Below are 72,089 nucleotides of genomic sequence, written 5' to 3'. Positions count from 1 at the left end.
AAAGAAAAGAAGGCAGCCAAATGGCACAGTGGATAGAGTGTCAGGCCTGGAGTCAGGAAGACTTTTCTTCCTAATCTGTCCTCAGATACTTACTAGCTCTGTGACCCTGGGCAAGTTAGTTCACCTTGTTTTCCTCAGTTTCCTCATCTGTAAAATGAGCTGGAGAAGGAAATGGCAAAACCACTCCAGTATCTTTGCCAAGAAAACCCCAAATGGGTCACAAAGAGTTGGGTACAACTGAAATGACTTAAAAAAAACACCAAAAACTTCATGAGCCTGTGTTATCAGTCATCATCAAAAAGCATTTTATTAAACATCCAGTTGTATGTGGTACTATGCTAACCATTGTGTTCTACAGACAATTTAAAGAGCATAGGTACCCATGAAGAGGAATTTGCATCCTACAATAATTAAGGTCATTTGCTTCGTTCAGAAAGCTGGGAACTTTTTGAAAGAGGCAGTGTTGCAGGGGCATGAGAACTAGACTTGGATTCAAGAGACCTGGATATGAATTTTAGTTCTGCTACTTAATAACTATGTACTACCTCAGGCAAGTTTCATTACCTCTTTGGGCTTCAGTTTCCTTATCTGTAAACTGAAGAGTGTGTACCTCTTAAAGCCCCTTCCAGATATAAATTTTGTGCTCAAAGTGAGAAAAATTAAGTAGCTAAAGAAGATAAACTGGATATTTGGGGAGTTGACTTTTACATACAATGTATTATGCTATTGATATTTGTAGGACATGGTTTGCAGTATTGGTGATATGTGCTGAGCTATTTATATTCTCAAACCTAGTTTCACTCTTTATGAACAGTATGCTTTTATGAGATTAGCTGGATAATTTAGGTGTGTATATTATAGCAGGGCTGGCCAAAATGTGGCCCATGGTCCCCATGCGGCCCACAGTGCAATTTACGTAGCCAATGCCACCCGCCTGCAAGCACAGAAATTTACATAAATGCTTTAGTAAATGAAGCCAAGCTACTGCAGAGCTCTCACTAAAATGGCGAATCAAAATATATTGTCTATTGCTTCAATAAAGACCTAAGGTTGGACAGCCCTGTATTATAGCATTGAAATAGAGATTTTTCTCATTGCAAAGCTAACTCATCCATAGAGGGATTGACTCCATGACTGGGGCCTGTGGAATAGAAAGTGTGGCCTGTGGCATGCAGGATAGAGATAAGCTGAGTAGAGAGAAGTGGTATAAAGGTTTGAGGACTGGGAGACTGTGGAAGAGAAAAAAAATTACTAAGATCACATCTTAAAGGACTAAATTGGCACAGAGAATATGGTGACCATTTTCTACTTTCCTTACCAACTCACCCTTAACTGATATGACATTACAATTTTCACTATATGTGATACATATCAATATTGGGGCTCATCTTATTCAAATGAATATAGCTCTCTAGTTCTTCTTGTAAGGAAGTTTTATAATTCTCTGTTATTCCTCTGAGACCTTTGTCTGAATTTATTTAACATCGTCATCTTTCATAGCTCACCACTTCTTGGGAGGCTTTTTAACTCTCCGATAAATTTGAGTGCTTTCTCAGTTACCGTACTGGACGCCTCTATCTAGTTGATATTGGCTCATTAATGACTACTCTTTGGATCATCAAAGCATAGATACAAAACCTGAAGGAACCTTAGAGTGCCCCCTCATTTTACAGATAAGAAAGCAGACCTAGAAAAGTTAGGTGGCTTGCTCCAGGTCACATATCTAGGAAATGACAAAAGTAGGATATGAACCTGGGTCGTCTTCTGCTCCACACTGACTTGCAGTGGCCCATAGATAAAAGCAGTAAAATCCAGTCACCTGAAGGAATATTTCCCCCACAATAGTTACCACCATTCTTTTAGTTTCATTAATCCTACTTAGATAGCTTTAAAATCACAATTTATCCTTCACATTAAACTTGTAGGTAGATTTTTATTTAAAAAAAAAGTGCTTACCAGACTATATGAAGTCTTAAATTTGTTCCAAAAGGAGATACAACCACCCCCACATCCCCATCACCTACCATATTGTTCTGTGGACACAATGGATATTTTAAGCAGCTTAGTTCTCCAGGTGAATGCAAAATCCGAGTCAAAATTTTTTGATCTTTTTTTCATAATTCTTAATGGAAAAAGGAACTTTTGTACCCAAAGAATTTATTTATGAGCTATGGTGTCTTTCATGGTATTCAAATGCTCTAAAATGAAGCAAAGTAGTCAGGAAATGGGTGGAAGGAGGGGAAGGGATTGGCCAGGTCACTTAACCTGCTATACCTGACACTTTCCAGAGTACAATGAATTCCCAGTAGTACCTAAATAACCTATGTATCATAGATATTTACACTCCCAGAACCAAGTATAATCCCAACAGAAATCAGTGATTTTTCCATAAGTGATTACCTTAGGCTTCTATTGAAGATTTCAAGCTGTGTCAGTCTGGGTAATCACTGAAAAAGCCTGTAAGAAAAAGCTTAATTAGTGTTTTGAGGATGAAAAGTAACATATGAGCAGTAAGGATTATTATTGTAAATAATTATCATACCCCCTTTGTAGTAATAATTTAGCTATGTATGGTTCTGTTAGATTTTTGTTATGAATTGGTTCCTATGTTGGGGCTTCATTATTCATTTTAATCTGTCATAAATGCCCTCTCTTTTAGTAGTCACTGGTACTTCTGATATTGAAGTAGCCAGCACTACTGAATTAATTGCTCTCACGCTATTTCACTTCAATTCAACTAACATTAAGTACTTGCTACAAGAGAAGCATTTTCTAGATATTTATAGTCTAGTAAGTAGTTTGTTTTTCACCAGTAGTCAAATAGAGACTTTGGATATTTTGTGATACAACCTCCTCCCCACCTCAAAACTTTATCATAACTGAAAAATGAGTGCTATTTCTCTTGTGCATGATATGTTCCAGTGCATACATGAGCTATATAGTATAAAAAGGTTCAAGGCTCTTTAAAAATTCTAGCCCCTTTATAAAGCAATAACATTTTGTAGCAGAGAAAGGGGCATTCTGACTGGGCTGCTTAGAGAGGTGAGAGTTTGGAAGGATCTGGAAGGAAAAGTACAGCCATATCAGACAGTATGAACAACTGGGCTGGAGGCTGATTGTAACAAAAAGAGAATATTTCTAGCCTAATTAAGTTAATGTAACCTTAACTAAGTTGAAAAAAAATCAGAGTGTTAGGGACAAAACTGACACTCTGGAAGCTGTCAGAGCCCTGTCAGGAGGTGACAGGGAGAGTTCATGACAGGGAGTCACAAACTGAATGACAGTGGCTGACAAAGCTAGGATTTTAAAAGAAACATATCCTTAAGAAATTGGTTCAAAACAGAAGAGGCTATATATTAGAGGGTAGTTTTAATGATTTGTTCAGTTATATGCTATTCAATTATTTCTAGCTAATTTCATTTATTAATTCATAATATTACATTTGATACTGTTACTTTGTAGGGAAATTATATGACTTATATATATAAGTTATAAGTATTCTGTCTATAATTTATGTCTTTCCTTTGTGTCTAGTTCGAGCAAGTTCTCAAATGTTTAGGTTGCTCAGTCAATTACCCAAAGACCAACTCCTGCCAGCACCTAGTGGCTGGGAAACTGAAGGGCTCTAATATTCTTAGTAAAATCTAGAATACTTCTTCCACAAAAGCCTCGTAACAATTTTAAAGTAACATCATAAATGTCTCCCAAAAAATTACTCCATCAACTCACAATCAGCAATAGCCCCCTAATTGGTCTTCATGCCTCAAATCTCTCCTACTCTTCACCTGGCCTCCACACAATAGCCAAAGCTATTTTTCTTAACATCTGACTATATCACTCCTCTACTCAAGAAACTCCAGAGACTTTCTGTTGCTACTAGGACAAATTATAAATTCCCTTTATTTGGTTATTAAAACCCTCACAACTTGGCCCCAACCTATCTTTTCAGGTTGATTAGATATTACTATGCTTTCTTTTCTCTGTGGGTCCAGGCAAATTGGTCATCTCTCTATTTCTCACACATGGCACTCCATCTCCCACATCTTTGACTTGTCTTGGCTCTCCCCCATTCCTGAAAAGCACTTCCTCCTCACATCTGCTGTACAGAATCCCTCATTTGTGTCAAGAGGCAACTCAAACAGTATCTTTTACACAATGCCTCTCCTGATCTCTCCCTCAACTACTATTGACCTCCCTTCTTTACTTCCTTGTATTTATTTTGTGTTTACTCTCTATTCTGTACTTGTTGTCTTTGATAAAATGTAAACTCCTCAAGAGGAAGAACTGTTTCATTTTTGTCTGTATCTGTATCATGTAGCATAGCACCTGGCACATAGTAGGTGCTTATTGCATATTGAATGCAAATTCACAATTATATAATAAATGTGTAAAGTAAATGATCCATCTTTGTGTCACTTGCAAAATTAGAGAGGTATCACAGCTGAGCACTGGGCTTAGGAAATGAACTCAGTCTAGGACAAAGTCAGGAAGACCTAAATTTGAATCCTGCCTTAGCCACTAGCTGTGCAAACCTGAACAAGCCATGTCACTTCTCTAGGCCTTTATAAAATGAGGAGTTTGGATTTGATGACTTCTGAGCTCCCTTTTAACTATAAATCTATGATGCTGTAGTCCCATGACCTCCATTATGAACATAAAAGTATATATATTTTTTAAAAATAACAAAAGTCTGTGTTGGTTTTTTGAGCACTCATTGAGTGTCAGTAACTAGTTCACAGGTAAATGTTCATAAGATTCACTTATTCAATAAGAATTCAGTAAGCTGCTACTGGGTGTATGGTACTAAGCACAATGGAGCACATGAAAGTAGAAGACACATCTTGGACTTGGAGCTTACATTTTTTTGAGAAGACAATCCCTACACACGGTACATGTGATAAAAAGAACTATTATCTAAGGAGCTGAGGGAATACTGAGTGATGAAATGCTGTGGGTTAAGGTCAGTATCAAAGTGAGGGGATGGATAGTGCATTGTAGAGTTAGTTTAGGGAAGGCTTCTTGGGGGAAAAAGTAACAATGAGGCTGATCTTAAAGGAGTTGTGTTAGCTATGTATTAAAGAAGACCTGATTTAAAAGCCTCGTGACACCTACCAGCTCTCAGATCAAAGGTAAGTCACTTAACCTTTCTGAGCCTCCAGCAACTCTGTAAAATTCAGTTTAAAAAAAAAAGTTGTAGTCAGTCAGTTGAGTCAATAAACATTCATTAAGCACCTGCTAAGTACCAAGTGTAGTTGAGCATACAAATGGAAACAAAAGACAGTCCCTGCCGTGGAGGAGCTCACAAACTAATGGAGGAAAAACAAGCCAACAAATGTACAAACAAGCTATGTACAGAATAAGTAGGAAAAGGTTAACAGAGGGAAGACTCTAGAATTAAGAAGGGTTGAGAAAGGCTTTCTATAAAAGATGGAATTTGACTTGGAACTTAATGGAAGTCAGGGAAATTATTAGGTAGAGATGAGGAAGGAGAGCATTCCAGGCTTGGGAGACAGCCAGAGAGAGAATGCTGGGACTTTGGAGGCCAGTGTCACTGAGTGGAAGGTTACTTGGAAGGGTATAAAGTTTAAAAAAACTGGAAAGGTATTAGGGGGGAGGGTGGGGGTAGGGGGTTATGAAGGGCTTTGAACACCAAAGAGATTTTGTATTTGACCTTGGACACCAGAAGGAACCACTGGGATTTGTTAAGTTGGACCTGTGCTTTAGGAAAATTATTTTGATGGCTAAAAGGGGGAGAGATGTGACGCAGGCAGACTCACCAACAGGCTATTATAATAATTCAAGCGTGAGGTGAGGAGAGCCTTACTAGAGTGGTGGCTGGGAGAGGTGAGAAGGGGACATATTGGAGAGATGTTGCAAAGGTAAAATTGACAGACCTTGGTAAAAGATTGGATATAGAGAGTGAAGAAGGTTTCAAGTCTGAGGAACTAGGTCTAGGAGGATGTTGTTGCCTTCCTTGGGTGGTGGGGGGAGGGGTGTTGGTCTTAGAGAGATGGTTTATAAAGGTTTGCAAACTATCCCAGTAAGTGGAGAAATTTCCTATAGTTAGTGCTAAAATCACAGGGCTTTGATGCTATAGTAACAATTAGGTAAGAAGTGGAAAATTCGGCAGTTTTTTTAACCTACTGTGATTTCTTTTACATTATTGACCAGTTGTTTGACTAAATTGATTTGGTTCAATGTAATTCAATTCAGCAAACCTACTTTGTGAAAGGTCCTGTACTTGGTGCTAGGGATTCCCTCTCTCCCCACCAAAAAAAAAAACAGTTTGGGTTGTTTTGTCATAATGTAGACACTTAGGTCTTGCCTGAGAAATTTGGTATCACAGTGCTAAAGGAATTTGTAAATATTGAAGACATTAGGATAATTGTTTTGTTTTGTTCTTTTTTTACTAGACATATGCTCCAAATGGTATATAGAACTCCCATTGAGGAATCTATATTCCCCAGTTATGCATGCATATGCATGTGTGTATGTAACTATGTGTATATGTGTATAGTATATATGTGCACACATATATACATACATATATGTTTATATATGTCTATATATGTATATCTATGTGTCTCTATCTCTAAATAGATGGGAGAGAGAGAGAGAGAGAGAGAGAGAGAGAGAGAGAGAGAGAGAGAGAGAGAGAGAGAGATGAGAGAGAATTTGACTCAGAGGGTCCTAATGTTCTACACATCCCTCATGTGATTGAACCAAATATAACTTGCTCGATGAAGAAGACACATTTTTACACAGGTGGACTAGATGATAAGGCATCTTAACTGTTCTTCAACTAGCTGCTAATGGGTGATCACCTGAGCCAATTAGGATGGGTGAGGTAGGGAGAAAATGCTATTTCCTTTCTCTACTAAGAGCCAATGGGAAGTGCTGGTATATCCAGCATACAGTAGAGACTTTTATAACCTAAAAAGATTAACTTGTATTTCAGTATTTCAGTGGATCTGAGATCTCATTAAATATATTTTCTTCCGTTGCTGCAAATCTTAAAACCACAAACCATCCATGCCTTCTGTATTGCTTTTGTCCATATTTTCTCAAAGTTTATCCCCAGAGGATCCACTCAGTGTGCTAGAGCCCTTCTTCTAGGTCTTTTGCATTTTGTGGAGCGATTTGATTGTCCATCTGCTATGCTTCATTTTCATTGCATGACCCACCAACCCCCTTCTCTGATCATGTACACTTGCTTAAGCAATATCCATTGCACCACTTCTTCAGCATAAGTTACTACTGGAAATTTTTTTCAGCTTATTTTCATGCATTGATCTCCACTGATCTTTGTTCACCTACAATTTTGATTCTTCAGAAATTATGATATCCCAAAATTCACAACCAAGCAGCATCATTTGTGGAACATTTGCATTAAAAAACTGGTTTTTGAGAAGTTTAAGATCATCAAAAAGCAAGACAGCTTGCAAATGCAATCCCCCACATTCTCTTCCTCTTAATCGATACTTTGCCCAGCTTATTGTTCACCTGCATTGCCTACCCCCAATATATATATACATACATACACACACACACACACACACACATATATATATATATATATACATATGTATGTGTATATGTGTGTTGATGTGCTCATTAAGTGAACTGGCCGTTCAACTGCATATCATAGTTCAAGCCTAGGATTCTTAGTTTTCCCTAGGGAAGAGGGTGGGGCTCCCATGAACTTGGATCAGAGAAAATTGCATCTTTATTTTTATAAACCTTAGGTTGGGGTGTGTTTGGGGACTGTGTATTTTATTCAATTAAAAATATTGCAAGAAGAGGCTCATAGGCGTTACCGTACTGCAAAGGGGGCCATGAAACAAAAAAGGTTAAGAATCCTTGGCTTAGACAATCGTATTTTTCTCCATTTCATTTTACCCCTGTGTGGATTATCAGGCATTAGTACTCTTTTAAGTAATCGTAAGTCTTATGAAGAAGGCCACGTAATGTTCGCATTATTGTTTGCCAGCAGAAGCACCTGACATCATCTCACTATCTAAATCCTCTCATCTCTATTGGTTCTGTAAGCCTAGAAATGAGGGGCACTATCTTCAAGGATACCTCAACTTTCCCTCGATATTAAGAAAGGGAAGATCCTCGCTATGACCCATTCCCATTGTCTCCGGTCTAGCGAGATTATTTACCCTACTGCCCCATTTACAGTGAGAAGTGACTTGCAGTCAGTTAAGAGAAGACTCTTTGTGTTACACTCTAGGCTCAGCAAAACAAAAGTAATGCTGTAGTAACAAGCCGGCTGTCCCAGTTCCTACATAGCCCAAGTATATCCCCTTACCTGAGCTCCACTTCATGTAGTCCCTCTTTTCCTTTATTTTATGCAGCTCAGGCACCATCTTTTGCATAAAACTTTTCCTGATCCCATAAGCTCCCAAACTACCTTGTATTACATTTAAGTACTTCGTACGTGTAAGTATATTTATTTATTAACTTTATATTTGTGCAGCATTTATTTTTTATATACTTCCTTTTTCGAATGTAAGTTCATCATGACTAGAAATTGTTTCATTCTTTGGACTTTTATGCCCAGTACCTACCACTACTTCTGGCACACAGTAGTCAGTCAGTAAACAAGCATTTACTAAGCCGAAGTAAGTGGGACACTGTACCTAGAGGTACAAAGAAGGGCACAAGATAGGTCCTCCTTTCAAGGAGTTCACAGTCTAATGAGAGGACAACAGGAAAAGAACTATGTACAAACAGGGCATATAATTGGAGATAAATCATCAAAAGGCAATAAGTAGCATTAAAAGAATCCAGAAAGGCTTCTTGTAGAAAATAGAATTTTAGCACAGACTTGAAGGAAGCCAGAGGGACAGAGGAGGGAGATAATTCCAGGCATGCCCCCCACCCCTGCAGCCAGTGAAAATGTACATATTAACTACTTGTGTGTTGATTAATTGGTTGAATAGCTATCTAAATAGAGCTATCTGTTTATTTTGCAGCAGCAGATACTTTGAAAATATTAAATGTTCTTTGTCATTTTCTAAAATAATTGATAACTATCTATGTTTATTAAATAATTCCACCAGGAAAAAATATTATATATTGTTACGGGCTGAGTTAGAGCTGAGCCCTGCTCTCCTCAGACCTCCAGGCCCAGGGGCCTGCTGAGATAGACTCAGGGCTTTGGGATGTGGGTGGAGCCAGGAGGAGGGGTCTCGCCTTTGTTGCCTCCCTAGCGATTCCAGGTCGGACCTGCCTGACCACGTGGAACTTCCGGCTCTCTGGCAGAGCATGTGGAACTTCTGGCTGCCTGACCACGTGGAGTTTCCGGTCTTTGCCTGGACTGCCTGCCCGCAGGGAGCTTTGGGTAGTGTGGGAGGAGAGGGGGAGGAGAGTAGGCGGAGTCAGGGCGGTCCTAGGACCCAGGTGTATTAGCTTTACCTGTCTTTCACCCACGTAACCAAAGAGTGTACCTACGTCACTAAAGGTATAAATGTGCTGCTTGCTGAAATAATAAACGGAGTCATTCACCATCTTGTTCGGCTCCCGCCCCGTACATTGTCCGCGAGATCAGGCCCTTTGCTTAGGCAGAGGCCTGGGGCTTGGGGGGAACCCCGAGCGTAGTCACGAGGCTTCGGAAGCCCGTGACAATATATCACACACACTGATTTGGTTTATTACATTTTTCCTAAGAATTCCCATACCACTTTTTATCAATATCAACAACTATGTTGAAAAGCTCTTTTTTTCTTCCTATAATTGATCATTTCCTGAGACACATGACATAAAATAGATGTAAAGAAAAGCCACAAAAGTAGCTAGACATTCCAAATTCAAACTGTTCTCTGATGAGGTCTCACTTAGCTCTTTCATTCCAACACAATTCTGTAGTCACACTATTATGACAACCAGCCTAAAGACCTAGGTTCTCTCTTCTTGTGTATTCTGCCCTCTGTCAGGAACTGCTGTCCTTCCATCCTCACTCACTAAATGCCCCACCTTCTTGATTTCTGTAACCATGGCATAAACCATTGAGGACTTGCTGCTTGTAGGCAGGATCCATACTTGTGCATTGAGAGTGGCAAATTACTTCTAACCAATACCGTTCTCTAGATCATTTCTATGGTGATGGTACATCTGCTCCTGACACTTCATGGGCATGCCTTACTTCAAACAAATTTGCTATATAAAATTTAGATTAAATAAAAGAAAATGAAAAAAGACTGATTATTTTCTACTAAAATACAAAAGGAGTCTTCACTTCTCTTATGAAGTGAAGAATATTGGCAAGTATCATTTGCAAAAATTCAAACACAACTTTTCAAGAACCTGACTACTTCATGAGATACTGTTAGAGGCATTGGGAGTAAGCATCAGGATCTTGGCTACTTAGTAGTTGAGTTTGGGTTAGTTTATGCCTGCAAAAATCCAAGTATCAAAAAGAATGGAAGGAATGTGACAAGCTTGGAAAGCAATCACAGAAAGAGGAGAAGGATATGCTAATTCATATATAAATAGTAAAGCCCCTAGCTCATATAATTTCTTTATTTTTTAAGTATTCAACTCTCCATACTATTCTCAGTCATCAGAATTTTTCTAAAATATGAAAATGTTTTTATCTGGTTTGATCTCAGTTTTCATTTTGTTTATGTTATCTGTAGTTTCTAGCTAATTTCAAGAAAAATTATGCATTTTATCTATTGTTATCTTATAGAATTATAGATTCATTATTTTTTTTCTTAAAGTGTTGAAAATTTCTTTAGCATCATGCCCATTTCATGTACTTTCAAAATTTTAAACCAAAACTAGCCATATAGTAGAAATTGAGATATTCTTGCAAATTGACCAGCATTGTTAGCATTGGACTGAGAGGCTATTGCTTCCCTGACATGGATTAGAGGAGCCAGGACTGCCACAGGCTCTACTATATAGAAAAGGAACTATCCAGATGTTGCTAGAGCCCAGAGGACATGAAGTGGGTTAGGTCCCACAGTACTCCCCTGGGAGCAGAAATACAGTCCATTCTTACCAGATTTCATCTAATTCCTGATTTTACCTATCCCAACAGTGAATGGGACAGAAGAGACAAAAGCTGTAAGTTTATATCCCCTCAAGCTCCACAGACTGGGATTTGGGGCTTTAAAAACAAACTTTTCCCTCAAATTAATAAATATTTATTTTTGCTCCTCCTAGGAATTCAAAACTGTTCTAAAAGTGGATAATTAATTAAAATAGATAAATAAATAAAGACTAAAAAGGAAAAAACCAAACTGATCAAGTGAGGTTGTATCCCTTTTTTTTCTTCCCATTTTTATTTTTCTTTGTTTTACTGTTAACTATACCTTTACCAAGGAGTACTACTTATGAAGTAAAATGAAAAACATATTTTTTTCTCCTCACTTATAATTGTGGGTAGAAAAAATAAAGTAATGGTTAAGGCGAGTTTTTAGTTGCCTGTGTTCATTAAATTTTTAAAGAAATAGATCTTCATTTTATGTTGTGTGGCTAACCTGATTTTGTAGATAAATAAACTGTGAAACAAGAAGACAAATCAGCCCAAATGTCAAACTGAAAGGGTAAAGGAAGACAATAGGGGGCTCAGGAGTTATCTATCCATGGTGGAAGAACCCTTCTTTTCCTCCTAAGTGGGAGGCCCATTGGAATTAGGGGAAACATCAGGTGGGTAGATGGGGAGTAATATTAGTCTTTAAATAAAGAAGCTTTTAGTGGATGTGGATAAGATAGTGATGGAACAAGAATTAGCCCTCCTGATCTTCAGTATACATTTTCTCAGTTAACTGATAAGACAGGGTTTCCCATTTATCTCTCAAATCATTGGTCCATATTAGTAAATTACCAGTCTTTTGTTTAGTTTGAACATTCTACCTTATATCATCACCTATTTAGGGAATATTTTTGAATTTCAAAGTATGATGTTTAAGTATTTACAATGAAACTTAAATTTTGGTTGCTAACTTCCCTAGTTTTCCTGGAAAGCAGATATAAGAAGTTTTCATTTGTTAATATTTCCAATTGGCAGACTCATGTTTTGTTTTAAAATTTTCATGTCAGTACAAAGAGCATTTTATTTTTCTTCCTTTATGGTATTCAAATGCAAATATTTTCATTGAAATTCTGCCTTCATTTTCTAAAGTGCTTTCAAAAATACATGTTCTTGAAACATGTACACATGCAGCCCATGAAGGCAGAATTATGTACCTATTAATTTTCTATTAAATAAAAAAGCCAATGCCAAAAAAGGAAAAGAAACAACTTTCTCCATTCCCTCTATACATCTTCACGTTATCATTCCATTAATGAGAATCATCCTATACTCAATGTAATTCAGTGTCACTTCTAGATTCATCTTGCTTATTTCCTCTACTCCTAGCAATTTCCCTGCCTCTGACAGAAACACAAATTCTCATTCTTTATACCCTTAAATTGCAAAAGTAAATGTTGAGGACCAGTGCAGACACTCAGCTATCTAAGGGGCTTGTGTCTTTTCAGCACAGTACTAATCAAGCAAAGAGTCATCATAATCTCAAACTAAACAGCCTTTGTAGTGATTTTATCACCAGGGAAATTGTCCATCCTTCAGAAAAATTGTCACTAGGAAAGAAAAAATAAAGAGGGAGTTAAAATTGCTTTAGATCATTGACTTGTTAGGTCCCTCTAGATTCATAGCTTGAATTGGTTTTCAAGGGGAGGAGGTATAGAAGGATGGCTCTAAGAAAGCTCACAAATTGATCATAGTCTTGGTAACACTAGTGGGTGTAAGTGTGATCCCTATAGAAAAAAAATACCAAATGTAGCTAAGAGAAGGGAAATAGGAAAGGAAGAAGACAATTAACATCTATTTTCTTTAGCTTATTGTGTTTGGGATTCCCCCCTCCCCCCCATACTAATTTAAGAATGAGCTTTCACAAAGAGGGAAAAAAAATATAATAGATTATAAAATCTTTTAGTATGGTAAATGCAATTAGTAGCTGCTATTGTGGTACGTATTCATCTAAATCAAGACCTAGAACAGAAGTTAATTGTTCAGTTGTCTGAAACAATGTGTAATGTGAATGGAGCTAAGATGATGGGCGCTATAGAAATATAGACATAGAGACATAGGTGTTTTGTAGACCAATCCAGAAGCCAGACACTTCTGGTTATGTCCTGTGTTAAAATTAGGTGTATGCAGAACTGCCTTGGTTTGGGAAAAGCTCAGTCTGCCCAGGAATAGTGCTAAAATTGACATATGATGGGCAAATGCATTATGTGTGTGTGACATATATACATACACACATACATAATTTCATATACATACTTACATACACACATATATTCTGTAATCATGCCAGAGAAGGCTTTTGGTCAGTTCAATTTTCAGATACAATAGGAAAAAAGGCGGACAAATTTATATGATTTATTTATAGTTTGCCCAAATTCAATCAGGTACATCTGGATTTGACTGGATAAGTATCCATGATTTAGTGGCCTCCAGCCCATTGACAATGTAGAGATTTGCCCAAAATGAGCAGGCAAATCCAGAAGTGCTCTTGATTATAGATTAGTATACTCTGGTGTTGGTAAATATTTTTTGAAGTTACCTGGGAGTGTAAGAAGGGGTTCTCAGTTCCAATTCAAGTTCATTATGGGAATTGTCCAGAGGTGGGGAGTAGGTTATAGAGTCTTTGTGTAGATACCTGTAAAGTTAAGGTTTTCCGCGCTATGCTTGTTCCAGTAGGGCCTAACTCCCACAGCTAAGTCATATACACAGACTGTAGCTTTCTGCTCTCTGGCCAACCGAAGCCATCACATCCTTATTGTTGTAACTCCCAGATTGTGATACTGTCACAAAACTGTTGCTAGGCAACAAATGTGGTTACCCGGTCTCAGCGAATAGCTGAAGGGGAAAGCAAAGTGTTGCACCATTGTAGAGTAACCATAGCAATGACCTACTATTACAGACTAAAGAATTATCATTAACAATGTTAAAGTATCAAACAGAGGCCCTGAATCTGGAGACTTCCAGGCAGCATCTCTGCATAATTGGGTTATCTAGGAAGAGATTTAAACTCTTTCAAAGCTCGTCATCTCTATGGGAGAATGTTTTTAATTATTATTTTTATTTTTTTAATAAAACAAATTTGTCAAGTAGTTCTGGGGCTTCTGAAGATGATGTAGATAAATTAGTGTAATCCACCAAAATTACATGAATTTTATCAGGTGAGAATCTTGATAAAAGCACTTTCCTAGATCAATAATATTTCTTTCCTATGTTTGGCTCATGGTGCATGTGATTGGAAAAATGCTATATATTATGACTCGTACCTAATTTAAAGCTAAAGAGAAGAGGGAGCTGTAATTTTTTTTAAAAGGCAAAAAAAAAGAAAACAACCCTTAAGTCATGACAGACAAATACGCGTTTCCTAAGTTGAGGTACACTCGGATGTAAACAGAGCTTGTTTAAAAACAAAAACAAAAACAAACAAACAAACAAAAACGAAAGAAAAGAAGACTAGGTGGTTTAGTGGCGGGTAGGGAGAACACATTCCTAAAAACTTGACCCCGTGAATAAACTGTTAATACAATCTCTTGAGTACACGCCGAGGTGTGGTCTCCTGGAGAGCCAGCTCTCTCCGTCCAGCTTTCCTTGCTATACAGCCCGTACTTAGTGCAAAAGAGAACAGACGGAGCTCGGGTGGGAGTCCCCTCAGTAGCCGGGCTCCGGAACGGGCAAGAACAGCCCTTTTTCTCCCGGGACGAGCGAGAACCGTCGTTTTTCTCCTCTTGGGAAGCACGGGAATACATCTAGTGCTTTAGGGAGGGCGGAGGGAATCTGGTTCCCGCCTGCCGGAGAAACCAGCCCCCAAACAAACGGCGGCGGGCGGTGGCCGTGGAGCCCAAGCTGAGGTGGGAGGTTTCCAACCAGCCGGGGAGTTTCCCTTCCCGCCTCGCCGCTTGATTGGCCTGAGGGGGCGGGTCGGGGTGAAGGGCCGTCCTGCCCCCATCCTCGACCCACCTTCCATCGGGGTCAGAGGAACTGAGGGGAAGCCGGGGGCCTAGCCCTTGCGGGTGGACCGACCGGCCGGAGCATCGGGAGCAGCAGCAGCGCAGGAGCCGCCCTCGGGTGTGTCAGGGTCCTTTTCCCCTCCTCTGCGCCCAGTCTCAAACAGCTCCCCCAGGCTCCTCCGCACTGGCCCCTCCGAGACCCTCATTTTGGTGGAAACTGTAATTCATCTCCCCGGGAGGACCAATGGACCGAATCCTCAGGAATTTGTGCTTTTTGTGGGGGTGGGGCGGGTCTCGGCTTTGAAGGTTCAATCCTTCCCCAGCCACCCCCATGCCAAAGGGGAGGTTTGCGGGACCCTGAAGTATGTAGGATTTCGTCGGTGTTCAGAAACCCTGACCTCCTTTTCCGGGTGGTCTCTCCTCCCGTGACAGGGCGGGCAGTTGGGAAGGGGCGGGTGAGGAGGGAGGTGCCAACCCCGGGAGGGCCTGCTCTTCGGCCGCTGCTGGGGGAGGGGAGCTAGGGGGCTCCCAGCTGCCGGCGGGGATTAGGGGGAGGCAACTCCGAGCCGCTTTGGCCCTAAGTACGTAACCCGCTGGGCGCCGGGAGGGTGAACACGACGCCTCCTCCGGGGTGGGCTCCTTTGCCAGCCCGCCACCGGCGCTGGGGCTGCCCGCTCCCCGGCCCCGAGCCACTCGTTGGTGGCTTTTATCTTTCCCTTTCTTTGTGAATTCATACGAGGGGAACTGACCGTAACCAAAATCTGTTTGTCTTGCAGGTACTGAACGTCACGAGCTCACTTCGTGGAAGAGTCTCCCATCTATTTTCAAATTCTTTACGGAAGCTTCCGAAGCAAAGAACAGTTCACTCAAAGCAGCTCTCACTCGGCGCTCCCACAGGATAAAACACGAAGAGGTTTAGGAGGAGTGAGAGAAAGAGAAAGGACACACAACCACACACAGCCATGCATACACATGTACACACCCGCAAACACACCCGAGAGCTCGCACAGGCATCCCTTAACTACTTATTTTCGGCAAGCAGACTCCCAGCCCCTCATTAGATTGTTTTCTTCCCAGAGCACAGGGTCGTGATGTATACATCTAAATAGCGTTTTGCATTATTTCTAGATGAGTGCAACTGTCAAAGCAATATGGGTTCACTGGTTGTGCTTCCTGTGGGCTGTAGCTTGGATTTCGTGCTGCCCATCAGTGCGCAGATTAAGGCTGACAGCGGTACTGCACAGTGTAGCGTGGTGCAGCTCTAATTGCCCTGACATAGCCCTGCACCGAGTTGAAGGCAGAGCTTAATAGTTTCTTCATGGTCCTATCGCCTGCATTATTTTCTGCTGCTTTGGGGGAAAATATATACATATATATATATACATACACATACATACATACATCACTTTTTTTCTTTTGAACAGGAGCAACCATTATTTTACAAACTTAAAATTTTCGGTAGATTTTTCTCCATGTATAATAACTTCAAATATTGTTGACAACATGTTAGTGGTTTTACTTTGGGGATGACTTAATCTCTTTAAATTAATAGCGCAAATGCTTTGCATTATGTAGATTTTAAAATGTGAACTATGCCCTCATTAAAAACATTAAAAATCTATTTTTCCTTAAGAGACTAGAGAAAACTGGTTGAAGATCTATCAATTCCTAAATCCATTTCATTCTACTAGAAGAACTCTGGACTTGAAAATAAAAATTAAATCAAGTCTAGACAGAGAAATAAGGAAAAGAGGAAATTTGGAAAAGTAAACCAAAACGAATGAATAATCCCTTGGGGTGTATTTTGTGTGTATGTATGTATGTCTGTATGTATGTGTACATATATGCACTTTTTGTTTCCCATTTTCACATGAAACCTGTTAAGATATAATAATGATTTAATTGAATTCGAATTTAGGTTGTGCACTGAAGTTTCACTTTTAAAACTTCATCTTGTTGGAAGTTTTTAATCCTAAAACAAATAGTTTATTTTGAACTTTTATGGAACAGATGAATCTGACTTTTTTTGAGACAGGAATTTTTGGATAGCATCAAAAAAATTAATCTGTGCACTCAAGTCTTTTCCTTTTATAGGTCTAAGTCAGGCCAACACTATTCTTTTACTCTACTTAGAGTTAAAGAATATTGTTCTGACTGAAAAGTGAAGAATTGGAATAAAAGATTTTCTCTTCTTGGTCCAATAGTAATATTTTTAGCTCTCCACTTGCTTTTGAAGATCTCCTCTAAAATTCCAGTTGCTCTGTAATCAGATCCAGTCGAAATCTCTACAACACTGTGAAATATCAGAGCTAAAATAAGTCATGATTTTTCTGATAATTTTGATTCAAATATTACATTGTAACATGTTGAGTTTATAATTGTTGTAAAAAAAACTCCATTACCTTGTGAAGGTTCTATTTATGATAGATGAAGGATGAATTTAATATTTTGTCACCTTTAAAAAAATTTACTACTACGGAGATATTTGTCTTATTTGATGACATCATGAAATGCACCAAAAATGTCATAGGATTGGCTGGTCAGAAAATCAGTTGAAATCATTCACCTCATAATAAGCATTTGTACATCATGTGCTCATATCAGCAAGTTTTGAAACTGCTAATGTCTGATACAGTGCCTGGAATGCATGTACACTAATTAATTCTTATGGTTTTGATGATGGCAAATTAAAGTGATCTTTTCTTCAGTGGTCATGTCTGCATATCCTCTGATGTTATTAGAGCAAAGACAAAAGGGGGGTAGTTGGGGGGGGAATCAAAACGGTGTTTTATCCAACTGCTGTGTAGCTTCAAAATACACTGCCCAACAGTGTCCAACACATTGGTCTGTGATATTGAACCTTTTAATCTAATACTTTCCAGTTTTTAGAAATATTGGAAGAACTCCAGAAAGTGGTGACATCCTTCAGTGAGATGATTTTAAAAGTTAATATAAACTGAATATATTTTTAAATGTTTTGAACTGTGTTACTTTTTCAACATATGAAAATGTTCACAGAAACCTGTAATTTTATCTTTTTTTCTTAAATAAAGCTTGTGGGGTGCTAAATTCTAAAAGCTCCTGCAGCCAAATTAGGGAAGAGTAATAGCTCTCTGTCAGTGTGTCATCCTAATCACTCGTCCTGCTCTTCTTCATTCTCACCTTCCTTTTGACTTGTAACTGGAGTCAATCACTGTATAATTGCCTTGAAGGCTGTAAAACCTTTGGGTTGTTGGGATTTGTTTCAATACCTATGGAAAGCTATTTGAAAACTTTTGCTTCCTTAAGTAGGTCTGGGTTAGAGACCTGAAGAGGAAACAAGGCATCTGAACTGACTAAACTTCCTAACTTGTTGATTATGAGTTTGTGGTATAAATGTGATAATATTGTTCACCTCTTTAATCTCGAATCTACAACCCTAGTAATTCTAGCCCACCTGCCTGGGCCAAGGAGTTGATTCCAGCTCTTAAGTCTTCCCTTGTTTGGGTTTTGTTAACTGGAGGTTTAAATGGGAGGGGTTTTTAACTTAAAATGTGGTCTTTATATCATTAGTTATATGCTCGGCCATGGAAAAATAGGAGCTGTTAGATCCTGTGTGTTAAAACTGAGAAAGCGTACAATGGTTTTGTGATTCTCTTAGAGTGCCTAACTCTGAAGTTCAGTACATCTTTTGAGTTTTTAGTGGAAATACAAATATGCCTCTAATTGTGTTAACTACCCCTTCCTCAGGTTTCTCATACCCTGACCTCAGCTGTACAATTGCTTATACAAAGAGCTGTAAAGCAAGGGGATTGCCTATGAATTACATATTTCTACTTGTGGTTTTTAAATAAAGGGGTTCCCCCTCCATGTTCAGTGGTAGATTCCTTATGCTCTGCTTACTTATTCAATATCTCTGTAGAGGTTAATAAACCAAAAACTGAAATACATACATACATACATGTGTGTATACACATTACACATGCGCACAAATTGTTGAATTGGTAACTAAAATCAGTAATGATTTGCTCTGGAGCCTTCACAAGACATTTTTAATGAGTATATAGTTTTGTATAACTAAAGTATCTTATGTAGTTTAAATATCTGGGGATTTAAAAGCAATATACTGATCTGCTTTTTATATTACTTGCTGTTTGCATACAAATTTCTGCATTCCTCTTGAAAAGAATTTGTGGGGGCTGCATGTGGGGGAGGAAGGGGGCCTCCCAATGATCCAGAACTTCTAAATGTGGTTAGTTGGTTTACTGTATGCACTGAAAATATCTTTGGGATTGATAGAAAAAAAGTTAAAAAATTAATGTTATGATATAAAATCACACCTAATATTATGTAGTACTTCTATGCATTTGTATTTTTTGTATTTTGCTGCTTTTGCTTGGATAATCTCTATAACTCTCCAGGGAAGACTCCATGTAGCAAGATATATTATTTTTATTAGTGTTGGTAATATTAGTGATTATCGTTAATGGATGTTAGATGAGGTCACTGAAGAGACAACGTTTCTTGGTATTCGATGGAATATCCAATGTTCCAAGCCAGTCAGATGGATGTCTGCTGATTCTGTTGAAGTTTTTCTGGGCAAACTGCTGCACTTTCCTTAATTCATCTAATAATCCCAAAAGATGAAAAACACTATTCTAAATTAGACTAAATTCTCAATATTTCTCAAAAAGTTTCCCCACACCTATGAAGAAGGCTTCTTTAATCAAATGCATGAAAAGTGCTTATTGTTGAATGTAAATGGATGGCAAAAGAAAAGTTAATAATGGTGGTTATTATTAGTATTATGATTTATTAGGAATGTGTAATAACAAAAAACCTTGGGAGTTATTCACTTTACAAATGAAATAATTTCCTCCTTCCCTCCCTTCCTCCTTCTTTCTTCTTCTTCTTTTCCTTTCCTTTCCTTTCCTTTCCTTTCCTTTCCTTTCCTTTCCTTTCCTTTCCTTTCCTTTCCTTCCTTCTTCCTTCCTTCCTTCCTTCCTTTCCTTTCCTTTCCTTCCTTCCTTCCTCCTTCCTTCCTTCCTTCTTTCCTTCATTCCTTCTCTCCCTCCCTCCTTTCCTCCTTCCTTCCTTCCTTCCTTTTTTCCCTTCCTTCCTTGTATAGGGTGACTGAATGGGAGTCTCTTGAATTGTTCCTCTTCCTTTTAGCTAATTTTCTGTTAATCTCCAAAAAGATCAGTTTGAGTCTGGGAAGGAGTTTTAATCAACACTTCTCAGGACTTAAAGTCACCCTACCTAGGTTTGTTAGATGGTTTTATATTTAAAGCAATGCAGGTGTCATACACTGTATTGAAAGTAAAGAATGTACACTGAGTAGAAAACGTGGAAAAGAGGAAAATAACACAAAGTCGATTAACAGTGATTTAAGAATAGAAGTAGCCATCAAAGCGTTCCACCGTTTATACTGAAATCTATGTAATGTAAAAACGTGGCAATGATAGTCTTAAACCACACACTTAGGAGGGATGAATGTTGATTTAATTGATTCATTTGGATCGATGTTTTTAAAGTTTCACACCACTGATCTTTTATGTAGTGATGTCTTTAGCAGTGAGTGGTCTGATATGAGCCTTCTCAGATTTCATCAGTGGGACTCTCCATGACATCTGAAATTATGCAACAGTCTGTAGAATGGTATCTCTGATTGGGAGACCCCAGTGTCAAAGAACAAGATTAGATGTGAAGAACTCTTGTTAATTTCTGGCACAAAAGCCTTAGAGGAATACAAATCATAAAGAACCATAAAGATTTAAATGTCCAAATACTACATAGTTGTTGGTAAATGCTAGATGGGAGAGAATTAAGTCCCCTTTTTGCACCAACAAAGTTGAGCAGTCACATTTTAACCAGTATATCTTCCCCCCCCATGTAAATCACTTTAAAAAGAGAAATTTTGACTTAATCTAGATTTTTCTGGGTCTAAATCTATAAAGGTTTTGTATATTTTTCCTTCCATGCTCTTTCTGAATTTTCTTAGGGAATTATATTGGGATTCCTGGGAAACTGTAAAAATAAAGCTGCACTGTACTTTGCATCCCACTGTAATACTGCAAGGAACTTGAAAAGATAACTATTAACACACACATAAGCACACATACATTCACTAGTCATAGGTATACCTTTAGAGTTTACATATTGTGCACCTTCAATAAGGAACTCGGTAAGAAACTTGCCAAAAACAAAACAAAACAAAACAAAAAATAATCCATGGTACCATCGTATCACGAACAACCATTTTCACTTTTCTGTCCAATTTCAGATTGCATGTGTTTGTGAGTATTTCACTAGATCAGTGACAGCTCTTTATTTGCATAATTATATGCTCTGGTCTGAAGAGAAAACTAACCCCCAAATTTCATGGGTCACCAAACTGTGACAATCAATGTTTTATCACGTATGCTAAGCAAAATCTAAGAAGCTATATGAAGTTTCTTGGGGAGTTTTTACTCCTCAGAAAATTTAAGAGTTTTCCTCTCTTGAATAGATTCAAAATCTTTCCAAGCTCTTTGTAACTGGATTCTGTTTGAAGGAAAAACCAGAGATTAACATGTAGATTTGGATCTTAGAGCCACTAGCATCACTTCAAAGTGGCTTAAGAAGCACAGCAATGCACTACTGAAATTGTACATTAGAAATACTGTACTTCGTGTCTACAGAGGAAAAATTCCTTTTCAAAATATGGGTAAACAAAAAGTCATCCTAAGATTGTTATAACCGAACCTAAAGCTTCATTCCTTATTTTAAATGGAGAAGAATTGGAGGAGTTGGAGAGGGTATTTAATTGCCCTATCATCACATAGACCCTTGTATGTATGTGGCATATCTTTTCCTATTCGTGTTGATATCTGTGGATACGTATCCATATGTGTATACATTACAACAAAATACATGCATTTTTATGAATATATATTGTCAACATATATAAACAAGCTAAACGTTTTAGTAATAAGATTTTTGACTGTAAAATAATTGCATGTTCTATCATTTTCAATTCACCAAAATATACTGTATCAGAGTACCAAAAGAGTCCCCTTGCTTCATAAATACCTTTAAAGTTTCTGTATATAGAAAATGAGAGAGTGTGTGTGCAATTGGCTTTGTTTCATTTTTAAACAAAGCTATTTGAACTACTGATATTTTTATTTGTAGGCGATCTGCCAATTTTGGATTACAATAGCCAACACATAAAGGCTCACACAAAGGGTGACTATTTTTATTATGTTAGTGAAATCCTAGAAGATATGCATTACTTTTAGTCTTTGGAGAATTCACTTTTTCTTTCATAATGCATTTATCACATTTACCAAAAAAGAGTGTGTACGTTAATTTCATTTAGCAACATTGGTGTATTGCCTTTTACTTCAAATAGTATGGCATCCTAATTTTTCGTCAGTAGTTTATGCATCAACCAATTGATTGCCAATGACAAATTGAAAAAAAATTAAAAAGTTGTGTAGTTGTGAAGTATTTCAGTCTCTATATGAAGATGAAAGAACTTTGGATAAAGGATCTGAAATTCCCTACACCATCCCTATTATTTTTAGAGAAGGCAGCCTCATAAGGGAGAAAAAGCACTCACCGGTGCTTGTAGTTAAGATGACCCAGTACCTGTTTGACTTCAGGTGAGCCACTCTCTCTGAGCCTCAGTTTACTCTTGGGGATAATAGTTGCACTATCTCACAGAGCTGTTGAAAGAAACCATTTGTGCACCTTAAAAGTTCTATGGGATTGTGAGCTCTTATTAAATTAAAAGGGGGGGGGTGAGGGGGAGAAGGAAGAAAGTCTTGATCTCTTTCAAACTGACCAAAGTTTTTGTTCAAAGAAAACTCAGAAATGTCTTTTCTCTAATTCTGAGAAAGTTAAGCCTCTGCTTTTTACGACCTCCATGCCAGAACATGATATCTCACCTCTCTGTGTATTTGTTTTTGATCATCTACTAATACCACTCTAGCCCATTCCTTTCACCTCCCAATAAATGGGAGGGAGTTTGGTGTGAGGTCTTTCACTCCTCTGGGTGAAAATTGCTTCAAAATGTACCTGTAAAATAAAAAAAAATTGAGTTAATGTTTAAACAAATTTAATGAATTGTTGGGGAGGGAACAGTGTATAAATCAGCAGATTCTTTGTACCTACCTATTTATTTCTTAGTTAAAATATGAAATTGAGCCATTCTCTCTTTTTTTAACGTATAAGTCTTTATGGAAAAACTGACAGAATGTTTACAAGGTAAATATAGCTACTTTTTCCCCTCTGCTTTTGTCCTACATAAGAACACTAATGGAAATACACACACACACACACACACAATATCTTAGATGGCTGTTTTTGGAGGGAGACAGAAAAATCTGTATTATTTTCCACTAAATTCTGTGCATGAGGGGATTGACCCTGCACCCCAAAGGCCTGGGTTTTCTTCTTTTATCATTCCATTTCTTTTTGCTCAAGTGCCACCTAATCCTCTTGTGTCTGGAAAAAGTATCTCTAAGTCAGTCCATCTTCTCATACCTCCAAATGACTTCTTCGAGGCTTTTTTTCCCTGAGCACAGTTAAATAAATGGCTTTTCTCCAGTTCAGTTTCACACCTTCTCTGGGAACTTAGCTAATCAGGAGTTATCAAATAAAAAAAAATATCATTGGGGTTTTTTTTCTTTGCTTCAGCAAATTACTTGATATCATCCCCTAGAATAACCAGCTCTAAAAATAGCCCCAGCACATCAATGCAACGTTTTGGCTTTCATACAGTTTTGAAAGAAAACCATTAAAATTGCATTGATCTTACAAATATTGATCTAGTGCTTGATATCAAATATCAAATGAGATGCTGCCAGTTGCTGATCATTGTGCCAGCTGTTTGAATTCTTGTCCTTTTTCCTTCATTTTAACATGAATTCTAGTTCCCAGAGATAAGCAAGATTTTCCTGATTAATTCAATTAAGATTGATCCTTTTAACTGTGTTTGGGATAAATAGCAACGTGCTATGTGGAACATTTTCAAGATGTGTCATCCCCTTTAAAAAGTGGTTTGGGGCCAGTGGGGAGGCTAATTCACTTATTAGGTATTTGTGATATAGTACAATTAATTTCCCTCCCTTATATTTTGAAAGGATTCTATAATCTATCTCTTTTTTTGCCAGAAACAAATTCTTTTAGAAAAGGAAGTGCATTTTTAGTATGTCTTTTTTTAGTAGTGATAGTAAAATTGTAGTCATTCTCAACGAATAATCATCCTTGAGAATAATTGTATGTGTTATAATTTTTGCATACTTGAAAAAATTAAATCATTGTCTTTACTCTTTTTACCCTTAGAACAGAACAACAGTAGTAGTTAGGAATTCGATTACCAACGGGGATTTTGGAGAGTAGTTTAGAGAAAATTTAATCGACATTTAAAATAACATGCTTAGTCTAAATATAAATAATTGTGCTGTTTAAGAGATAAATTGTGCTGTGACTATATTTCACACAAAATTATGACTTTGCTAAATTCTTTTGTAATTCCTTAGATTCTAAAATTGCACCTCTCTTCTTCCTCTCTGCACCCCCACTTAGATTTGTATGATCATCAAGAATTGCTGATCATGTAATTAGAAAACTATTAAAGTTGACTAGGATGGAAGGAATAAGAAAGGCAAGCTCTCATGGGCATGGCTTCTAAACTGTAAAACTTATAAAAATAATATTTACTTATAGGGCCGGGCGAGGAGGAGAAGAAGCTGATTTCAATCCTAAAAACCCTCCTTTTTTTTTTTTAATATCGCCTTTTCTGAACTCAATTTGGAGAAAGTGAAATCAAGCCAAGACAACCCTCCCTCCCCAGTACCATGGACAGCGCCCAGTCCTTAGTTCACTTTCTTATGCTTTGCCTTGAAGCCCTAGGAACTTAGTTTCCTAACTCCCAGTCTCGATTCTACCTGTCCCTCACTTCTCCCCTACCTTATCCCTTGCGAAATTCTGCTTCTAAATCTATATTCAGTTTCAAATCCTCTTTATTTGTGGGTGGCATTTCTTAGTCCTCTTTAATGTGAGATTTCCCCCAACACCGTATTATGCCAGCCTTTAGAAATCGCTTCCCTGACTTGTTTCCTCTGTCTACACATCTCCTCTCTACTTTGATCACTTGGTCAAAACATTGCCTTTCTCGGTTATTTTCCTAGCTCTAGGGTACTGCAACTTTTCTTTGAGGAAATTTTCCTCTCTACTATTATTTAACGTCACTCGAAGCCGTCTAATTTAGAAATGTGGGCTGTGAGCACTTTCTCCCTTGTCACCGGGTCTCACTTGCCAGAGAATCCCAAAATGAATTATTTTTCCAAAGACGCACCTCCAAGTCCACCTGTCCTGTTGCAAAGCGGATTTGCTCTTGGCCAAAGCTGTCTGATGAGCTCTGGTGCTCATAGACAGCTTGTTAATTACAGACCCTGGAGAGGAGGCTCGGAGGTTTGAGCCCAACAGCGCTAAAGAGCCTGACAGGAACTTACTTGACAGCACCAAAAAGTTGAAGTATTTACTTCAATTCCCTACTTTTTCTTCTACCCAAGCCCCAAGTTGTCTTTCCTGCACTTCTTTAACTACTCATTTCTTTTTTTTTTTCCAATCCTGTTTCAGTTCGATTTATGTAAAACATACAAAAGGAAGATCATAGCCTTATCTTCAATCATATCACCGTCGCCCTGGCAACACCTGAGTTGCTTTGCTACTTCTAAGACAGTATTAGTTTTAAAGGATTTCAAATAAAATAAACCGCACCTTGTTCTATCGGATCTGGTTTCCTTTGGTGTGCCTTCAGTAAGTCTAGACTCTCCCTAACCATTCCTCACTCCACTCCCAATTCTCCACCCCTAATTCACTTCAGCACTCCCTCCCCCTTGTACCTACTTTGTGGACAAAAAGAAAAACTTAGATAGGTGAGACAACCACAGAACTCCTAACCGTGGCAAACTAGTTGATTGTTCAAAAGTATTTCATGCTAATTTTGTCGCAAAACTTTACTAGGAAAAGTCAGGGAACAGAACTTTGCTTCCTTAATCCAACTAGCTTCTGTGAAATAAAACTTTTGCGAACACTAAACTTCTAAAATTGACTCGATATTCTAATGTTCTAATACAGCTCTTTAGTGAACTGATTGGAAATATTAATGCAAACAAGGCGTTTATGAAAGTGATAATTTTTGAAGTTTTTCCTGGTTTGGATGAAATTTTACTATAAAATATTATTGTCTTATGGCTTATTTAGTAACAAAAATGTTTTTATTATTTTCTCTTTTCAAGTTTCTGCCCAGATTTAGTGTAATGGCTAAAAACCAGGCACTTTTTCTTCTACTTCATCACACTCAAATGTTTCCCCATCTAACTGTTTCCTCCTTATCTCACTCTTCACCTCTACCCCACCTCCTAACCCAGGATTCTTTCCAAAGAAGAATTTGCCTATATTTGGGGGAGAAACTTCAGGGTTTTGAAAATCACTCCTTTTGTTGTTCACAAATGCCTAAAATTGTTTCATTCTAACTGCTCGGTACTCAGCCAAGACAGGAGCTATTTTAGCCCTGGGTGCGACCCTCCCATTTAAATGGTTGATTCCCTGCAATAGCTAATAAGGTTCAAGTCTGCAGCTCAGGCAGCTTATAGTTTTCTGGACAGTAAGTCGAACCTGTTGAATAGTAAACTGTAATACTTGGGAGGCTAAGACTAGATCGCTTAGCACGATCCAACTGCACTCTTCAGATGATTTAGTCACAATCAGATCACTTTAGCACAGGACAAGTTAGGAAAACTGTTTGGTGACATTTTATTCCATCCGGTATAGTTCTTCCTCTCCAGTAATGAAATAATTGTTTTAGATATTTGAGATTACTGGAGGGAGAGGTAAATTTTAAAAAGGAAAATGGAGGAATGAGAAGATGAATCGTTCGGTATCTGGTTATTGTGTTTTTCTAACGATAAGGGTGAACGAATGTCTTTGGGGTTATACAGGTAAATCATTCCGAAATTCCTTCTCAAGCTACTGTGACTGCAAGCTTCCTTGAATCTCTTTTCTGCTTGGAGATTTTACTTCTCTTGGGGATTGGAGGGCGGAATGAAGATCCTCTTCCTTACCTCTGCTTGTTCAATTATTTTCTTAGGAATATGTTATTCAAAAAGAGAAATTTTATTCCTGAGTCCCAGACAGGGGAATGAATGTTTCAGTAAGAACCAGACATGCCTTCACTTCAGTAGATATTACAGTATCAGCATACTGGTATTTGCCCCGTGAAGAGATCGAGAAAGGAAGTTGGTGAAGCTTCTTTTCTCTCAAATAATTCCAAATATACCGAACATTCTAGCGGAGATTCTTTGCTATAATTATCCAAATTTTGGTTAATCGGGAGAGCATGTTAATTTAAAATGATTAAAAACAAAACAATTTTCCAGTTCGAAGATAACTTTTACTTTAATCGGAGTTTTTTCCTTTTCTGATATAGGATCGTGAAATCCTTCCCACTGCGTTCTCTCCCTCCCGCCCCCGTAACCCTTCAAAGTCTCTCTAAATGACTTTGCTCGCCCTTCGGTCGTTTGTCAATGTCACATGTACACTGCCTATTTAGTCAAAGAAAAGTGTGTATTTCATATCTTATCAAGGAACAGATTTCTTTATTTGGTTTCTTGGATATCAATAATCTCCCCAACATTTTCCAAGACCCTTTAAGAGGAAAATGAGGTATAAGTACTAATGTGAAATTTCAATATGACAGTTTTGGCTAAAATCTGCCAGGTGAGCATCATAACCTTCAAAAAAGATGGGAGAAAAAACCCTTCAGCCGATTGATATCAAGAAGAGTCGCTCCAGTTTCTACCAAGCAAATCTTGTTATTAGCATTGAGAATGGAACATTAGTTTTTAACTTGTATAGCACTTTTGCAGTTTGTAGGAACTAGACTCCAAACTGGTGTGAGGGAAGGGAGACTGCAGGACAACTGTAGTGAAGTGTGAAAAGACAGCTAGTTTACTCTGAGTAAAAGAAGCACTTTCATTTTTTGACATAATTAAAGGCTTGAGTAACACTCTCCATTTTGTTTCATGCTGTGAAAAAATTAACAACCTGGTCTTCTGGTGCTTGAAACTTTAAAAAGGCATTAAGATAAATTCTACATATTGGATGAAGGGGAGATGGGAAAGTGTAAAAAAGAAAGAGGAAAAATATGGGATCCATTCATTTTAAAGACTTGGAGTTTGTCTATGCAGCACTCTATTAATAGAATCAAAATCAGCTGGAAAAAAATGCACACCAATTTTCAACTTAGAAGTCAATTTTAGATATGGCATAGCCTTTTCATATGGGTTTCAAGAAATTAATACCTAATAGTCTTTAATTCATGTAAGGTTGTAAACTGGGATCATACTGAAATGCAACAAATGCGGGAAATCTTTTAAGTAAACGGGTATTTTATTCGAGAGTTGAAAGGGATTTGTAAGTGTTTGAGGATCTGGAGCTCCAACCAAAGCAAGACTCCCTCGGATTTAAGTTTTTGTGATCAACTTTCAACCCCGCGAAAACGAGAGCCATTTGCTTAACTTAATCCAGAACATATGTTCGCAACAGTAGCAGGTTTTTGGTGTGTGGCTGGGGCTGATCAAGTTGTAAATTTTCCGCCTTAGGTTTTCAGCGCCTCCTAGTTTCAGCCTAACACCTAGAGAGCAACTTTGAGGAGATCGTAGTCTCAGCAGCTAGGTTTTAAGAAAAGATTTTCCAAATACACCAAGTTCTGAATATTGTATTCTCTCTCCCTCCCTCCCTCCCTCTCTCTCTCTTTCTGTCTCTCTCTCTCTCTCTCTCTCTCTCTCCCTCCTTCCCTCCCTTCCTCTCCCACCCCACAGTCACCCTCCAGTTAAAAACAAACAAAAAACAAAAACAAAACCTGAATAACTTGTAAAATCCTGTTTTGTGTGCTTGTAGACTGATAATGAATAGGTGCTTACCAGCACCCATCCCCAACCTCTCCTTTAAAGGCATATGAATAAGAGTGGCGAGTTTTGTGAAACTGGCATCTTCCTCAGACAAAACAGCTTACTGGTTCACATTGATCATTCTTATTTTTTCCAACAGAAGCTTATAACTTTCATTTTAATTTCTCTAGGTCCTTAAAGAAAATGAACACAAATAAAGGATGTTGAATTCCAAAGAGAAAGATCACAGTGATTAAAGCAAATGTAATCTCTAAACTGTTTTCTTCCCCCATGTAAAACAAGCTTTGCTGTGGGTTTTTATTATTTATGGTGTGGGTATTTTACTTCCAATCTCTCTACATACTGAAGGGATAAGGTGGAGATATTATAGTATTTAGGCTCTAAACTAACTATATGAATTTGGATCAATTAATGAGTCAGATTTAAGAATGGAAGGCACTTCTCTAACACATGCTCAATTTTTCCTGAAATGAAAATTGGGGGGGGGGGGGGAGTTAAGAGGTAGAGAAAGGAATGTTGTGGTGAAACACACGGATTATAAAGAAAATCTGACAGCACTGGTTTCTCTTCTCTAAAACCCAAATAGGTTATTTGAGGAAAAGTTACCAAAATGTCTTCTGAAATACATTAGAATATTAGCTCAGCCATAAAAATGTTTTATAAAGCTGTGTTCGGTATTAAAAGGTCCTTTTTATTATGATGATTACCACGAGCTGCTCCAGCCTATATTTCCCGTGAATTAAAATGATAACAAGAACAGCAAAAACAATGACAATAATAATATTGCTGTGATAATAGAATGCTCACAACTGGTTGAGAGCAAGGATGCTAAAAAGCTGCTTTAATTCTGACTTGAAAAGTCCTGAGACACAGAGCGCCATCTAGCAAGCAAATTTAGAATCAAAGTGCACCAAAGAAAAGTTGAGTACCGAGAGAACTGGGCATAGAGAGAAGGGGGGGGGGGGGTGTGATTTAATACTCAATTGTTGGAAACTTGCACTCTTTGCTCAGTCTCACCTGGGTTCAGGGCTCGCAGTCACACTCTTTTCTCCAAGCCGTTTCGGATAAATTTCACTTTGGTGACGAGATCATATCCTCTTTGGTCTGTTTCCCTAAGCAACCTCCAGTCATTGTCCCTTGCCTTTTTTTTTTTAATTAAAATATTCTATCTTTGGATTTTCTCCATCATATCTATATCTATATATCTGTACTCTCATTTTATAAATTTATATATATATATATATATTTGTGTTAATGTATGTGTATATATGTGTGTGTGTGTGTACATACACACACATTTGTGCATGTGTGAAAATGGGATTGGGGGGCAGCAGAGACAGATAAGATGGACTTCCTAGCTTAAAGAGATTATTCTAAATTTACCAGGTAGCCCAATCTCTCTTCTGGGCAGGAGACACATATGTACTTTGACAAAAAATAAGCAAACACAAAATACTATGTTCTAAATATAAATGACATTGCTTCTGTCTTCTCAGGAAATTTCCCTTTAGATCCTTACTACCTTTAGTTGAAGGGAAGCCAAGGACAGGATCCAAATTAAATTATTTTGTAGCTTGGGGGTGTGGGGCGGAGAGGGGAAAACCTTCCCTAGAAGGTTTCCTTAAGATAGGAATATTCTTTGCAACTATGTTATTATGTGTCTACAAATAAAACAATTGTGTTTGTGAATTAAATGGAGGCAAACTATGCTTCTTTTCCCAATACTTTCTCTAAAGAAGTTTCCCATCATTTCCCTCTGGCCAACTGATTTGCATAGGAAGGAGGGAAATAGCTCATTGCTCTTTACACCTATGTCCTAAAATCTTTGTGTCAAACCCATCTGAAATTTCATTTTATATGTCAGAAATACTCTACCTAGAGGCATCTCAAAATGGGTTGTGATTTCCTATTCAAGATCACCTGTGAGATAACTTATTGGTGTATATTGCTGTTACATACAATGCTAGAGCCTCGGATTTCCTATTGTTTTGGGGGTTCTCCTCCCTATTAGAAAAGCAAGAGCTTAAATAAACTCTTGGGAAAGAAACGATCGGCATATCTGAGTTGAGGTGAACAGATATTCCAATGTCAGTGAAATAAATACGAAATAGCAGTTCCCTTTGTAGTCACAGTTTAGTATTTTCCTGCACAGCACAATGATGTCTTAGAATAAAGGAGTGTCCATATAACAACATGCCCAACATGCTCATTAAAACATCTCCACAGGTTTTAGTATTTACAAAAATAAAGACACCCAACCAAAACTAAGCCAATAAAAGAAAGAGACTTCAGAGCTTGCACAAACGCCACCTTGGAAAACATCTAAGGCATTTTTGCAAGGTCTCCCATGCCTGCTCATGGCCGGGAAATATGTAAAGAGTTGAAGTTGGATTGTGCACACCATCCGTCCTGCACTGAACACCTCCCCCCACCCCACTCCTTTCCTTCTAAAGTTCATTGAAGAAGTTCACAGGCATGCCTTGCCTGGTATCCCAGTAAAGGTTTAGCTTTTTTTCGGTGTCTTGTTAAATAGCACTTTTCCCCATCAAGGACTTCTTAAACACGCAACCTCCTCCATGATAGGGTACCCAGCTGTTTAATTTAACATTGATTTATTGCTTTTAAAAGTAAATTTACACACATGCCAACAGCGCTCCGTTTTGTTTCCCCAGACCCTGAGATTTATTTTCTACTTAGCGCTTGTCTGACAAAACAATGTCCTTTAACTTTATTACACATCGATGAGGAAATCTGTCTTATTTTTCTTTGGATTTATTACTGTTACTTGTGGGGACTTTTGTAATCTAGAAAGGCTAAGGTCAGAAAGTAAATACCAAATGAAACATACACAGACTCATAAATAGCAGGGAAATCTCAGAATATGGCCTGGCATATAGTTGCTTGCTGAACACCTCATCTGAACTCCTTTCTGATGCCTGGAGTAGTCCCTAAGGGAGCGCAGAGAAAAGTCATCTCTATTTTTGCATGGACAGGTAACATTCTAGACTCATAGGGCTGTATTCCTACTAAGTCTAAAGTCTGTGAGACCGGGAAGTTCTTTGCTGGGTCCATCTCCAAGCATAGCTCCAGTTTTAGCAGGGGAGTGGGTGGGTAGGGAATCTGAGTGGCTCTCAGATCAAGTCTGCCTTACCTCTGTGCAGTAAACTTTCAATTATCAAATATAAGTGATTTCTGAGGTCAAGGGAATTAGGGTGGACTTTCGAGCAGCTTTTACAGTACACTTCATCTACACTTTGTTTTGCTTTAATTTCCAGTAAAAGAACTACTTATTTTCTTTTCACTGATATTGTCTTTGTGTCCATTTCACATTCTCTAAAAAAAAAATTTCTTATAAAAATACCCAAGAGGAAACATAAAAAAATAATAATGTTACTCTATGGAAAATTTTTAAAATAAAACAATCAGCAATGAATAGATATTTCACAAAAGGACCAATTTTGGGTAAAGATATCATTAAATCTCTCCAACTTAAGACATGAACAGGGTTTTTAAAAAACGTGCGCCATGTGCTTTCTTTCGCCCAAACTGATTTCTCACAAAAGCATCTAATAATCACTTTAGAGATGTTCATATGATGACCCTATCTCTTTTCTAGAAGTAAAAATGTGACACGTTTTGTTATCAAGGCATATAGCGAGGGTGTTGCAAGATATTCCCTTTCTTTTCCCATAAATACACCACTTTTAAATAAAAGACCCCCTATCTTAAAGCAAGACTGCTCCCCAACTGCCTTGTCCACTGTTTGTCCAGAGCCTCCACACAAATCCGAACTTCAAGTCCCTTAACATATTTTAATTGATTTTACCAACCTGGGTCAATGGGCGGGGGGGTAGGAATTAATGGACAATTCTCCTACTTCCCATGAAAATACATACCTACGTACAGCTTCGTCCTTCCTATTAAAAAACAATTTTTCAAAAAAAAATCTGTGAAACCTTGAAAATTCTCCTATTCATATCAGGAACATTTTTTTTTCCTGTTTGCTCTTTGAAAAGAGGTCCTGTCACTCAGAAAGAGGGCATTTCTTTAACCTCTTTCCTATACACCCACAAGACAGCTTTCACATACACACAGATTCCCCTCCCCTCTTTCCTTCTCTCTCCGCAGGCGCCCCTCCCTACCAAATCCACATTTCTATCCAAGATGTTTTTAAGTCACCAATATGAAGATTAGGGATGTTGATTCCCTAACCAGACGGAGAAGTACTTTTCTAATCAGAGCAAGAGTAGGCCACAAAGCGGCAACAAGCGACCCGTAGTGTCTTCCCTAGAGCGTTAGTTTCCAGCTGGAGCTGAGCGAGTTATTGACTGGAGGATCCGCCTGGCTAGGACCATTCTTTTTAAGTCAAGAAGCTACACTTCACATTAAGACTAGATGGCCTCCATCCACGGAGCCTTAACGTTCACCCGTTTGGGGGTGTGGAGGAGTTCAAAAAGGTGACACAGCTGGTCTCCCTCCAATATATGGTATAGTCACGTGGCTGCATATCTCGCTATTAGGAGAGTCCTTTGTTAATGAAGACTTTACCCTACACACAAGCCCACTCCCATGTATGTTTACAAGACTGGGTGTGTAGTTTAGGTATTTAACAGAATCTCTAAATATATGTGTATCCCACACAACTCTTCCAGTCAAACTCGCCTTGTCATGGAAAAGCCACATAACTAACGCCATTCATCAGAGATGCTCAGAGCAATTTGCAAATAAACATGTTCAATTCTACTCCGAAGAAAGGGATTCTGACACACCAAGACACTGAAGCTTAAAGTCACAAGTGGAATGAAAGAAGGACAAGTTAAGGCTCAGTTCTGGCACTAAAGTTACACTAGACTATATAGTTCTCCCTAATTTCCCCCTTCCATTCCCTTTTCTTCTTCCTCATGTCTTCACTCTTTTTCTCCCTCCCTCCCTTCTTCTGTGATACTCAGTGGGTGGGAGTGTGTGTGTGTGTGTGTGTGTGTGTGTGTGTGTGTGTGTGTGTGTAGATAGCATAGAGTTCCTGATCATATCTCACACTTAGAAACCTGCCAAAGTTGGGGCGGGGGAAGGTTGGAATTGGGGTGGGATGCCTTGGAGTAGGGGCACTGATGGGAGAGTTTAAGAGACTTATTTGGGAGGAAATAGAGGGTCAGATCTGGTCTAAGTGGAACATCTGCAAAACATTCAAGCAGCTTATTCAGCAAAGAATCCAGCCATTTATTGTAGAAATAATAAAAAGGCACTAATGATTATAGTTCCCACCCCTTCCCCCAAAAGGCCAAAGCTTAATGAAATAATTCAAAGGTATGCCTCATTTCCTAATGGTGGAATTAAACAGCAACAACAAAAAAAATCCCAACTAAACTTTCCAGCTCTGCCTTCTGAAGGGCCTGGGAACCGTGCTGAGAAATGAGGTAAATAAAATGTAAGTTAGAATGCTATTAAGCTCAGGAGAAGGTATATGGCTCGTGCACAGTTCTGCCTTGATATGCAATTAAATTACAGAAAATTCTTCTTTAAATAATATCATTTGGAATACTTCTTCAACACTCAAGGATGTCTGAGGTTAAGTAGCTTTTAAAACGTCAGTTTTAAATAGCTTATGCAATGAATAGCTACCTTTAAATCCTAAAGCCATTATAAATATGCTATACATATGGATGCCAGCTTATCTCTACATATTTCTTTTTAAAATGAGGGAAGCATTCATAAAAAGCTGCTTGGCACACTTTATTTTAGGAAAGCAGATGTTAATTTTTTTCACATATCATTTTATGACCAAGTACATGTGTAACATTGGAAAGCATCCAGAACGCCTCTATTATTTGCTAAATGACTGTTAGTTGAGGCATATTATTCTCAGCATAACTATGGTATAGGTTATATCAATAAAATAAACATCTGTGGTTTTACCAGGAGAGAGGAAAAATTAAAGAGTTCCTATTAAAGTGGGAAAAGAGTTTGTGTAGGAAGAACACACCTGCAATGTAGTAAATTGGGCCTTTATATTGTTCCATGCAAAACAAAGTCTCTCTGTAGTACATTAGAGATTATTTACCTTGTGTGAAATAAAGTTGAAAGCCTGCCCCTCCATGCCAAATATGATTCTCATTGTGGCCTTCTGCATAGGAAGATAACAGGTACTGAGCATTATTTTCTGACTTGGGGGTGATTTCTCTTCATGCAAACCTTCTCTAGAAAATACACAGTTCCTTTCAAATACCTATATCATACCTAGCTTGATGTAAATACCCAGGCTGTAGGAATTCTAACTCACTAAAAATATTTTAGGTGCTTTCCTACCATAGAAATACACCTAGGAAATTTCTTTTTTTTTTTCCTTTTTGCCTTAAGTTGTTTGAGTAATCCAGTGTCTAGACTAAGTCAGTAGCATAACAATTAATTGTATTCAATATTTATGGTCCAATTTATTTACATTCAGGAAAACAAATGAAGCCAGCAGAGATATAACAAAAGGGATGATAAGTACAAGGACCATGAATGCATATGCTCATAGTATTTTTTCTGCTTAAAATTTTATACATTTATATGTTATGTGATCAAAATGAATGTATACATAGTTGTTCATACTAGGAGAAATGTAGGTATAATTTGTATCACTAAAACTATTTGCCACTCACTACTCCTAGACTGTTCTTCTCTGAGCATTGCCCTTTTCCAAAAGGCCATGGAGGGGATTTTAAACACAAAATACTGCAAATATGAAAAATAGGTCACCAATAAAATTGGTCTCAGCATGGAGTATAATTGCAACAAAATGCTGCTGAGTAAAATCTAGGAGCGAGCTGGCTGGGGTGGCACAGTCGAAAACCATCTGGTGTGTATTAAAAGTGGTGCTGTAAATATTGCTGAAAGCTAATGCATTATCAGCTTCTATAAGTGCACAGGGCCTGCAAGCTTTCCATATGTTAGAATATGTAGATAGAGTGGAAAGTGGGGAAAGGTGTCATATCAATCATGAGCTTTTCAAGCATTGTTTTGCACACTTCTTATGGAAGTTCGGCCAGAAAAGAAAAAAAAAGCCCACCAAAACCCCAGTGACAGGACATTCTCTCTTAATAAGTCTCTTCTCGCGTTCTCAGTCTCTCTGTCACCGTCTCTTAACTGTGTCTTTTTCCTCCCCCCTCTCTCTTCCTCTCTTTCTTTCTCTGCTTTCTCCTCCATCACTCCCCCTCCCCCTCTTTCCCCACTCCTCCTCCTCTCTCTTTCTATCCGAAGATGATAGGTCAAGCAATTGGTGACGTCACTCCGCATCAGTAAAAGAGAGTAACTGTTTCAGAGAGAGGGAGAAAAAAATTCGTGTTTTCCATCAGTTGTAAAGTTTCGCCTTTTTAATAGAAATACACTGCAGCTCGAGTACTCTTATTTAGTTCTCTATAACGCCTTTAGGTTGTTAGTCGTTCAGCAGCCTGCAGTATCTCTCCCTAATCCAGAAATGTGCATCCCGTGCCATACTCGATTTAAATTTATAAAACTCATTAAAATACGGTTAAAAAAAAAAGATGTCTCCGAGTTCACGTTTCCATCCAACTGGCAACTTTTACCAACGTGGGTGTAGGTCTCCTAAACTAAGTGAAATTCTTCTGTCAGTCTTTAACTTTTCTTCTCTTAGAGTTCTCTCCAAGTGGAGATCTACACCAACGCTTCCGCCCCTCAACACCCCCCACCCCCCACACACACTTAGAATCTTCCTGCTGTCATATTTCTTCTGAGAAGCAGAAAGTTTTAGTTTTCCTTGTAGTGATCACATGGAATCATTGTTCCTCTTTCTCCACCCCTCCTTTCAATGCTCTCTCCACCACCACCAACACCACCACCTGCCAATTCCTGAGTTACAACTCCTTATTCAAAATCAATGCAAGGAAACTTCCCTGAGTTGTCTTACAGAGATCACTCTTTCTCTCACGAAGTTTCAGTGGGTTCTTTCATCCTTTCTTCTCGCATGTCATACCCCTTCCTTTCCTCCATAGACTCTCACCTCTATCCTGCAAACACATTACGCTTAAGTCCAAGGGCTTCATGTGGCTGAACCTGCTGTTAATGACAACCCAACTTCAATCAGCAAATAAATAAAACTCTTACTTTTTTTGGTTGCCGGCTGCATTCCCCCTCTGGCCGCTGCCTCCTTTAATTATGGGAGCTATATTTCTTCCCTGGGAGACATTCGTGGGGATTTTTTTTAGGTGAAAACTCTTTTCTGCTGAGTTATTTTGAAGCTGGGACCAGTGAGTGCCCCATATCCAGAGGCTTTGAGTGAAGTGCAGATTGAGACATATCGAGTTCCCTATAAAAGGATCATTTCATGTGGGAGGTTGGACACAAAGTTTGCACTCGTGACTGGCATTCCAGTGAGAGACATGCATATTTTAAAACAACAAAGCAGGCTCGAAAGAAGGCTTAGGGGAGGGGGAGAAAAACTTGGAAAGAAGTTACTAAGTGACAAACATCTGTCAACATGGGATAATTTGTATACTCAGTGTAAAACTATCTGACTAGTTTTATACAAGTTCAAGGAGCACGACCTAGTACTGCAAGGGGAATTCAAACTTTAAACCTTTGAAATATTGTTAAAAGATAATTTCGTATCAGAGGGTTAAAATTAATATTTTTAAAAGCATGCACACCAGGGAGGATTTTTAAAAATTGTTTCAGGCTAATAGTATCTATTTCTGAAACTTAGTATAAAATGGTTCCTTTCTAACTATAGTTTTTTTATGGGAAAATGAGTAAAGGAAACGCAATACCACCACAATAATGGCCAGTATATAGTTTTAAGTTGGAAAGGATGTAATATTATTATTAACAATAACATTAACAATAACAGAAAAAGCGAAACAAAAAGCTCCAACTCTAGCTACTATAAATTTTTAAGTACACCGAAACAGGTACAGAGACACAAAATACACAGAATATCTGCCTCTCTGCAGGTCATCAGTAAAGGTGACACAAAATTTTCCAATATTTTTCTCTACAGTTTAAGCATATGTAAATATATATATGTGTGTGTGTATGCATATCTATATATGTATGTACATATACATATATGTGTGTATATAGATCACATACATATATACATACATATATACATACACACATATGTATAGGGAATCAAAGTTTCCTCTCGAGAAGTGAAGTTTTAACACAGATGAAAAAACTCGAGGGGAGATGCTGGCAATATTTCTCTACTGCGGAATCTCCAAGAACCACATGGAACTTCACTTTACAGCTTCCCCACATAAATCTGCTTCTCCTCGAGATTGAAGACAAAAGGAGAGGAGGCCTAGTGGTGAGCTGGATATCTCTGTTAGTTGTCAGTGCAGGTCCATGGGCAGGGAATGCTAATGAGCCTTTGCGCAGCTGACGACTGGATCTCTCTGGTAGACTCTTATACTCATACACAGGGACCCGTGGATACACACACTCACATGCTACTCTGCTAACACACTGAGACATACACCCGGACAATCACACTCTCTCTCCCCTTTCCTCTGTGAGTATAGAGATCGATAGCTGACCCTACGATTTGGCCAGTGCTTTATTTATCTGGCGGTGCAATGATATTATCGGTCTTAAACGTTCTATATGGCGGATGTCTTCCTAAATCACCAAAAATAGGATAGCTTGCAGCGACCAGTCTGGTCTTTCTAAAAGAAATGCTTCACAATCTCCCCACAGCACCCCCCTCCACCCCCACCGCACTCCTCCTGCCTACCAGCCCTCCCTCTTTCCCTCCCTTCTTTACAACTGGGGATATTTTATACCCTGTAGTTTGGGGTTTGATTCATTGCTTTAAGCTTGATGGAGGGGTTCTGCAGACAAGTAGATGTATATACGCTATTATACAGCCATCATTGAGATTACTAACAGTGGTTCTCTTGTCAGTCTGATCCACCGCATAGAAACACTATTCACATCATACGTATTTCTCAGAATTTAGGTTGGGGGAAGAAGGGAGGGGTGGGGTAAGAGTTTGTAACCTTGAGCCATGTTAATTGTTTTCTTTCCTCATAATTATATTTATAAATCTATTTCTACATTGTTATTTCTTTGTGCTTAAAAATTGAGATCACATGCAGCCTTTTTCCCTCTTCACACACAGACATATACAGCCCCTTCCCCCACTTCCAGTCTCTTAATTGTTTACGTCTTAGATACACAGGTCTGCAGCCCCCATAAAAATCAATTGTACTGAAGTGAATCTAATAGGTCAAGATTCCTCAAATCCTCTTTTAAAAAGTCTTAAGCACATGAAACATGCCCTCCTCAACACTCATCCTTTTCTGAATTCCCTTTCTCCTTCTCTCCTTCTCTCCCTCCCTTCCGTACAGGTGGTTGCCCCTTACGCAGCGAGAGTTAGCAGTAGGAAAATGGCCCAGACAGAGACATGTACATCCCCAAGAATCAATCGCACGAGATCCTTGCAGCTGAAAAGAGCTTCAATATTACTTCACCTTGGTCAGAGGTGGCCCTTGTGATCTTGCCAGCGGCTTCCTCCTTTCTCCAGATGTGGGTGCTCAAGGTCCTGAGGAAGGGGAACCGACACTCTCTGGGGAGGATTTCAGCCCCAGGTCCTTCCAGGCAAACAAGCCCCACAATAAATAAATTAAAAAAAAACACAAAAAGAGGGAGGGGGAAGTTGGAAAATGGATTCGCTGACAAGGAAGGATAATAAATGAGAGGCGCTTTCAGATAGATATCTCAGACGTGAAATTGCGCCCAGCTGGTTGTGTAAGCAAACAAATAGTTTCATGTTAGGAACCCTCAACTTGTGGCTTGATGAATAGAACACGACAGAGGTAAATGGCTCTTTAACTCATTTAAGAATAAAACTCTTTGGCTTCCTAAGTAAAAGACCCGGTGACGCCATAGATCCTGAGCAAGCACTCTAACAAGAGTTTTATTAGTTTCCACTTGTGTTCCCAGATTCCAGCCCCCTCCCCAACACACATACTTTTTTTCCGCTCCTTACCATAGTTTCCTATAGCAGAAATCATCAGGTCCTTAGTCCTGGAGACTTACTCCCACCCCAACCGTGAGTATAAAGCCACAGTCTCAAAAAACAAAAAGGTGACACCCACGATAATGATGATGAGTTTTAAAATAAGCCTTTTTTAAAATGCCCCCAAATATTGAGCAGTTAAGGATTGCCTCTGCATTAGAAAGTTCACTAGCCAAGGACCATTCTGTAGTAGTTTGCAAAGGAGAAGGTACTGATAAGCCTGGTGAGCTGGATGCCTCATGTTGGAAAGGGAACTGGGAATCAAAGAAGTCTTTGGTTATTCCTAAAATTAAGGAAGGATAAACTTTTAAAATTCTCCTTAGCCTTAAAAGAGAAGTTATTGGGGTATTTTTGGGGGTGGGAAAGGGGGAGGATGAATCTGCTCACTTTACCTTTAGGGTAGGATTGATCTGACTGCCAGAAGTGTGAGGCAAAGCTCTTTCATTTCCTGGGGGAGAATATCCTGAGAATGTTGGGTTTTTTTAAGTGAAGCTGGTGGTTTCAGCAATTTAAAATTATTTCAAAGACACAAAAGGTCTATACAAGTGTTTGGTTAGAAAGTGGTGTGTTTGACCTCCTCCATATCACAGGTTATTTAAAGAGAGAAGTTGCCACCTAGTACTGGTTTTTTTTTTTCAGCTGTGGAGATACATTTCCTCTTTACTTCTGGAGGCATGCAAGTGGATTTTGCATTACATTAAATTATCTTTACTTTATCTGTTTGCATTTACTTAAGTTCACACCTCCTAAGAAGCCCCATTCCAATAAAGTCATTTCCCTTGATTTATTTCAGTGTTTGTTCAGAAGGGCAAGCAGACCTCTTTCCCTTGTTTTACCTCTCATTTCCCCCCACTACTCACACTCACACACTATCCCAGACATACCTATGTCCCAAGATCCACTAGAGAGGTTGACTGGGCAAAGGAAATGAGAACTTCATGAATATTTCTCAACTCCAACTAGTATGGAGGAAACTATGCCAGGCTGACTGAGCAGAGCTCTCCACCTGCTCTGCCCAGTCACCTGCTGGGAACTGCTGGGTCTGTCCCAGAAATTATGAAAACAGGAATTAGCCTGACCCTGAGACAGCTAGCCAGGGAAGGCAGAGAGAATTGAGAGATAGGGAGGTAAACAGTGAAACGAGGAGTCCCAGAAGCAAGGGGAGGGAGATGAAAGCGAACAGCCCCAGTAATTTTGGCCAATAATTTAAAAGATCTGCCTCGACCTTTCCCTGCTGCTAGGTGGCTACAGACCCATCTTTTCTCTCACTTCACCCACACCTTCCTTTCTAACGCCAACATTGCCAGCATGATCCCCTCTCTCTCCCTGTTGCCAATCTGGGAGGACAAGAATTATAAACTGAGGATGAAGACCTGTCATTGGTCAACTCCTCTTGATATGTATTTAGATTGACTAGATCAGACTTAATTGGAAGAGGAGGAAAGAAAATCAGGTAGTTCATGGGAAGTCAAAAAGCGTAACCCTTCTGTTTGGGTGTCTTTTTCTATTTCGATCATTGTTTTCTCTGATCTTAAACTCTCTATTAGCACATGGGGGTTCTATGTTCCCAATTACTTGTCTGAGAGTTGAAAAACTTCCAAGGCTTAAAGCCTGATAGTACACACAGAAATCACACACACACACACACACACACACACACACACACACACAATCTATCTCCTCTCTTTCCTTTTCTCTGGAAAGAGGAGTTTTTGCAAGAGGCTTTGAACAGATTTAATTGTTATAAATCCTTTCTGGACTTTTGTTCCAGCATGAAGATTAAACCATTCATTTCCATGGTGGGAAGGGGAGGGGAGATCGAAGAACATCGCGGAAGAGAAGGAGAGGGCCTGACCAAGATCTTCCTGCCCCATAATGGAAACAAAGTTATAGTCCCATGTCCTATTTCTGTCCCACTTTACTCTCCATTTCCCAGTGGCCCCCTGCCAGACTGTGTATGACTAAGGATATGCTCATAAGCTTCTGAGAGGCCCATGGTTCTTTTTCCATCTAGGAAACCCATCATCTAAGGGGATGAATGGTCACAAGGGAAAACTTTCTTCCCATAGGTAAGTAGTATATATGTCTATATACTTAAATCAGGGTTTAGAAAAGTGTTGATGGTATAACATATATTGATCTCTAATACTTTGGAACTTAACCCCCTACAAGAGCCAATTTCTAGCACTGTCAGGACCTCTTCTTCACCCTCCCCAAGAGAGGAATTCCCATGTCACAACTCAGAAACAGTCCTCATACTTTTCCTTACAATGGGCACACCGTTGTTAAACCTCCATATTTAAAGTAATAGAAAAATGTATTTTGAACTACAAAAATGTTTATCTGTTTTCATCAGAGGGATCACATTGTAATAAATATATTTATATCTCATTTTTTTTTAAAGCAGGAGATATGCGTGTATGTACTTACAGGCAGACCAATTCCCCACTCCCTGACCTCCCGCCTCGCTCCATCTCTTCTCCCCCTTTAAAATACATGCCCAGGATCGTTTCTTAAAAATTTATTGGAGCAGAATTTATGAGTTAAATCTCTCCTCTCCCCTCTGACCAATTCTTCCATTTCTCCTCTTTCTGCCTTGGGAGTCAATTCAAAGGCAAAGGTATTGCCCTTGCATCTGGACTGAGGGCTAAGGCCTAAGGTGGGAGTAGAGCTGGGGAGGGGGAAGTAGTTGTGCTTAATTTCCATTGGTTGGGTTCTGGTTTATAATCACAAACCTACATACATCCACAACTGCTACTGAGTTGATACTCTAATTTTCTATACTGAATACAGGCCTACAGAACATCTGCCCCCAGATGCTGATCTGTAGCATTCTGGTAACTGGTTACTGTATAGAGCTGCACTTGCCCAGGCTCTACTGCACCTAGAATATTAAACACCCCAAGTGGGTTGAAGTGAGTGAAGGATCTTGTTAATGCATAAAAAAAGAAAAAGAAAAAAATCTGGAGACTATAGACAGTAAATTGAAAGCAAAACACTGCTACTGGCTCCTGAAATGAAAGCTCTTGCCTCATCGGGGTATGTTTGGGAATGGGTATGGGGGGTGGGGGAGGGGTGTTATTTTTAAAGATCTGGCTTTATTAATACGTTAAGCAAGAGCTCCCTTGGCAGTATGTGTTCTTACAGCTCTGTCTCAGATCCTATAAAACATTCATGCTCTGAAAGCTGTTACAGAGATCTGCACCACCAGCAAGCAGCATTGTGAAGCCTTTACCTTCAAAGGGGCACCATGATGGAAATGGTTTTTAAATTAAAAACGGGGCTTTGGCACACCTCTCCAATTCTCATTTTATAGAGCGGCCATGAGAGAAAGCCAGGGAGGGTCCATCTATGCCACCCAAAGAGAAATCCTCCTGTTAGATTTTCCTAGGAACAGTCTGGGAATAATTTTATGACAATACTCATGACTATATAGGAAAACAAATGCCGATCTTTTCAGCAAAAAGTGTAGCAGTAACTGAGCATACATCCTTGAGTCCCCTAACTCTTCTGAAGCTCTTCGAGGTTCTCTCTGTCAAAGGCACTAGGATAACCATCTGTCTTCCTGAGAAACCATCCTTCCCAGAAAGCAATAGACAACCTCTCTTGACCCCCCAGAACAACCATGAATTCCATCACCAAGAGTAGTAGAACTACCAATAGTTGGTCGCCAAGCCAAAGGACAATAAACGAAGATCTATTCCAAGACACCCTGCGTGGAAATGTGCTACGAACAGGACATTCTCTGCTTCTCTAAGCCTACAAACCTCCAGGCACCAACATAAGCTAATCATGAAGAGAATAAATCCGTCTCACTACAGTGAAAAAGCTTACACCGGCCTTGAAGTCACTTGTCGAACCTGGGTGCTTAGTTCCTAGAATCTACACAACGGAGTGGATTTTATTTCAGTTGTATAGTCTCCATTTAACTTTGTTGGGGTCTTTAATAAAGTTCACCCCCTCCAACCCCACTCCCCATCTTTCCTTTTCTATTCTAATGACAATTAGATTCGAAAGTAATTTTGAGTTTGTCTCTATCTTTTGAAATGTGTCAAGCAACAAGACATGTGTTTTTGCTAAATCTTTTATTTTTGTTTAAATTCTCACTTCAATTTTAATTCTTGAAGAACAGCTTCGACAACATATATCGCACTCATTATAAGAAGCAAAGGGTTATATCAAAAATTATTAGTATAGAATCACAGGAAACCTGGTTTGGAACCAGAAAAAAATACAAAACAGATATAGATACATAGACACAGGACAATTTTTTTATAATTATTTGGAAAATGTTATTTTCCCCCTAATTCTTGTTTTTCTTTATGCGCATACGATGTTTTAAATTTTTACAAAAAATGAAAATAAAGACTAATATTTTACAAAATGAATAACAATGTTCGTGGTAAGTGTTTTTGTGTGTTTCTACATAGGCTTCAGTTCGCTTCGATGTTTTTTTTTTCTGTACAGTATATATCCACACATCAGTCCACAATAAATCCTGGAAGGTCCATTATTCTCCTTCTGTTTTATTAAAATCCCCATGGTCCTTTCTTCATTTTTCCCCCATAGACACAAGGTCCTTTTCATTTCCTTTTCAATGTGTTCACAGATCTGATTCTAAATGAGTCTTTTTCCTTTTTTTATTTTAATATATATTTCTGCTGGATTGGTTCTGCTTCGATCCCTCACCTCTCTCCCCTCCCTCGCTCCCCACCTTTCACCATTTGCACCCCGGCGTTAACAAGTTCGACCGTTTCTGTCTGTGTTTGGTGTCCTTGGCCAAAGCCTCGTCCTCTGTGTCTCTACTGGGGGCTCAGGGACCAGGGGCGGTGTTGTCTCAGGTCTAGGAACACTGGATGGACATGTAAGGCCAGTTGAAGCTGCTCCCAGACAGTAACATATCTCTGATGAGAGTTTCAATGGGGGTTTTACCTACCAAGCGAACGAAGAAGAGCTGTTCAATGACTGAGGATGAGACAGTGCGCAGAGAAGGCAGCCGCAGCAGCAGTTTGCCGAAGCGGCTCGGTTGGTTGGGGTATTGGCTTCTCACGTACTCCTCCAGGGCGCATTGAGACTTCTCTTGCAGGCTCTCGATATGGGCGGCATCTGACAGGCCACAGGCGTCTGCCGGAGCAGCCACACACAGGGAGGAGACATGTGGGGGGAGGGGGTGCAAACAGTTAGGACAGTGAGCAGCAGAGTCACAAACAGAAGCAAAAAAAAAAAAGAATCCTTCCCCCTTTTACCTTCCCCAACTCCCTTCTTCCTTTTTTCCACTCTAACAAAATGAAAATAAATCAAACCCCCACCAAGCCTAGAGAAGCTAGATAGCCACACATACACACACGCGCACACACAAGCACGCACACACGCACACACACACGACATCAACCTCTCCCTCTCTTTGTTTTTCCTCCTTCACCTTTGGATTAAATAATGTAAGACTCTGAAGCCATGTTTTCTACACACAGCAACCTGTCCTCAGCCTGAAGGGCAGGATCTTTCAGGGTATTCAGTTCATTAAAACGATTGCTTTAGCCGATGATTGGGGTGTGTGTGTGTGTTAAAGAACCTTAGCGAAATATTCAGTCAGAAAAAGAACTAAATAGATCTTGGAGCCAATGGAAGCCAAAACAACAGTAGTCAAAATCCTAGACCCAAACCTAGATTGAGTAGCAAATAAACACGTAGAGGGCTGGAGGTTGGGGGTAGGGGTGGGTGGGTGGGGGTGGGGAGAGAAGGCAGTCGTTTGTTGATATGCTGGGAATTACATCAAGTCCAATGCTTTAGCAATATAAGGTTTAAGGTTCCTGTGTAAGGAATTCGCAATGCAATTCCTAGGCGAAAGCTCACACTTCTATCTGTATCTTAGATCAAGTAATTGAAAATTGGTCACATCTTTGTAAGCTGTATAATAATCTAGAGGAATATGGCTCAGTTACTCCAGGCTGTGTGCTAAGGAGACATCTGCAGCTATCAGACACAAAGCTAAGAACGGCTGCGGTGCCTAAACACCAGCTAAAATGTAGCCAGACATAGAGAAGCTTCTTATTGAAGAAGAGAAGGGAGGAAAACACTGCCGCAGACTGATAGTATCTCAAACCCTATCTTCTTATCTCACATCAACTCGAGTCCTTATTTTAGTAATAATGTTGCAGAACAGCAGGTTACTTTGTGTTCACTGGTTAGTAGAGAAAAGTGGGTTCGAGGGAAGCCACAATAACTCCTTCTATAGTTCAAATATCCACATTGTTTCTTATTGCAATAATAAATATTTAAAAAACATAAGGTTCATAGAGGAACCATTACTAAGTGGGAAGGTTTAATAGAGATCAAAGCCAGACTTTGCTAATACTCTATCTATATAGATCTATGTATGTCTTAATGCACGATAATGACCCCAAAAGGACATTGGGAAATTGTGTCTATAGAAGAATGACCCTGAAAAGGCACAACAAATGATTCAAATCAAAACCCGGGTGTGGCTGTATTTTTGAAGTTTATGTCTTTATATTTCAAGAACTGGATACAAAGATTTCTGAGCTCCTTCATCTACAAGACTATGGCCTCAAGCAAAAAATACAAATAAAACAAGCTATAATTCAAGAACTTCTGAGAAAGGAATCCTTTGACCTGAGATCCAGACTAGGTTGCTCTCAGATACATAATTACCCAAGCCAGATTGCTTGGCTAATCCATACTATATTGTTAATACAGTGATATTCTTTAACACCAAAATTCAGGGTAGAGTTGATTTACTGCAAAACAAACAAACAAAAAACCCCCACATGCACCCTGGTTAGCTAAAGAATGCATAGGTCTGTTCTTGGCCTTGAATCTAAACAGACTACGATGATTGCCACCAAGCAGGCTCATATTTACATATATCTTGCAATACATGTATTATCTCCCTATTATGCCCCAGGACCCTATTCAAGTCCAGACAATACGATATGAAAAGGTTCCCCCTAACACCCTAGCAGATTTTTTTATAAGACCCATATGTCATACCCTTAAGGTCTGTAAAATATTTATCAGATATTTACGATAAGTGCCCACCAAAGTGCAGGGTCACTGGACGCTAACCTACATCTATTACCCTTGACTGAAGGAAGTGGAAAGGCTAGGCTTTGAACCCTATATCCTTCCCTCAGCCAGGTTTCGATTTTGCGTTCTTTTTTTTTTTGAAGGCTGGGGCTGCTTTTGAAGGCTGCTGCTATCCCTCCTGAAGAAAGAAGGATTTGGCTTGACCAGGACTTGGGCTAAGACTTTGGAAGTTTATTTTCCTTTTCTCACTGGAAAGAGGGTTTCACCAATGGAGAACAGACGGGAATGGGCTTTTAGATCGATTAGGTTATTGCATCCAAAGCTCTTGGATAGCCGGGGCAAGTGTAATGCAATACATATTTACACTACATGAATTATATCTCAGATAAGAAAAGGAGGCATAATGTGCAAAATCCGTGTCTCTCTTTTTATATGGCAGTGTCAATATGGGGACGCTCAATATTTCTTCTACACTGTATGGAAAAGAAATTATGTAAATAAATAACCATTACTGTTCAGGGCTCTACAGCCTTAGCCTTTGTCGTGTAGAGAATGTATTTCATGTGGTGCATTCAGGAGAGTTTAGTGTTTAGAAAATATAGATGTAATCAGCTGCCATAACTAGAAATCAAAGTTATTATTGTGCTGAAAATGGATTTATTGTATTTATGTTAACTAGACTACGGCTTTCATAGAAGCTCTCATTTATCTGAAGAAATATTTAGGTGTGTGAATTAATAGAGGTTTTTTTTTTTTAAGTAAGTTCAGGTCATGACCCAGTCCTTGGATGAAGTCCAGAATATTAAGGATTAAACAAACCATCCAGGGCCCAAATGTAAAAACCACAACAGGAGACCCCCCTGCCAGCGTTAAATACTTAGCCTTAGCAAACTTCTTTGGACAATGTCTAAAAATGTTTTTTTCCATCACTCAAAGTTTGCTTAAAAGTTGGATGACTTTGAGAAAGGCTTCCCATGAATTCCCTTCTGGCTAGCAATCAAAACAAGTTTAGTCAAAAGTGGAAATGTGTGTATGGGGGAGGGGTGAATTGCTCCTGACAGCTGTATTTCCATTTTCAGATATTCTGCTTTCATTTTCTCAATAAAATAATATTATTATTAACTTACTAGACACCCTTTGTGCCTTTAAGTTGTCATCCAAGGAAGCTCTTTGGGAAACTTTTGTTTTGCAAAGAAGGATTTAGCACTACTGTTTAGGAATATAAAGTTGAAATTAAAGAGTTAATAATTACAGGGACTTCACTGTAGACTCTACAGCTCTCTAGGCTACATGGAGAAGGGACATGTGAACAGAAAATTCCAGGGAGTTGGAAAGTGGGTAGAACCAATGCCTTTGGGGTAGAAGAAGGGAGGGGAGATCTCTCCTGCGTAGACCATTCTACACTACAGTGTCACATTTCTATTTCCTAGGACCTCACTAGATAGGGTTAAAAAAATCAACTTCACTGTGATTGGCCTATTTATTGATGGAACCTCCACAGTGAATGAGTGTAAAAAGTAGGTAAGTCTACAGGCATGCTCCAGAGTTAAATCAGCCTGATCTATGCTTTCAAGCCTCTTTGTCACTTTTGAAAAACATGTTTCCATCAAGAAGACTTATTAAGATAAAATGCATTCAAACCATTGAGGTGGCTATTCAATAAATCTTCCATTTGTTTTAAGGTCCGCACTTTCTCCTCCTGCAAAGAATAACTCCTCTCCCACTAGCAGACCTGCATTTGCACTGAAAGTAAAAGGGGGCAGTCAAAGTACATGGCTCTGGCCACCCTGCATACAAATTAGGTGCTCCTGTCTAAATAAATTATCTGTTGTTCAAATCGATATTAATACTACATTTGCTACATTACAATATTGTGCAAATTTAAGAGACATTTTAATACAATGTAAATACTATTTTTCACGCATGAAAGGCAACAAATATTGATAGATTATAAATTGCTTACTGTTCATCAAGGCCTTGGGAGGGTTTTGCCATTTTTGCTAGAGAATGATTTTCATTTGGCTCCTTCTGACTCTAAAATAGATTTACTAGGAATCTATTTTTTCTCTATATGGAAGAATTAAAAAATTACACCAATGGTAGTAATACTAGCGCTACTAAATATATAATTAGAAAAGGACCACATCGGCTCTATACAGCTCTGCATGCACATATGCGACTTCTTTTCTGGCTTTGTTTACATTTCCCCTATTACCTGCTGTCTTTGGTGTTTATGTTTGCTGCTTACAGGATATGATAATAAGAGATGTATAGAATTCACATAGCCTACAATGAGAACACTTCAAAGCCATGTTAATGCGCTTTCTTACAAGTTAATTTGAACCATCTATCATAAGAGGAATTGTTAACATTCAAGTTACCACCGCCTACACTTAATTTGATATTTTCCCCCAGCAATCTGTTAAATTTCTAATATTGGTGGGGTTTGCATAGTAAAAAAGATTTATCTTTGGGCCGACGCAATCTTACTTTCCTTGTGAGTTCTACAGTATTGCTTTGTTTTTTTTTTTTAAATTTTTCTTGTTTATATAGAATCCTTTTTTTAAAATGATCTCAAAAATCTGCAACTGCAAATATCGGAATGATTTCCGATAAGGGAATATCTAGCAGCAACAAAGCGATATTGTTTATGATTTATTTGGATTGATTTCTCTTTTCTCTCTATCCTCTTATTTTTAATTTTAGTATGTGTGTGTGTGTGTAAGTATGTAAACAATCTCAGGCAAGAAATTCGTCCAATGAAAGTACCATACAAGAGAAACCAACATTCTCAAGTCCTCCTCTTTTCTTCTCCTCCCTCAGATCCCTGAGCTCACTCAGACGCCGACAGAGCAGAGGTAGAGATAGTCAGCCTGGTTTGTTTCACCCCCTAACCAGGCCACCACATCCTCTGTTCCAGCCCAGATCGGGCTGGTGCGACCAAGCTGCAGCACTAACTGAGTGAGAAAGCAGCAGCAGCAGCAGCAGCAGTAGCAGCAGAGGCCCACCCACCTCTAGATCCACTCCAAACCTGGCAGCAGCGACCCCCTCCCCAACCCCCACCCAAGCAATCTAGTTGTCGGACCGGAGGCGAGGGTGAGGAGGTTGGGGAGGAAGAGGAGGTGACGGGGGAGGGGGCATCAAACTGGCTCTAGCTCTTACCAAGCACTTGTGCTCCCTCTCCCCATCGCGACTCCCCCGCCTCTCCAACCCTCCCTCTGTGCATCTCCCTCCACCCCTTCCTCCTCTCCCTCCTCCTCTCTCTCCTCCACCCCTCACCTGATGTGAAGAGGACGATGGCTTTGAGGCAGCTGTACTCCGCGGAGTCGACGTGCAGGGCCTTGAGCTTCTCCACCTGCTCCTGGAAGATTCGGATGTGATCCATGAAGGCCACGACCCGGTCGGCGGACATGGGCGAGGCGTGCAGGCCCGCTGCGGCCAGCAGCGGGGCCACGTGGAGGGGCATGGAGCACTGCGCCGCGTTGAGGACAAACAGCTCGCTCCACGTGAGCCGCAGCAGGGCCACCTGGTCTGTGATCTGCAGGTCCGGGAAGAAGGGAATGTTGCGGGCCCACTCGACGGCGCTGAAGAGTAGGCGGGCGGCCAGCTCGCAGATGTTCTCTATGCCCATGATGTTGTTGGGCTGCATACACTGGCTGCCGTAGCGGGAGGTAGGGTAGGGCTCGGCCCGCAGCAGCAGTGAGATGTATCCAGACAGATAGCAGTGACCGTTCAGGGGATCCCCATTGGTGAGGGCATATTGGCCTGGGTTGGGTTGGGTTGGAGGCATTCTTCCTCGCTGAACCGCTGACAAAAAGAAAGAGAAAAGAAGAGGAAATGTGCATCCAAGGGGCTTGCAAACATCTCCTCAACGCTGTGCTGCGGGTCCCGAGACAATGCAAGTGCCTCTCCCCGCAGACACACACACACACACACACACACACACACACACACACACACACACACACGCCCAGGCGCACATACACACACACACACAAACACACACACATACACCACATTCACACATACTCTCAGACTCACACATAAACACGCAGTCCCACACAGGGGTCTATAGATGCAGACAGGTATCCATCCATCCAACTGCAGGATCTTGATAAGTGCGGCAACCGTTCTGCTCTCTTCTCTTTGCAGACTCAGTACAGACCCATCCCGAAGAAGACCTCCTAGGAAGGGCCATCGTCCTGCCCCCACACCTCAACCACCACTTGTCCAAACCCCAGAAAAGATAACCAAGAAAATATGCATAGAAAACAAAACCCCTTTTACCCCTCCAGACTTCAACAAACCAGGGTTAAAAACAGGCGAAATGGTTGTGGTCTAAGGCAAGTGTCTTAAGTACACTGATTTGCAAACTATCAGTGTTTTGCTCATAAAGTGTTTCCACATCACCCTCAAATGCTACCAAATTGTCTTTAAAATAGATACATGTTACATACCCTTACTAACCACGTTCAACTCTGAAGCAGAGTAAGTCTCTAGTACTACTCCGTCTCCCTCTCCCCACCACATCACACAAAGTTCTTACTGTTAAAAACAACAAAAAGACTAAATATTTTCAATGAAAATAAAAATATTCGAACTTACAGTAGCCAAACATTATTGGAAAAAGTAGGAAATATAATTAATGTTTGTCCTGTGCGGTCCCACTGCAAAACCCTGCAGACAGCTTTTGCCCAGTGAATGCACTAGCTTGCAACTGCAAAAACCCTGGATTCATTAACCATCTGAATGCAAAACGTAAGCATGCTTTGAGTTCCTAAAGCTGAACAAAGTTTTTTTTTTTTTTTAAAGTATGTGTATGTTTGACTTCGAGAGTCTCAGCGTTTGAAATTGTCAAGTAAACAAAGGCAACTTTAGTGAAGTTGAGGCTATATTGCTCCCCCTCCCCACATGCATTTTGATATGCTTGTGTGTATTTATGTATATACATAAAGTTGTAATTTTACTTTCTCACTTAACAATTCATAGTTTCTTTAACTTTGACTTTTATCCCAATTTCAGTGCGAGTAATAAATGCAATTTGAGCCCTTAAAATCTAATGGGGCTAGTATAGTTTGCCCACTTCAGTATAGTTTTGAACTTGGCAGTTATTTTTCAATTAAATGAGAGCACAATTCAAAGTTGTTTTTTCCCCCCTTCTTCAAATGCCTACAAAAAGCTCCCTGGAGCTACGAAATGAAGTCGTCATATTTGCCAGCTCTTCCAGATCTGAGGGAATTCAATTTCTTTTCTTGTGGCATATAAAATATAATTTTAAAACCAATTAAAAGAGTAATTTTCACTCTGCAAAATTGACTGGTTCTCTTATTTGACTATAAGACATGCTTAACGGTGGTAAGAAGATAAACTTTAACTGTAAACTGCTAAATCTCTTTATAAAAGAGTGCAGCATATCTTTCCATATGAAATTGAGGCATATCCAACATCCAAACTTGTGCTGACAAAACTAGGCTTTAAATGGTGTGGAAGCTCATGCCAGCTGCAGACTAGGCATTATGGTGAAATAAGAAGGAACGGTAAATACGCTGTAAATTGTCATTTGTATGGAGTATTTAAGCAGAGGGTGGAGTTTGGTGGAGAAATAAAATAAGTAACATGCTTTTTAAAAAATGACACAACTATAAAAGCAGGGATCAGTCACAAACTTTCCTTTCAAAGTAGAAGGAGTGAAAACAAGGCCACAGATCTGGAGAGAATCACACTGCAGCACACTGGATAGGAGAGGGAACCATTAAATGCGAGCAGATTTCCTTCCCCCTTCCCCCCCCCCCCCCCACCATTAGACCTACAAGTGCAATAAATCTCGATCCTCTTTTTCCAAGCCAGGCTTCAGAAAAGATGATGACAGCAATGAATCTACTGTAAAGTGTCCCCCTTCCCACCTTCCTACCCTCCCCTATTTAATAAAGGTTTTAAAGGGAGAATGGAAAAAATATAGCTTTGCAAAAAAAAAAAAAAAAACTCCCCCACCAAACATCATGCCAACAGATACTAAAGCAGCCACACACACGCGTGGGGGAAGAGACACGGCAGAACTAAGAAAGACTGAGGGTTTTTTTTTTTCTTCCAGTCCTGATCATAAAAAAAAAAATCCTCATCAGGATAAGTAGGAAGGAGGGGTGTACAGGAAGGGGATTTCGCGGCGGGGGGTGGGTGGAGAACGGGGGTCGTTAGAGAGAGGGGGTGTCAGCAGAAGCGAAGCTGGGGGAGATGGCTAGGAGAAAGGGGGGAGGGATAAGCTGGTATTTTCAAATGAAGGGGAGGCAAAAACAAGAGAAAGCAAAAGAAAACCACAGCAAAGCTAGAAGTAAAAGAGAAGAAATATTCACCTTCCCGCCTCATGCCCACTTTGAGACACTTCTTGAGGCGGCAGTATTGGCACTGATTGCGGTGATGCTGGTCTATGGGACAGTTCCTGTTGGCACGGCATGTGTAAGTTAAGTTCCTGCGGACGCTCCTCTTGAAGAAACTTTTGCAGCCTTCGCAGGTGAATTGGCCGTAGTGTTTCCCGCTCGATTTGTCCCCGCACACCACGCACTCGATGTGCTGCTGGCTCTGGCCCGAGCCGGGCTGGCCTTGCCCCTTGTCCCCCGCCGTGCCTGGGGTGGACGGAGGTCCCGGCTGGCTCGGGGTCTGCGGGGTGTGCGGGGCGGCCGAACCCGCCTGCTGCTGCTGCTCCCGGGCGGGCTGGGCTGCGGGGTTGGGGCCGCCTGGGTTCCCCCCGGCCACGTCTTCCTGCGGATCTCGCCAGCTGCTAACTACCATTGCCATATCTCAGGGCCCGGAAAGTGCTGGGGGAGCGGAGCTTCTCGCTGAGGGCTGCCGGGGAGAGAGAGGAGGGAGGGGAAGGGGAGGGGGAGGGGGAAGGGGGAGGGGGAGGGGGAGGTGGGTAGCTCGGGTTTGGGGGAGAGGAGCCGGAGCGAGGGACCCGGGCGATGCTGCTGCTGCGGCGGCGGCGGCGGCGGCTGCTGCCTCGGCGGCTCCGGGTGCCGCTGCCGCTGCTGCCCTGGTGCGGTTTGTTGTTCCTGCCGTTTTCTTTCTTTCTTTCTCTCTCTCTTTGCAGCCCCCCCTCCCCCGTCTTTCCCCTCCTCTCTCTCTCTCCCCCTTCCCCCTCTCCGGTTCTCGTTTTGGGGGTTGATTTCTTCTTCCCCCCTCCCCCACCCCCCTTGGCTTTTTTTTCTTCTTCAAGTTGAAAATTCAGAAACGGCAAATAAGGCTATGGGGAGAGGCATTCAGAGCTACACGGGGGGGAAGACGAACATCGGACACAGCACACACGCACACACGCACACACACATACACACTCTCTCCCTCTCTCACACACACAGACACACACACACCCCGCCGGCCGAGTGCTAGGAGTGCAAAGGATGTGCAGACATAGAGGAAGCAGGGGAAGGAGGAGGAGGAGGAGGAGGTGGTGGTGGAGGAGGAGGAGGAGGAGGTCGGGGCTGCCGCCGCCGCCGCCGCTGCTGCTGCTGCCGCCGCTGCCCAGGCTGGGGCCGGTGGTGCTGCTGTAGCTGCCGCCGCTGGTGCAGCCGCCGCCGCCGCCGCCGCTGCTGCTGCTGCCGCCGCCGCCGCCGCCGCCGCCGCTGCTGCTGCCGGGGCGGGTGCTCCGGGCTCTGGAGGTGCGTAAACTGGAGAGCAGAAGGATCGAAGAGAGGAAAAGCCTCAGGATGATCAAGGCTTGAAAGTGTCCGGGGGCCAGGTCCAGGGTAAAACGCAGCCAGCCATTCAGGAAACCAGTCCTGGAAAGCGGGATTCAGGAGATGAAGATTACACAGTTTGCTCTTTTTTTGTTGTGGTGGCGGTGCTGGTGATTCTGCCCTTTTTTGGGGGGTTGGGGGGGAAGGTAATGGAAGAAGAAGAAAAACAGGATAAATTCACGCCGTAGACGACTTCACAGCGAAGTTAAAAAAATTAAAATAAGAGGAATAAGAATTTACAAAAAAAAAAGAGACATCCAAAGTAGGTCGAATAAATAATCCTCTTCTTTTCCTCTTTCTTGCTTCTTCTTTCTGTTTCTTCTGCTATAACACACAGAGCTGATTAAAAAACACTGGAGATCGCCCAAAAATGTTCTTTTTTTAGTATTTTAAGTAAGTCCTCTTCAGCCGGCAACCAACACCCTCCCTCTAAATATATATATGTATATATATATTTATATAATAATAACAATAAGATTACGAAGGGAGAGTCTCCTTTTTTTAAAGTTTCACCCTCTCTCTTCCAACCAGAATGGAGTAAAAGAGACTAGGAGGAGGGAAAAAAGAAGGAGAAAAAGAGAGAGAAGAAGGATAAGAAAAAAACTAATAGAATATGCAAGAAAGGAGAAAGGGGAGAGACAGGGAGGAGAGAGGGGGAGAGAGAAGAGATGAAAGGGGAGAAAGAGAGAGAGGAGAGAGAGAGGGAGAGAGAGAGAGGGGAGAGAGAGAGAGAGAGAGAGAGAGAGAGAGAGAGAGAGAGAGAGAGAGAGAGAGAGAGAGAGAGAGAGACCCAAAAATTGAATGCGTTTAAACGGGAGGACTAGCAGAGCAATGTTTCCGAAAGGGGGATCTGCGCGAATGTCTGTATATAGTGAACTTTGACACTACTATTGAAACTGACACGTTTCTATGGAGATCGCTGCCTTATATGGAGCTCATGTCAAGGAGCCAAGAGAAGGGCTGCTGGCAACTGATAATCAAAGGCGACTGACTGGTCAGAGCCCTGAATTGGGGGGAGAGAAAATGGGAGGCTAAGGTTAGCCAAGCCTCCTTCACTCCATTGGTTGAATATCCCCTCCCCCCTCCCTCCGCCGCCCTCCCCCCTTTTTTTCCCTTTGCTACCTACTGACTGGGATGGGGAAGGGAGGAGGAGAGAAAGTGAGAGAGAGGGGCGGGGGATTGGGGGGAGGGGGTGTTCTTCTGACAAGCGCAATTTACATTGAGATCGCCCTGCGCTGCTATTTACTTTGAGACCTGATTAGTATGGGTCGTCTATGGTCACACACACACACACACACACACACACACACAGAATCGAGGGGGTGGGGGTGGGGAGAAAGCACTGCGTTAGGGGGAGAGGAGAATTAGAAGGAAATTATTTTGATTTCGTCTGAAAAGTTTTTTTTTTTTATATTAGATTTTATGAGTGTGATGAGAGTGCCATAGGGAGAAAAATACTAAGAGAATATTTTAACTGGGAGTGAACAAGCCTACCATTTTAATGATTTGCGTAATAAAGTGAATTTTGCTCCCCCTCCCATATATATGCATGACCTAAGAAATGGGTTTCCAATTCAACCCTTGCTCATTTTATTTTTTCCTCAGCTGCAATGAGGAGAGTGCCCCATTTATTGCCCAAAGTGCTGCCTTGGTTTTATAGCTTTAATTACGATAAATCACACTCATGGAATTCTCCTTGCCACAAAATGTGATCAGAAATCCACTTTTCATTTACACCTTTTTCTCTTAAAACGTGTGTGTTTTTAAAAATTTTTTTACGCTTTTCGAAAAAATCGGTTTTCTTTTTTGCTCTCTTTCTTTCTTTCTTTTTTGCTCTCCTTTCTTTTCTTCCTTCCTTCCTTCCTTCCTTCCTTCTTTCTTTCTTTCTTTCTTTCTTTCTTTCTTTCTTTCTTTCTTTCTTTCTTTCTTTCTTTCCTTCCTTCTTTCTTGTCCCTAGGCTCTGCCAAACGGCAACACTTCAATAATTATTAATAAAACAAAAGTAAGTTCTCGAATTGTTGTCTGGAAGGATCAATGCGCGCAAGTGAGCGATTCCCAGGAAAATAGAAAAGGGGGGGCGGAGGAGAGGGACAGAGAGAGGGAGAGAGAGAGAGAGAGGGAGGGAGGGAGGGAGAGAGAGACGGGGGGGGGAGGGAGAAAGGGAGCGAAATGGTGGGGAAAGAGAGGGAGAGAGAAAAAATGTGGTGGTGATTGTGATTGGTTAGAGGAAGAAGGGGAAGCTCGGCTCTCCTCCTGCCGCCTTTGCCTGGAAGAATAGCTGGAGCTGCCTGCCATCTAGCGGACAGACATCGAGCCTAGGAAGGGCAGCTTCGTTCTCTTAGGCCGCCCCCCCTCCCCCCCCACCGCCCGCCTTCTCGCACCGAGCCTGTGCCTTTACTGCAACCGAAGACAACACTTTGAAATTTCTTTCAATGGATTTTTTTTTTTACTTGAGAGGTTGTACTGGGAAAATAGAATATTTCTATTAGTTGAATATTCTCCAGTGCCTCAGTCCCAGCCCCCTCACCTTTGAGAACATGTTCAGAGGTTCTAGTGTATTTGTGTGTGTCTCACAAAGCAGAAGCAAAGAGTAGGCGCTCCACTCGGGATAACGTAAAAGTTTGTCTCAGCCAAAGCATTCTGAAATCCAACACCATCTCAGGTAAAAGTGGATGTAAAGTATCCACGCTTTATTGATAAAGATGGATTTTTCTTTTACACTTGTTTTCTCTTTAAATTCCCAGCAGAGGTGTATTTGTGGTGTTTTCTGGTGTGATGGGAGCTTAATGTTCTACTCTCCTTCAAACCTGAAACAGTGGAAGTGTGGGATGGTTTGGCGATGAGTAGAACCTATCACTCTTAATAGCAGAATAAACGGTTTTATTTGTCTGTCCCCACAAACCCCCCAACCCGAATAATGAGGAGAGTTTCAATGGGTTCTCTGGGCCAAGCCGCCCCTATTGTATATTGCATTGATAGAAAGGATGTTATTGACTATGCAACAGTGGGCTCTTTTCCTCTCTCTCCCTCTCCCCAAATAAACTCTCACTCATGTCTTCTGGTCAGTGAAAAGGTGAAACGAACAAGATTAAATCAGACAAAAAAAGCAGGCTCTATGTATACGATCTAGATTTTGCTCAGACTGTGAAGAGCCTGAGAGTGAGAAGCAGAGCAAGATAGAAACACACAGAGGAAATGGAGAGAGAGGGGGAGAGTGTGTGAGACAGGGGAGAGAAGAAGGAAAAAGGGAGGGAGAGGAGAGGGAGAGAGAGGAAGAGGGAGAGGGAGAGGGAGAGGGAGAGGGAGAGAGAGAGAGAGAGAGAGGGAGAGAGAGAGAGAGAGAGAGAGAGAGAGAGAGAGAGAGAGAGAGAAAACACTGGTGAACAGACCCTGCAAGCACCCATCCTTCTACTTGCCGACGGTCCCCAGAATCCTGGATCGCTCACAGCTGGCACCAGAGAGACCCGGCCAAGCCCTGCCCCGCACCAGGCAAGTACGGCTTCTCACCCCACCCCTTTAAACTCAGTGTTGCTAATGGGGGAGGGGGGCAAAGAGGGCTGCATCCTCTATTTCTATTTCCTTAGAATACCACAGTCTTCAGATTGTAGGATTGGAGAGGGAACTTTATTTTTTCTCTTGATATCAAGTCGGGTTGCTCTTGTCTGGGGTCAGTTTCTGGCGAAGCTGGAATGGTGGGGACCGACTCAGTTATACAGTAATTTTACTGTTTTTAGTCTGTGTAATTTAATGGATATTAAAGTAAAGCTCCACGTATAGGTTCTCTAGATGTGAGAGTATTATGGTAGCATCTGTCCGGATTCAAAACACGCACACAGATACAGACACACACTATACAACATCTGTTGATGCATTATACACATAGAGTCATACGTTTTGCTATACATACAGATGCAATGAAGATATAAACTTCCATGGATTTACTGAGCAGGATTTGCAGTGGTGACTATGAGGGTGCCCGGTTGTCAGCAAAGAAGGATAAACAGGAGAATGCACTGGTCGGCCACCTGTCCTGTTTGTTATGTGACCACCTAATGGAAGAGATCAATGGTAGCTTGCTTTTATCTGGGTGATAGTGTCAACAGATTAAAAGAACCTCTATCAGACTGACCCCAGGAACTGAGAAAAGAGCTGCAAATGCAAAAAAGAGCTGCAGTGGGGGAGAGAAACTCAGACTATCCTGTGTCAGAGCCAGAAGCCCTTCTACATTCTTCCTTTCTTGAAGCTGTAATGAAGGGTGGGAAGGTTGAAAGGGATATTAAGGCCAAGACGGAAAATGAACTGGAGGTATGGAGAAAGGGAATGAGAAAGGAATATCATCAATTAAAAATTTCTAAGTACATTTTCTAGCCTTAGAAGCACAGACTTGGGTCAGAGGAGAAAAAAGGCAGGGAGGGAAGAATGGTTGTTTTACTAATGCTATTTGGGATGGCAAAACAAATATTCAATATGTTAGGGCATTGGTTTGGTGACAGAATTTCAATGTTTCACTTGGTGGGGGGTGGGACAACCCTAGAACAAAACGGGAAGAGCCCAGGAAGGGTACAGCCCTCCAAGGGCCCAACTCCTCTTACCAAATATGACATTTCTCACTCTCCATCAGATTGACTTTTGCTAGAGCAAAAGTGGGAGATAACAGTTAGGGCTCAGGCCTTTCATAGTTTAAAAGGAATTGAGGGTGGGGGTGGGGAGTGAGTGAAAATGTGGGCATGGCCGGGTAGAGTCATGCTCACCAAATCCTAGATCTCACACTGCTTGTTTTTTTGCTTTGACCATTCCTTGGAAGCAATCTTAAGACTTTACTAGCCCAAGGCTGGCCTCAACTTGTGTGTCAGACAGGAAACTGGCCCCAGGGCTATAGCTCTGTTTCTTAGCAGCTGTTTACACTTCCCTTCTTCCAAGAGAAGTGCAACCATCATACCATCTTCATTCTCAGAGCTGCATCTGCATCAACTTTTAAAAGCCCTTTCAATGTGGAGGTTGGGGGTTGAGATGGAGAGGAGAGGAGGCCTTGGAAACCAAGAGGCACTGATTTCTCCTAGCATGGCTCCAGATCAAGCCTGGCTGAGCCAGGCAGGCCCACTTCGACTGATCCCTTAATTCTGTTTTCTAGCACCCTTTGTCCCAGATTTCACCTGCTCCCCTCCATCTTCCCCATGCAGAAACACTTTTCAACTACCCTTACACGGCCCCAGACTCTCTCAAGCAAGGACACCAGCTGAAGGAAGATAAAAGCAGCAGCTTAGGTCCTGGGGAGAGGCAGTGGTGCTGGGGATTTTGAAACCCAGTCCAGTATTACTTTTTCAACTTGGCATCCCCATAGTCTTGAGCCTGTTGGGTTTAAACAATCACAGTAGTTAAATTAAGGGTATAAGACCTGCCTATGTCATATAGTTGAACCCATTATTTTAAGAATGTAACTACATTAATAAACTCCACAGAACCCTAGACACTTCTCCAGTGGTGTTTGTCTACACAGGCACCCTGTCAATCATCCAATGGACTCTCTCCTAGGCTCCTCTCCCCATGGGTTCTCTCATCAGGCCTAGTTTCCAGTCATTCTTCTCACTCAGAGTCTGAAACTGAGTCACAGCCCAAGCGTCCTTTCTCTCCCTCCTTTCTCCTGTCCAGACTAGTCTCTATGTGCAGTTGAACCTGATTGCTCTCTCCCACCCCCCACATTCCATTCTTCATAGTGTCCTACCATCTATTGCATTGCTACTATGAACTTACCATGGCTCTCAACTAGGTCAGATGTTGGGACATTGCTTGACCTCACATGGAGCTTGGACCTCTCTATGAGCTCTGTCAAGTTAGGCCTCTCTGAGGAAGGCCTGAAATTCCTTTGAACATCATCCTTCATGGTGCCCTTGTCTTCTTCCCAGTTCCCTACAGGCCTTTCCTCTGAACTCAGCTGGGACAAGAGATGGCCCCTTGTGTGGTCAGCTCCAAGGCCAAAGGAAAAGAGGACTTTCTTTTCCAGTGGTGAGGTGGAAGACAGTACCTAAATGGTCAAAATGCTCCTGCCCCCAAACATTTGTTCTGCTGGTATCACCACAGAGTGTTAATCAGTTGAAACAAAACAAACAAACCCAAACCTTCCACAGAATAGTGAATCCCCCCTAATCAGGATCCCAGTAAACTGTAGGTGTTAGAGAAAGTATATATGATAGGTGCACAGAGAGAGAAAGACAAGCAGAGGGAGGAGGGAAGAAGAGAGAGAGAGAGAGAGAGAGAGAGAGAGAGATAGAGAGAGGGAGAGAGAGAGAGAGAGAGAGAGAGAGAGAGAGAGAGAGAGAGAGAGAGAGAGAGAGAGAGAGGTTTACACAGAAAGATTTACTTTTTTTTTTGGTCAGGAGATTGATTCCTGAGTTCTAAACACAGTGAAGTATGATTAAATATTTTCCCAATATCTTTTTTTAACAGTTAATTGATTGTTGAATCATTCTTCACTAATCCTTTCGAATGTTTTGATATTGGTATTTTCTTTTCATGCAACCCACCCAGTCAAATAATTAATTTTGCCCTTTTGGTAAGACACAGTGAACAAAGGTGGCCTTGTAAAAACATTTTCTAAATCTATGAGCTTTGATGCCCTTCAGGAGACCAGATTCTTGCGAAAAATTCTCTCCTATCCCATTCCTCTCATACCATTAAAAAGCTACATTATTTAGTTTAGGAGACCAGATAACAGGAATAACTGTGTGTTATCAAGTACATCTAGAGCAATGGACATACTGGCAACCACTGGGAAAAAAAAAAAGGTCAGTCCCTCTGATTCCACTGCAGACCTTTACGAAAGGGCTTATTTTAAAGGTGCTGAATCAATTAGTCTCTCTCTTAGCATGGAATTAATGCCAGAAGTGAATGGAGATGAGGAAAACATATTTACAGTTATATATTAGGTTTAATACTTTTGAAGGCAAAAGGGAGAAAGACATATAGATGTCTATGGTTTTATTATTATTTTTTAAATCCTATTTTCTCTCAGAAGGAACCTTAGTCTCTAAGACTAAGCTGAGCTTGTAGTTTTTGAACTACAAAAAAGTTCTACTTTTTATTGTCACAGGGAAAACAGGGGTGTAATGAACAATTTGGGAGCTTTGCTCCTATCAGTCTAGCCACAAATTCTGTCTGAGCAGTTATAGCATAGATCTATGTATGCCATCTATCAGTCTGTCAACCTGACCCTTTATTCTTTGTCACCTTTAAGTTTCAACATCCAGAGATTGAGTGCAGACCTGCTTTAACTTAATAAACAGCTTCATTTTCTCCCCCAAACTAGGCATTTAAAATAAGTGTTTGGGAACAAGCAGGATAAGTGAAATCCTCCCCCTCCCAACCTCCCTTAGAGAACAGAGGATCAGTACCATTCTGGGGGTGACTTGCAAGAGGGCACAGCTATGACCTTCTTATGCAAATCAGACCTTCCACTAGAAAGCAGTGACAATCATTTCCAGCATATTCGTAAATCTAGAACCAAATATTTACTTTGGAGTAAAGTAAAAAAAAATCAGGCCATTTCTCCAAAGCTTGTTTATAGAATAAAAAAAAATCACCCTGGTCCCCCAAGAAAAACCTCTAGGCTCTTACATTTGAAAATACCTGACTTATGAAAAATGACTGCCTAGTTATTCTTCTCAAGGAAAAAGGGCTGGTTTTGGATGAAAAGTTGAAGTTTTGAAGTGAGTTTGAAGGTTGTTAGATTGTCCTGACAATACAATCAACTGTACTACATAATCATTTCCCTTAATAGTTACCTGTCACAGCTCCTATTTCTTTTACTACAGGGATTAGTCCATCAGGAGTAAATTTGAGTTGGACATTTCGCTGACTAAAGATCGCTAGAATATGTTTAAGTATTGCATATCACTTTCTTCTCTGCCTATGAGACAAACCAGTGCAAAAATGTTGGGTTCTCAAGCCCAGCAAGTCTGCTGCTGGTGACTAAAGCAGTTATGCAACACAATTTACTTCATCATAAGGATTGATCTAAATAATAAACCTTAACATTTTCTTTTAAACTGTCAGTAGTAAGATATGTTTATTACAGCGTCTTCTACCACTGCGAAGAAGGTAGATGCTATAGATAAAGTTTAAATAGGATAGAATGACTATAACAAATAGTTCTTGCAAACCATAGACAGCTGTAAATAATTATGTATTTTTACCATGCTACATATATTTTATTTACCCGTTTCAGAAGAGATTAGAAAAAAAGCAGCCTCTCAACGGGGCAGTTAATAAAGTATTCCAATGGCATGATCTAACCAAACCAGGGGAGAGTTCTATGTTTTATTGTTAACCCCTTGCACGGAATCTTCTGAGACTGAAAGGAAAAGGGAAAAGCTTTTGTGTTAGCTGATCCTTGGCTATTCTGGGGCTCAGGTTGGTGTGAAAGGGACGAGGAGGTCACTTGAAATCTCCTTTTATCCACTCCTATTTTCTCTCTGGATCAGCAACTTTGAATAGACACCATCTAATCGCTCTTAATGGAAAGAAACTATGGGAGCAACGAAAATGCCTTTATCCTAGAAGTGAATAAATGTATAGGAGTATACCCCATTACGAATGTAGAGCTATACCCCTTTCCATCTGTCCTTATATATCTTTCTATGCACATATATACAAACCTACCCAATTCACATTACATATCACATATGTGTCCTTGGGCAGATGATATTTTGCCCGAGCCACAAATAAAGAGGAAGAGACTCTATACTCTATTTATCAAGTTCAGGTGATGCGTTCCTTTGGCAACCCCATACTTATTTTCTTTCTGGGATGTTATATTTAAACCCCTAAAAGATCAAATTGTCCATCGAAAGATTGTGGGGCTTGGTGGAGGGACTTTAGTGAAGATCTCTTATTTAAAATTGCGACGGTTTCCATTATAACTGCAAAGGACACTTCCATTGAATTGCTTCTCCTAAAATGCAGGGACAGTGAAAGACAGGTGGGAGATGATGTACAAAGAATGAAAAGAACTGCATGTAATTCTTCCATACGCGCTCCTCTTTGTGTGCACCCCTAGTTATTAATTTGGTTAAAACATTAAATAAGTGGAAGAGAACAGACGGGAATCTGGCACTAGGCGGATTTAGCTTTTCTCGCTATAAATACATAACGCCGTCTCCTTGAAGTTGAGCAATTAGCTGCAATTTATTGAAATCAGAATTACTTCAGCAAGTCTCATGTGCTGACTAAAATCTCACCCGAGTTGTTTTCTTTAGTCATTGTTATATTTACTTGGGGGGGGGGGGCGGGAATCCACAGGACTTTAAGCGGAGCTAGTGTCCGGAAAAGGATGCTTGACATGTAGGGCTGAAGGGGCTTCAACTTTACCGCCTCCCCCCTCCCAACCCCCTTCCCGAAGGCTTTACCCCTTCTTTTCCTCTCCATGTAATATTCTCATTGCTCTCGGAGCCTGGGGACATTTCGCTTTAAATTCCTTTAAGGGAATACTTTGTTGCTAGGGCTACAAGTTCTCACCCCAACCCACAAATCTCCCTCCTTCTTCCCTCCTCCAGACCTCTCGGACCCTAGGATACCAAGGTAGGGAGCCTGAGGGATTTTTTCGGCCACTCTCGGGAGACCTAGATCACCTGCTCTGCCTGAGCGCTCTCTCTCTCTCTCTCTCTCTCTCTCTCTCTCTCTCTCTCTCTCTCTCTCTCTCTCTCTCTCTCTCTCTCTCCCCTCCTCTCCCTCTCTCCCTCACTAGTACCTGCTAGTGTATGTAGGTCCCAAGATCTCCAGCTTCAACCCCTCCACCATCCACTTTCTCCGGGCCCTCCCCCAACCACAACCCCAAATGATACTTTTCCCGCACTCCGGGTGAATGGGATCGAAGGAGCCGCCCCGTCCAATAAAGAGTAAATTAAGTAGAAGAATCCCAGCCGCTGGATATTTGGAAGCTCCGGTGGGGCATCAAACCGCCGTTTAACACATTTTTTCCACTCACTGTGCACAAGCCCTAGACCTGTGTGGCTTCAAACACACACGAACATACACAAACACAATAAAAAAAAAACCCTCCTAAGTTTAGAAGAGAAGCTGTGGGGTGTGGCGCTGTCCCAAGAGCTTTGAGGTTCCCCCTCAATTTGAAGGGTCAACAATAAAATCCTTTCCTCTTCTTCCCCACTGAGAGTTCAGACCAAAGGAGAGTCAAGTGTAACTTAGGTTTTCTTTGCTCCTCTTGCCGGTCTGGTGCTGCCTAAAAGACATAGATTTCTCCTTAGGGACTAGCAAGAGGTGGGGTGAAGGAGTGCGGAGGCAGGGGACACTTTCAGAGTCCGTGTCCTCAGTGGCTCGTTTTAATGCCAAGGAAGAAAAACGACTTTTAGAAGCTTGAAACTTAACCAAATTACTTGCTGCCAGCTAGAAAAGAGATTTTATTTAGACTCAGAATTTAGGCTGCTGGACACAGAAATTGTTAGGAAAGAGGTGCTCCCTTCTTCAGCCTGGTACAGATTATCGGGCCGCAGGCGAACCCAGGAAGTGCCCCCACATCCCTGCCTCCTCCCCCACCCCAATATGCTCAAGTCTCCACTCAGTCCCAGGGCAACGTCCTGAAGAGAAACAGCAAAGTCTTATTTTGGCAACGCTCTTCCAATGAAAATAAAAAGAAGGAATAAATTAACCTCAAACCAGCTAGTTGGGGTGTAGTAGTTTAGCAGGACTAATTGCAGACAATGGAGCTGAAATGACTTTTCCAATTAGCTGCTGGTTGGAGTTTAGTTGGAGGAACTGTCAGCTCCAACGATGGGTAATTGCTTTATTGCTCACAAAACTATCATCTATTTAGAACATATGTGCTAATTACTTTGGATGGGCGTCGAAAAAGAGACCATAAATCTATTAGCACTTTAAAAAGTCTATGGTGCTTGTAAGCAGCCCAACTCCCCACCATATTATCGGATGCACAGGTTGGCGTGATGGATGGGTGTCTTTCCGAAAAGCAAATATATTTTCCACTGGAGGCAGCGAGAGGATGTACTGGTCAAATTCCATCAAGGGGAGGGGGAGAGAGTCCTGCCCACTCATTTCACTCCCGCGATAAATCAGTGTCACCAAGCCCTCTTTAGTGGCATTGCGCTTTTTTTTTCTTTTTGCAAAAGATTACTTTAGAAATCTTTTAATTGGATTACTGTGGAAAATTAATCTCTTTAGGCTTGACTAAATTTGTTGTACCCAATACTGAGAGTGAAACCTAAGTCATGGAAGGCAGGGATACACTGATGAAACTTCCTCCTCCTGCAGGCCCACCCTAACCCAAGCCTTTTTCTGAGGGTCAAGGAGAAGAGCTCTGCAGATCCTTCTAGGGGATCTTGACACCCGAAGTCCTAGATTCCCCCCAGCTGCAGCTGCTGGGGCGGGGGTGGTGGGGTGATGGTGGTGATGGATCAGGACCTTGGCTGGGATAAGAATCGAGAAAGCTACAACAGGCAGCTCACGTCTTTTCTGGGTGAACCCTCTTAATTCGGAGCGCCACTTTTCCACATTCTTCCATTTACTTCTTAAGCAACTGCAGTCCTCTCAGCTTGCTTCCAACTACCATTTCGAGCCCCGTCCTACAATCCCCTTGCCTGTGTCGAACTTTCTGGGGTCTCAGCCCTGCTTGTGGAGACTCAACTAACCTGGTAAGAAAAACAAGTGGCAGGCATATAGTGGGCTAACATCCAAACTCCCCGGTATTTTCACCCAGTCAAATTCCCTAACTAAGGCTCCGGCAACCTTAGAGAAGAGCAAGGACAAAGCTGCGCTACCTTCCCTTACCTAACTCGGTAGCCTCAAGCTCAACTTCTTGCGTAAAAACGCACGACTATCTCTTGGAGTGCTTTGTGGCACTACCTAGGATATTTCCCTCTCTGGTGCCCTTGGCCTCTCTGACCCGACCTCAGTCCCGTGCCTATCTCTCCTGCCCTCACAACCCAGCAGACCCTAAAGCAGTCGGCTTCCTCAACCTCTCACCTCTCCGAGTTGGTAACTGATCTCCCTGCGCACCAGTTCCTTAACTCCCAGAAGTTGGTTCTGAGGGAACCAGCATCCCGCTAGAGCAGCGAATTCGACCTGACCTCCAGTATTTCTCTGGCAGTCTGCCGCGATTATCTGTAGGAGATTACAACATCTGTATGAAATGGGATACCTCACTTTTTAAGCTCAATTTAGCCCTTAATAGCAGCCCCGTGAGGTGTGGTTAATTGGTGGGGATAAAGGCATAATGACTTGACAAGGGAGACCACAATGATCCGTTAATGTACTTAAAAACAACAGCAACAAACCCAAACAGTGCCATGGTCATTTCTTGGAATGGGGTGGGGGTGGGGGAGAAAGGGATCTAGATATTCCGAAGGCAGAGCATTTGCAACCAGTACCTGATCAACTAGTACCTGGCTGTGTCTTTCACAGAGTCCTGGCTCTCTGGTTGGCTCTGGCACAGAGTATCCAGCGTCTGCCTGGCAGAGCTTCCTCCCATGAGAAAGGGGTTAAGGGAGCCACACTGGGCTTTGGGGAGTATGGGGGCGGGACCAAGGTAAAAGCTCTGGCAGAACAGGTGATCAGAATGTCTGTGTGTTGTTAGTGGGGTTGGGGTTGGGGGTGGGGTGGGGAACTGGAGTTTCGAGGGACAGGACTGACCTTGAGGTATTAGCTATACTTTCAAAGGGGTTCGGATTCAACCATACTCCATTCCCTTCTCAAATACCAAAACCTAAATTCCAAACACATTCTGTCCTTTCAGTACAGAACCTCTTCTAGCCTCTTGGGTCGGGGGTTGGGAGCAGAGGAAGAAGTACCAACTCTGGGTGGAATGCTACTGTGCATTCAGATGTCAGTGACTTGAAACATCGGCATTGCATGAAATCTATCACAACAGAAAGTAGAGTACTATTCAGAAAACCACAGAGACAGGTATGTGAATTAGTTTAAGGCCCACATACGTATGGGTCGATGTGGCATGTGAGATCTTCCTCGAAATATATAAGAACTGCGATAAACCGCTTAAGTAGGTGGACATGGCTACACAAAGATTTCTTAGAGCTACACGAACTTCATAACTACAAAATAGTCATAAAGATTCACATTTTAAAAACCATCCTTCCAATTCATCTCAAACAATGATTTACCCATCAATAATCAGGTCTCTCTCTCAAATGAGATTAAAGCCCTTAAGCACAGTAATTGGCACATAGTAGGTGTTTAAAATTTCTCTCTCTCTCTCTCTCTCTCTCTCTCTCTCTCTCTCTCTCTCTCTCCCCATTCTTCCTGCCTTTCTTTCTCTTCTCTTTCCCCAGTCCCCAACCCCTGTGCCCCAAGTGCCCCAGAGGCACTTCCCAACTGCATGCCCTATTCTAGGTTGACATAAACACTAATAAAAAAAAGGCGACAGAATCTTACGGAAATCAGGACGTCCTTTCTGTGAGAAATTGTCAATGCTCTCTGGGGTTAGGGCCGCAAGCTTCCCTTTCATGTTTTGCAGTGTCTCCTGTTGAAAATGTTTACAGTTTGGAGACTGCTAACCTTGATTTTTCAGGTTTGAGCTCCCTCTGGAAGCGGAAAGAGAAATGACTCCACATTACTGTACATATTTTATTGCAATGATAGATCGCAGGTGTTTCAGCTGCTATTGTCTGCTTCCTTCCCAAAACTTCCAACAAGAGAGATACAGCTACAAGAAACTTAGTTAACTTGACCTTCTGAAGAGCTGAGGAGCATCAGGGTATCAATGGTTGAAGAAGTTCTGGGAGTCAAGGATTTCGAGATTAAAATTCTAAATTCCTCAGATTTACCTACTTATTGCCTGTCCATCCTTTAGCCTATCACTGTTACTGCCCCCTCAACATTTGTTGTCTTTCAATGCTGGATCATTAAGAAATCAAAATTTAAATGTCAGTTAACCAGTGTGTTCCTCCTCCTCTGCTGTCTGAATTAGGGGAGGGACAGCTTTAGATGAATAGTCAGATCCCTAGCCTACGAGATATCTGATACATGTCAGTGCTAGAGCATTCCTATTTACAAAGGTCAGATCACTGGCACTTAGTGTAGACTCTCTTCCTTCACAACCCTCCCCCTCCCCCAACACTCAAGATTTCCTGGCCAAGGTCCCTTCATTAGGGCTATTCAAGAAGCCCCTTCATCCAATCAATCTGAAAAAAGCCAGAGGCAAGAAAGTCTTTCTTAAGTCTTTGATGGTCTTTAGCCTCAGAACCCAGTATTTGTTTTCCTCTGTGTACCTAAGTGTGCACTTTCCCAGCCCAATCAAGCCATGGGATTGACTAGCAGTTTGGAGGCCCCAAATGCCATCTTTTACTTTGATGTTTGCCCCTACAAGGCATCTCGGCCTAGTGGATAGAAAAACCTCCTTTAAGCCAGGAAGATCCGAATTCAATTTCAGCCTCTGACATATTGGCTGTGACTTTGCACATGCATGTCACTTAATTTCCCAGAGGTCTAGGTAATTTTCTAATAGCAGAGAAGTTGCCCAACAGCACTGAAAGAGGCAGCTTGCTTACCTGAGAGTTCCTTAATCAATGAAATCACAGGTCTGATCTCTATCATGTACCTACCTACCCTCTCTCAAGTCATATAACATTGTCTTCTTCTACTTCTACACTGAACATAAGTTCCCTTATGAGTGGATCATCGATTTACAGAAGTCTAAATGAAATCCTCTTCTGTAGGAGTCCCTCTGCCACCACTCTTGCTGGAGACTATATCTTGGGAGGAACCATAGGGTACATGAAACCCCTTTGCCTAGAGGATAATAGGACTCCAGGAGGAAGGGAAACAAGCCCCAGGGCTCTGTTTTCTGAGAAAGCAGTTGATTTCCTCTCTATGCTAGAAGTGTTGTAGGGTCCAAGAAGGGACATCATCATCGGGTGACCCGAGAGTGGTTAGATCCAGCAAGAGACACTTTAGCTAGACCAAAAGGGCCAACTTTCTTAGGACTCATCCTGCAGCTGCATAGTGGGGAGGTAGGGGCAAAAAGGTGGGAGAGGAGAGTGTGGAAATCTGGGTCACTTTTTTCTGTGAAGGGTAAGATTGGGATGAATTTTTGGAGTAAAAAGAACACGGAATCAATGGGGTTGGTTAAGACCGAAATTAACATGGAGGTGGAACATGCGGGCAGAAAGCCTGGGAAGTGGGGTCAACCGGGCCTGGGGAAGGGGCAAAACTCCCTTCTCAACTCTTCTCCAAGTCTCGCTGCCTGAAGGCCTAGTCCTATCAGTCTTAACCTATATGAGCTTCCAGAGCGGACCCCAGCATGCCAGGTAGACGGCTCTCTAGCCCTGGGTAGTTCATCGATGGCTCGGGGAGAGCGTCAGGCCTCCTTGACCGCTTCTATTCCTATCCTTCGCGCAGTTTGCCAGACGCAGTCAGGGATGCAGCTGGGGATCCCGTCCGCACCCTGCCCCATACTACAAAGAGAGTGGTGGTGAAAGATCGAGAGCTCAAAAAATGTTGTCTGCAACTCCCCCCCTCCCCTTTCCCCTATCCTCAATCCCGAAATTTTTCTAGTTCTCCGAAAAAGCATTCCCTTTCAAAGGCCAGTAAGCGCCTAAGCAGTCTGTGCAGCTTCACAGAAGTTCACCTGGGAGTGTCAGAGAGAAGGTCCCAGAGCTTGGAGGGCCCCCCCCTAAACCCAGCTTTCTAGGGTGATGAGCTTTTGGTGTGGGTGCAAACTGTCGGAAAGCAACTTTGCTCGCGCTCAAGTTCAGAAAACTGCTGTGTGTGTCTTTGCAGAAACAGGTCTTGAGAGAGTAGTCTAAGGAGTTGCTCTAGAGATCTTTGTAATCCCGCCAAATGATAGCGCTGGCATTGAGATCGCCACCAGGACACTGAATAGTATCTTCCTTCAGACAGGGATTGAGAAGAGGAAATACCACCACTGTGCAGCCAAGCTGTGCCGAGGACTGATTGAAAGAAACTGCTGCTCCAGATGTTGCTCTAGCGGCTTGCGAAGTGTGAGCAGGTAATTCCGGGAAGAGTGACATTGTTAACAGAAAGCATCTAATTAACAATGACTTCATTTGATTGGAAGGATGAAAAAGCCTTTTTAAATCAATCCAGATTGACTGGCCTGAGCAGAGCCAATTTATGAATATGGAGGCCGAATGGGGTCTGCTTTCTTTCAAAGATGTCATTCGAGGGATAATAGCATAGGTGAAGTCATTTGGTTACAGGGTGGAAACTTTTATAGGGCCTTCCTTGGGAATTTAATTCAGTGCTTCTTCATTTTATTAGGAACAGACTGACTCCATCAACTGGGCTCTCCCTGTTTAGAGACAAGACTGCTTGAAGCAATTAGGTTCACCAATTAGCATAGTTTTACTGACCCGGGCAACAGCAGCGCTGGCTCCTCAGATTATCCGCTTCTTCAAAGTCCCGGGAAAACGGAGGAAAACATGCTTCCCAGGTGTTCCAGGCAGGAGACGAGCCTACAAACAGGTTAGCCACTCTGGTTCTGACAAAAAAAAGTTCTCCTCTCAGTAGTGGTACCTTAAGATAGATGCTGCAGAAATATGTGGAGATTTTTCTTCCCTTTCCTGACCAAGGACCTCATCCTAGTCGTTACTCATTTTGTTATTATATCTTACGCCCCCCACCCCACCCCCAGCCACTCCCCGCCCCCCACTTTGGTTGTTTGGGCAGAATCCTTTCCAGGAAGATACATTTCCTGCCTGTCCTTCCCCTGCCCTGATGGTTCTGTGGAAAAGTCCAGGGCCCAGGGATAAATTGCTGCTTTCCTGCTTGAAACCATGTTAGATATTAAGGTAAGAGGAGCATGTCTGGGACTGGTGAGACTTCATGAGGCCAAGAAACGTGTGTGGTGGGGGTCGAGTGGGGACTTAGACTGCGTTGTTACTCTGAAGGGCAGTGTATATACTATGTTGCCCTTTGGGCACCACCTTTAATTCCAGAAAATATCAGAAGGGCCAAGTAGGCTGGCTAAGAAGCTTTGCTATGGACTGCAAAGGACGTACTTTCAGTAGATCAGGAAAATTCCTCCTTCTGGCCAGGATCTCCTTCAGGCACCTTTTCAGCTGAAAGGGGAATTTGTATGTCGAGACCCATCTTCTCCAAATTGTATTGGTTGTCTCTCTCACCTACAAATGCATAGTCTTACCTAAGAATTTCACTAAATTAAATTTCTGACAGTTCATCAGTAGCAACTACTGTGAAATTCCTTTAACCTTATTAAATCAATAAATGCCAGATACATGCATTGAATTAAAAAATGCATCAGCATGGCTAGGAATTGCAATCATATGGTCACGGCCTCTAGAATCAAACATGCTGTTTAGGGATTGTCCAGTTAGCGCTACTTAGATTTATCTTTCTTGTTTG

General features: G+C 41.1%; 2 protein-coding genes across 14 annotated transcripts in view; one reads left to right on the top strand and one right to left on the bottom strand.

Moving 5' to 3' along the window:
- FAM172A (family with sequence similarity 172 member A) overlaps positions 1-17,699 on the top strand; it is a 527,455-nt gene extending 509,756 nt beyond the window's left edge. For all 13 annotated transcript variants that reach the window (XM_036768382.1, XM_036768410.1, XM_036768414.1 and 10 more), the window contains one exon: positions 15,765-17,699. In XM_036768382.1, coding sequence (XP_036624277.1) covers positions 15,765-15,907 — 143 coding nt within the window. In that variant the 3' untranslated portion in view covers positions 15,908-17,699. The remainder of the gene's footprint in view (positions 1-15,764) is intronic.
- A 26,327-nt stretch (positions 17,700-44,026) lies between these two features.
- On the bottom strand, positions 44,027-54,133 carry NR2F1 (nuclear receptor subfamily 2 group F member 1). The gene is made up of 3 exons (XM_036750133.1): positions 53,349-54,133; positions 50,278-50,805; positions 44,027-45,075 (listed from the first exon to the last, which is right to left on the bottom strand). Exons 1-3 carry the CDS (start codon positions 53,788-53,790, stop codon positions 44,795-44,797), a joined length of 1,251 nt encoding a protein of 416 aa, XP_036606028.1. The 5' UTR covers positions 53,791-54,133; the 3' UTR covers positions 44,027-44,794.
- Positions 54,134-72,089: the final 17,956 nt, after the last annotated feature.

Source organism: Trichosurus vulpecula, chromosome 1 (assembly GCF_011100635.1).
Source record: "Trichosurus vulpecula isolate mTriVul1 chromosome 1, mTriVul1.pri, whole genome shotgun sequence".
NCBI classification, from domain to species: Eukaryota; Metazoa; Chordata; class Mammalia; order Diprotodontia; family Phalangeridae; genus Trichosurus; species Trichosurus vulpecula.
This window is presented reverse-complemented; position numbering and strand designations above follow the sequence as displayed.

Excerpts from the sequence above, each read along its gene's own strand:
- NR2F1 (XM_036750133.1), bottom strand. The coding sequence starts at position 53,790 with ATGGCAATGGTAGTTAGCAGCTGGCGAGATCCGCAGGAAGACGTGGCC. Across the intron at positions 50,806-53,348 it reads AGTGGGCATGAGGCGGGAAG|CGGTTCAGCGAGGAAGAATG; the intron begins GTGAATATTTCT and ends TCTTTTTGTCAG. Across the intron at positions 45,076-50,277 it reads CATCGTCCTCTTCACATCAG|ACGCCTGTGGCCTGTCAGAT; the intron begins GTGAGGGGTGGA and ends CTGCTCCGGCAG.